The following is a 72,089-nucleotide window of genomic DNA, read 5'->3' as shown; positions in this document are numbered from 1 at the left end:
GTGTATGTTTAACTTTTAAATGACTGTCTAGTATATTCACAGAATAATGATAAATTATTGATATATAAGACATCCTGGTGGCTTGTCCCATGCAATTTGAACTGTCAGACTGTTGGCAAAAATTGGATTTTCAATTGCAAAGAACTTAAAAATATTGCAGAGATGCTAGTTCACTCCGTTCCTGGGTTTGCAATATCAATGATCTGTCCAAACTTAGGTCAGATGGCGATGTAGTCATGTATTGAAGTTGCCTTAACAGCAGCTGATCATTTGTTTCTTGCTACAAGAGGTAGGGGGAAGGGAATCAATTCATTCATTTAGAAAAGGTATCGATCACTACCCTAAGCATAAGTTTACCCTTGTAAAGAACAGTTTAAAAACTATGATGCTTACTCTGCGGGAAAATAGGTCTTTGGGGAAAAATCAAACTTCTGGCCAGATTTTAATTGCTCATCTATCCACTTGTTAAGGATACTTGCATCCCTTATTTCCTTTGAAGTTAGAGTTGAAGGAGCTGAAGAACTTTAAAGTTGCAAGGTAATTATTGATTGTTAAGGAACCCAAAAAAAGCCCATGCTATTTCTTCTCTATTGCCACTTCCTACACAATATCTGATTGATTTTAAATACACCAAACTGTAGATAGAAAATGTTTAAACTTTCCAAAGACTTTTTAAACCTCCTTCACAAGAAGTGATTGGAGAAACTCAGCAACCAGCATGGGCTAAATTCATAATGTGGTGTAAAATGTGGCAGAGAAGTAGATATAAGTAGCTATTTCTCACTGTTGACAGAGGTTAATACTAGAGTGACCTTGGCACCATGATGAGGACTGGACCGAGGACATTCCACCTACGTATTAATGAACTGGAAGAGGTGAGCAGCAAGGTGACTATATCCCCTTGATTACAGTATATTATTGTGGCCAGTGAGAATTAGAAGAAACTTTGGAAAGACGTAGTATGCCTGGGGAATGTGCCAGATGCAATGTATCCACAGATAGCTATATATGATTTTTGTCACTACTATAAATTAAGAAAGAAAATTTGCTTCTGCTCCCTAATGACAGCTGAAATATTGTTTTAGGCTTATCATATTTTTGTTGTTGCTGTTAGGCAATATTTTCTGCTGTTTCAGCTCTCCTCAGGACCAGGTGAACATTAGTGCTAATGCAAGAAGAGTCTGGGCTTTGGCCTAAGGCAGGGGACAAGATTTGCCTGTTCAGCAGCATTTGCTACTTTAACTGCTCCATCAAACTGCATCACAAATTATCTGTCCAAAGAACAAGCAAAATCTGTTATATGAGGAATTCTGCCCTCCTGAATCTGGGACAGCCACTTTGTCACTTGGAACATCCTTCTCAGCAGAGGAAGGCAATGACCAGCAACATCAGGCTGTCCACTTTGTCTTTCTGTACTTTGTTATCTGTAATTCTCCCACCACTGCTGCAATGATGACAACACACCTGAAAAATCTGTGACAATTCACAGCACTCTATCTCTTACCAGTTGCCTAAGAATCCTTTACACGAGTCCCCAGTATATTAGCCTTTGAGTAGTGATTTTCTTCTTCCTCTGCTATAGTTCACGGAAACACATCAGCCAAGGCCTGCAATATTATATTCTAACAAGGCATTTAACACTGCTTACAGCAAGCCTGGAGGTGATGGCTGTGAAAAATGAAGTAATTTGTAGCCAATGTACACCGGTACTCCTGCCACTGTTAGCTAGAAGAGAGGGAGTTGCACCAAGGACAGGACCCTGGCAGGAGAACCAAAGCTTTGTCATGCCAGACTGACAAATAGATTTGTACTTCCCAATGTCTATTGGGACTGCTTATTACAAAAGAGAAAAGTTTTGCGTGGGTTTGTTCTGTTGAACTATACATTTATCTTCATTATTTCTCTATTAAGGATTATTGGATTGGTGACAGGTCCTCAAACTTTAATGTATAAAGAATCTTTGTTAAAACAGAAGAAAGTTTCACAGCTTCCAACCAGCTACAAATAACTGCAGCTTGGTCATTCCCAATGAGAAGAGAGTCACAGTATGCGTGTGTAGAAAGCCTATGGAAAGCAGGGCTTGGAGAGGGTTATTCACTTACATACTGCAAATTTAAACACACTTGCATTTTAGAGAGGTTGCTGGTTTTGTCTGTTTCAGCAATAAACATTACAACTGCTTTCCTGTGCTTCTTGCAACAGTGTATTTCACAATTTCAACCCTGTAGAATACAGTGGCCTTACAGTTCAGGACTAAATAACACCATTTAGAAATTAAACATCGAGCCAAAGAACTTCAAAGCTGCAACTTTCACTTACTCAGCTTTCATGTATTTATTTAAAGTCACAACTAAGAGAAAACAAAATGCAAAATAAATGAAAAGACATAATTATTCCATTTGAAAATAGATTCTAATGACTGCCCTCAAGTTTAGACTTCTTTTTTTCTCTTTCCCCCAAATTATAGCATAAAAATATGCTATAATAAGAGTTTTCAACTCTTGTCTCACCATACTGAGCTAATATCCTCTGGAGCATAACTCTTTGGACTGTGTAAACCTGACGTTTATTATTGAATGCATTGTGATAAACAGGATTGATACTCATTGCTTTCCTCTCATATGCTGGCTATATTTTGCCATTCTCTATTTTTTTCCTACTGCTGTTGCGATACATACTTCACGTTCTTTTTGCTTGTATGTTGCTTGATAATTTTCCGTTTTCACTAAAATCACTAGAAAGTTCCTACTTTGCTTATATATTATCATTAGAGATAGTGTTGAAGCTGTCATATTCCAATGTAATTTTCTCCAAAATTAATCAGTTTAAAGTTAAGGATTCAAATTCACCAATACAAAATATTCCCCATCCTACAAAAATTGAAAAAAAAAAATAAATTCATCAATACAAAATATTCCCCACCCTGCTCCACTCTTTTTTTATTTTATTTTTTTTAATTTTCCCCATCCAAATACCTTTTCTTGTCATGCAAGCAGGGTAAATTCAGAGTTCTCCAACTTGGAAGAGGCATCTTTGTGCAGCTTTACACATGTTAACTGTGCTTAAACTACTTTCAATCAACTATATCCAGAGGAAAACTTATAATTGACAAGGCCAAAACAATGTTTTAAAGGATTGATTTGCTAAATAACTATGATCCAGAAGGCAGCAAGTACTTTCTGGAGACATAGTTTATTTATATCTTGGAAAAACAAAAATCAACAAAATTCAACATTTTCTTCCTATTTTGCCATACTCTTATCTATTTTATTTCAATCCAAGTTCCTTTAATAAATAAATGCAATAGGAACAACATTCAAAACTCAACTTTGGCTTTGCAAAAGCTAAACACAACAGATGAAAACAGATAAAGTATTCAGCTCTATCCCTAATATTTTTTTCCTAATATTTCTCGAGAAAGGGAAGCCCCACATCTCGCAGTAACAAAATAGAAAACATCAAAGTTTTTGAGAAGCCCTGGCCTCCCTGTAGACTCTTGGCCTGACTAACAATGGAAACAATGCTGTATGAAAAATTTCGTCTGAAGACACTCTGGAAATGGCAAGCAGATCGCTAATATACAGACCTTTAAGGACCGATATCCCATGTTTTTCTTGTGTAGTCACACAATGTTATGGCAACTTCTTTAAGAAGCTGCCACTCTTGGCACAGGTAGAAAGACAATGAGATCTGTAACTTTGGTGGACAAAATACTAATCTTCCAGCTCGCCCAGACAGGAGCACAGAACTACGTCTTTCTTTTTAGTTGTTCATTCTGCTTTTTAAGTTTTCTAGCAACACTTCTAGTCAGACATTTGCAAAGGAAGTGGAAGATTCCCACAGGTATTTCCATGCCTGCTTATTAGCTGCCACTCAAAACCAAATACATTAATTTAACTCCTCATTATAAAGAAAGTGCTTGGAACAAATTGCCCTGAATTCTTCAGCTCTCAAGAGGAAATTCTTACATATTAGGTACCAGATGTTATAACAAAACGATCCATGACATGATCCATTTATATCGAATTAAACTGAAAAAATTCATCAGGTCTTGTTGATGCACTAATCCTGCCAAAGACATCTTGATGAAGAAGGTATCAATTTTTGATCAGAAAACTGTACCAAAGTCCATAGATCAGGGAAATTCCTACCCCTTATTACTTTGTGATCAATGGTCCTTGAGTAAGATAAATTACTCTCTCTCTCCCTCTCTGAAAAGAAAGCAAAGTAACTTAAAAACAAACAAACGAAACAAAATAAAAAAACAACAGTTTCTATGATGAATATTACTCTGTACATTTAAAAAAAATACATTTATATATATACATTTCCCCAGGTTACAAGGATTTTTAAATTATTATTATTTTTAATCCAAATAACATATAAAACATATACCCCAGTTTTTAATCAGAGAACTGAAAGACAGAATAACCAATAAACTGCCCTTATAGGTAGATGAAATTGTGAACACAAGGAGAAGGCTGACTGAACTTCTCATTAAGACAAATGTAAGCCTGGAAAAAAGAAAGTGTTAATAACACATTAAAAAGGGACACCCATGGTCCCTACTATTAACTTGTTCTGAAAATATGTTCAGTGAAATTTCAAGTCCTCTATAAGAAAAGCTTTGTATTTTTATTTTGTTAAATACCTTAATAGGTCAACTCCCATACTAGCTATTAGTCTTTCTTACTGTTGTTCTTACATTAAATAAAACTTAAAAAAAACCCTGCTACCCCAGCATCCCCATGCATCCCTCAATGAGTACTATTGCTTTTCTTAATACCACTGCTGTCAAGTGACAAAGGTAGGTTTAGACTTCTGGTTTCACTCATCATTTTTTTTAACAGCAAAATGCAGAACATTTGAACAGACATTCTGAATCCTCAGTAAATAGATGAGATAACATGACCAGTTGGCAGGTGCATCCTAGCACATATACCACCTGCCTGGTAATGGTTTTAACATTTCATTGGGAGAGGATCTAGTAGAATACACAGTTTTCTATAGAAGGTGTATATTGGACAGGTCAAGCTCATATTACCTCTTTCAAATCATCATTACCTCATTCTAGCAAGTGGTCACTACTTTTTTTATTATTATTATCATTATTTTAATTATTTTATTTATTTATTTATTTATTATGTGACACATTTCTGCCTAAACACCTAATGATTGGTTTTCACAGCCACCAGTGGGGAAAAATATGTTTGGAATTCCACAACTCATTGCAGCTGCTCTCTGCAGTGAAAATGCTTGTAAATGCATCAGACAGCGCTGTCCTTACATGGGCCTCTGCTTTGTAGCAAACCTCCATCTCAACAGAGCAACATTTCTCAGTCTAAATGGCTGAGGAACAAAGGACACCTAAGATTTTCTGGAAAAAAAAATGCATACAGCATCTTTCATCTATCATTTCAGAACAGGAATGCAATAAACACTGCCTTCAACATGAACATAAAAATGTGTTACAGAACACTTTAAGTCAAAATACTAATGATAAGAAAAAACAAGATGTTTCATTCATTGGGATAATGGACTATATCTCATAAACGCACAAGCAAAGCTTGCTCATTAAAATTCTAAATGTTCTGGAAAATAAGATGGCTTGTTAAACACAAAAACTTAATGCAATTCTTTACTCTGCCTTATCCCCCTCGACACCTCCTTCACCCCCCCCCCCCGCCCCCTCCCAAAGCTCAGGTGTTTATGAATAATGATAAGTGTGAGGAACTGAACTCTAAATAGAAAATAGACCATGAAAAACTACTTAACTATTGTGTTATTTTCATATCCTTTACTTGCCTCTCTAGTCTGCTGGTACAAAGTGTTAAAATACTGCAAAGCCTACTCACACTCCTGCCTGGCTTCTACGTCCATCATTTTAACCTTCTGCTTCATGGACAATCTTTTAAATACTGTTTTCATTTTACTATGCTATTTTGCCCAGTTAATTAAAAATAAGATGTCCGTTGCTGACTCATCCTGCTCATTAAAATGTTTGGTCCTGGAAGCCTGCATCTGCCCAGGTATATTTTGAATTAAATTATATTTTGAAATCTTTTAATGGTCTCAAGTTGTGTCAGGGGAGGTTTAGACTAGATTTTAGGAAGAATGTCTTTACAGAGAAGGTAGTCGAGCATTGGAATGGACTGCCCAGGGAAGTAGTGGAAACCCCACCCCTGGAGGTATTTAAGAGGTTTGTGGACATGGCAGTAAGGGACAAATTTTAATGATGGGACTCAGTAAGTAAGGTTGATAGTTGGACTTGGTGATCTTGAAGTTCTTTTCCAACTTAGATGATTCTATAAATAAGCATGTTACACCTGTTCAACAAGTTTTACTCAAAGTTCATTGAGCTAAGATTAGCAAAAATTGTTTGTCATTATGAAGTATGCTTACTAAAGCAGCCAAAGCTACAATTTCTGTTTCAGAAAACATGCACAGTAGCACAAAGCTCAACCGAACCACAGAATGCATATGGTGATCATTTGAATATTGGGGTTACAATTGCATATTTTTGTAAAATGTTGTGAACAATGGCAAAATAGGTTGTGCATTAACTGTAGTTATGCAGGGAAGGCTCTTTCACACACAGATGTGGCAGATGCATAGGATCTTGGCAGTTTTTGAGACAATCAAATTTAATGAATGTCAGGAGAATACATCTAGTAGCATGGGACATGTCTTATATCCTTATTTTAAATCTTAGACTTAAAACAGTGATCTGCAGTAGCAGGAATCACATCAGTACTAATAGTATTTATTGAAGCTCAGGAGGAAGGGCTGAGATGACTTTTTAATTTACACCATGTAATGTATCTTTAAGCCATTATGGCTACAAGCGAAGCCAGGTTTGTAAATAAGGGGCAGTATCTTTTATAAAAGCAGCTCATAAAATTGGAAGATAGCACCAAGCTCTGAGTCCCAGTGAATTAGGCTGGTTTCAAAGTGGAATTGAGCAAACATATATGCCTGGAAAAGAGGGTCAGCTCATGATGAAGTTATTTCTGATTTCAATGCTAACCCAAGACTGAACAGTGAAATTCCTCATAATGGTTTGCTTGTGTTTTTCCAAAACATAAAACTCCAGTATACTATGTTCCACCTTTCCCTCCAGTAACATGAGATAGCTTTCCAAGTAGCAGAGCAAAGCAGAAAGAATGGACTTCGGTATTTCCTTGTATCCATCAGCAAGGATGGGTATTTGCCCAGAATGCTTCTTAAACTGAGTGAGAGTTGGGTCCACATGTAGAAGCTAAGCAGCATTTACCAACAAAGATAAATTCAAATGATACCAGTATTTGGGGGTTTAGATGTGACATGGCAATTATTTTTCAGACAAGCACTTCTTGCACACAAGGTTCAGCAGTTATCTCATGGAATCATAGAACGGCTGGAGTTGGAACGACCTTAGAGATCATCTAAATCCAATCCCCCTGACATAAAAACTGACATGCGTTGGCCGGGAATGGAACCCGAGTCAACTGCTTGGAAGGCAGCTATGCTCACCACTATACCACCAACGCATTGGTTCATAATCTTCTAAAAAGTTCATTCTGTTTCTTTTTTTTTTTTTCTTCCCTTCCTTCTCCTCTGTATTTGGTAATACAGATGATTCTAAGTATCTCCAAACCATATACTCCAAACTATAGACTCTTTTTAAACTGGCCAATCACTTTCTCATTTATGACTTCATATTTTTATTTCCTTCAGCCTTTCCCATTAGATAGTGTCTGCTGCATTCCTAGACAAAATAAATCTTTTAGTAGAATGCTTTAAACTTTCTGTAAATTTTTCTATAAACAGGAGAAAAAATGCCTCTACAATCATTGTCAAAAAAACACTGAAAATTCATGTTTTTGATGGGTTTGAAAAAGACAAGAGTTGAACAGTGAACTGTTGATTATAAAATGTTCCCTTTCTCCCCCCCCCCCTTTTTTTCTTTTTTTTTTCCCTCCCTCTCCTCTTTTAGGAAGAGCTGCCTATCAACTTGTAGGATTAGGAGAAAAGTAGTCAAAAGGCCATCCAGGCCTCAAACAATATCCAGGTGAAAACACCTGTATTACATTCAAATTGCTTCAGGATGGCACCAAGGATCTCTGGCACCACCAATACTGCTGAATTTTGAAACCACCTGGTCTTTCAGTAGTGTTTGGGAAAAACAAGTGGAAAGTAAATCAATTTGTTCCAGCGCTATAACACAGCTCTTTGCTGTGCACCTGATGCGAAGAGGAAGAACAGCAAGTAAATGAAGCATCTGATAAAACATAAATGGGATAAATTACAGAAACATTTAATGGGAAGATTTAGCCTGTAGTAGCAAGGAGATAGGATTGAAACAGTCTTTATTGCACTTCATTTCTCCTAAGTCTTTTATCCCGTGATTTTGATACTTCCATTCCTCTTTATATGGCATCTTTTATGGGGTCAAACTACAGCTTTAGAAAGCTGAACATTAAGGAAGGGAAGATGAAGATGAGAGCACGTTACAAGTTGGACATGTGGGGAATGAATGAGCCTGGCCAAATGTGATCTTTAGAAACTACTCAGAGAGACTGACATTAATTTACAGTACGTTTCACTCTGTATACCTCCGTAAATTTCACTTCTGACAGCAATTAAAACAAAACAAAACCAACCAAACAAAAACCCTCAACCTCCAAGTTTTGCAAATTGGGATCAAGGGAATTCCATTCCCCCAAAGCAACCATCTGTTAAGTGCCAGTTTTATTTATTTATTTTTAATCAGATGAGAGAACAGCCAATTTGTACCCAGCTGTTTAAAGTGAGAACACAGCCTTAGAAGCACCTCCTTAAGTGTACAGGTTATACAACCTTATTGTGTAGGTTTTATTTTCTTTCAAGTTACCATTTAATATAGCTTTGTAAATATTTAAATCTATCTTCAGAAATTTTATTAATTTATAAGGTTGAGTTTTGTTCTTACCTTTTAAACCTCTGACATTAGAAGTTGGTGTGCTTCCCATCTGTTTCACTTCTCTCTTTAAATAAGCCCTTCTGTGCTTTTGAGGAGGTTACTGATACTGACTGAAAACACAACAAACTTTAAGGTGTGTCAGGTCCTGAGAGATAATCCTTCAGTCAGTTTACAGGCCAAGTGCACAAATAAAAAATGAAGGAAAGAAAAGAGCTTTTCAACTGACATGTGAAATACAGAGAGGTTTGGGCATGGTCACAAAACAAATTTGTTACTGTTGTATTGATCCTAGTTCTTGTTGTATTGAACCCAGTTCTAATGACATCTCACCAAATGCTTCAAACATCTCCCTCCTGTATTCTATTTACACTAACTGTTCAGGATTTATCTATGTGTAGGTATTGATATCAGGTGTAGGAATAGTTTTTCATAGCAATTTGACATTTATATTTGAAAAGTATTCTTTGGCACAAGTGTCCTTATATAATACTTATATAATAGAGAAGAAAACAACCGTTGGATGTAATTATGATACTTTTTTCAAGAAATAACTTAAAAAGATATGCTTCTACTGTAAAATGTAAAGTTACAGCTTTGCTTTATGAAAAGGAGCAATGAAAACTAAATGGCATTCTTGTTTTAGGAAGCTTTCTTCCTAAAGAATGTGCAAGACAACAAAAAAGGAAATATATACACATGCACAAAAAGAATCAATGTTTGGAAAGACTTTTTAGAAACTAACATTAGAAATAATTTGCTTTTTCTAACAGACTATAGCAGATGAGCTATGGCCATCATAACACGGTAAAGACAAACTACTGTTTAACAGTAACTTTGGTAGCTATCTGTATTCTCTACCTGTTGACAGATGTATACCGGGAAGTCTTCTGCAATACAGAAACTGAGTCAGGTAATAACTCCACTCAGATCTTTGTCCTAAATAAACTTCTACCTCTGCCTTGCACTATAATGGACTGTAGCATGAAGCTCAGTTAGGACACACTATAAAACTCCAGGGCATTGTTCAGGTGATATCCCAGATATCACAATTCTAAGCAGAAAACAAGCTGAGTCCTAATGATCTGGTTTGGTGGCTGCACTGATGAGTTTGGGAGAAAAAAAAAAAAAACAAACTTTAATAGAGTCAACTTCGAATATAGCTGTTGGTTTTCCTACTGAAGATGAAGACAAATGGGTGGTTGGATTTTTGCCACAATATTTTGCCTCTTTTTAAATTAAAGGCTATATTTCTAAATTAAAGGCTATTTCAAAGAAGAAAGAGGAAGTATTTCACTTTATTGCCATGAACAGCTACATAATTTTCAAGACTTCCCACCTCCAAAACACTTTGAAGCAAAATAGTTAAACATTGATACTAATTAGAAAGTGGTTTCTTTTATTCTGAAACAAAAACTTTGGTGATCAAACAAGTTTCTGATAAATACACTGAGAAAATATTTTCAGTTAGAGGAAGTTTATGAGAAACACACATGAAGGAATGTTTTGAAGGCAAGTAATTTTTATACATACAACAAACTTGAATTTATTGTAGGACAAGAAATTTGTGTTTAGCTAGAATTTTTTATTATTTTTACTGTAAATTTGGTAGATGAATTGAGATACGGTACCTACTGGTTTTGGCTCATTGTCCTGACTCTCAACTTTGTAATATCAACCAATATCCCCTTGAATAAAAGCCCCAAACTGCTAATGCATACACCTCCCTCCCATCCTGACTTGTCAAAAGCAGGTCCTATTATCAGTGGCATTATTTCTAATCAAATGACTTCAAGTAGTTCTAGAGAAGCTGCTTTTATACACAGTGCATCACTGGGAACACTGCAACTAATCAAAATTTATGCTTGTATGAGACTGCCCTTTAATATCAAACTGTCTTATCAACTAATCATATAAAGCTTTAGGGTCCTTAAATTAGAAGGACAAGATCAGTAACTTCACTCAGTTCACAGCCACTATAGCAATGATTTAATCTATTATTACTAGAGGAAATCAATTCATATAAATTGTTTACACTAATTCTTTACTTTGTACTTTAATCACACTGGTTATGTGGATTGATCTTCCATTGTCTGTGGACATTTCCTGTTGGTGGTGGATTCCACTGTTGCGGAGCTCCTGGGTTTTGAATTCAGATTAACCTCCTACTTAGACAACGCTGATTTTCATTTCCTTTTCCAAAATTTACCTCCTCAACAGAACAAAGACTTTCCAGCAAAGCACCAAAAATGCTTTGCAAACTTTTTTTTTTTTTAAAGCATTATTCATGACCAGCAAACAAAGGTAGCAAAAAAGTGATGAATATTTCAAGGTAGAAGCAGAGCTTCTTCATCTCTTACTTACATCATAATAATAGATAACACAAAGCACAAAACAGAGATGGGGCCTTACTTTGTTTTAAAAATCTTCCTATGTTCTCAGCTTCAGCGTTTCAGAAGAATCACAGTCTTATATATGCATTACACACAGCATACATACATATGCATCCACTACCATTACTACTCTTCTCATTCAGCTCTTAGATTCATCTCATCAGTAAAGCAGGAAAACCAAACCCCACAAAACCATAAATCCTAAGCTTGTAGTTTTCAATTTAGGTGAAACTGAAGTCCCCTGAAACTTTAAACGACAAATTTAGCAATTAAAAATGATAATTCTCTCTAAATATCTTTACAGAGCTTTAAGGAGAACTACTTACCTAATTAATTATAGTTTAGAAAACTGAAGCTTTTTTCTTACCATTTTAGAGCATTAGCTCTCTTCTCAACTAATAGCTAGCATTGTGATACTGATGCACGTTGTTTCCCTTTACATCCACCTTTATTGGTAAATACTGCATTCCTTTGTCAAACTAGGTCTTCGGTCTTAGAATTAACTTTATTCTTAGAGAAAACCTCTAAGTGGAAACAGCTTACCCCCCTCCAATCCTAATATAAAAGCAGATTAAAACCTAACTTTTTTTCCTCAGGAAAGTTTTCGCCATATTGAAGGAAGCAAGTATTGCCAGAAAAGCAGATTCAGGTTGTTTCTTTAAAAGTTTGGAAACATTGTGTAACTGCTGACAGATACAAAAAGCTGCCATGAAAACTAAATGAAATAATGCAAGCACTCAACAGCCTGATCATCAGAGACACTGTGGAAGCTGTGGTCAGCATCATGCCTACTATCCTGACTGAGTTAAAATATGCCCGTAACTTTCCTTCATCTACACAATATTGACCTGATAATTCCTTCTATTCTGTACATTTAAAAACATGCTAACTTTGTCTGGTGAAGACAAACTGTCTACAGTTAAAACCTCAGTACATTTCTCAGCTATATAGGGATAGTTATCTTTATGAAAGCACATCCCTTTTATATCTATTTACCAAAGATTAGTCTCTACCTTCAGGCTTGGGAAAATGCAAACCCTTCAGTCATCATTGATTCCTCCCCTACTACTTCCTGAAGTTTCTCTAATGCAGTTTTCATACTATTTTCATGTTTTTGATTTTGCAGTACTAGCAAAACACTAGAAGTAGTCAATGTAGCTTATGAAACAGTTTTTTTGTTTTTGTTTTTGTTTTTAATTGCCTGTAGTGACGATATTTGGCTTAATGTCACTCTACAAAAGATTAAAATTCATGGTACTCTGTTACCAAAGTGAAGAAGGGAGCTCCTGCAAAATTTATTTATATCTATATATAAACATGTTCCTAGATAGTGCTGACAACAGGAATGAAATACTGCTGTTTCACACATTTACATTTAGCAAAGCATCCCCTTATTCTGAAGGCTTGGAAAACATCTATTTTTAAGTATTGCTGACCTTTCCTATAGAGCTTTGTCAGTTTTTTTTTTTTTTTTAAATGTACGAAGGACCCACTGCATCCTGTATTTTACATATAGTCATTAGCATTCCTTAGGCTCCTTTAAAGGGTAGCTTGAATGAAGTCTTAGAGAAAAACTAAATAACTGCTCTTACTAGAAAAGAGACTTGCTTTTAAGGACAGATGGATGTTCCCAAAAAGTTGTGATAAAACTGAAACTTTCTTCACCAGAAGTACCTATGATCCGTATCACAGGTGGTTCTTCTCAAAAATCTTAAATACCTATCAAAAGCATCAACATGTGTAAGCGTGTAGTCTAGTCAAGTGAGCAGCATGAATTAATCTGGCATTAAGACTGAAGCTCTCTTCCTCTTACAAGGAGATGTACACCCCAACTGTATACATACATGTGTGTAAAAAACAGTGTTCTCTATTCTTATTTCAAATTGGCGTTACTTTCTACCTTTCATTTAAGAGACTGAACTACTAAAGGCAAAATGGATCATTTAAAAACAATTTGGTTATACTGTTTTTACATTTTTTTTCAAAAAAATATTAAGTTTGCTATGTAGCAACTATAGAGCTAGATGTGAATATTATTTCTAATTACCTTTAATTTCCTTTCATCTGCTGATCTCCCTCACATCACATGATATCACGGATAACAATGATTTAGAAACAGACTAAGTGTGCACAGAGCAGCCATCTCCACCAAATCAGTGTCTAGGTAACAGAAGCACAGACAGCCCAGTAAGACAGGCATAGTTAGAGTGAAGAAGTTTAATCTGCACAGTCATGGTTACTGCTGTGTGGGACATCAGCTAGACAGACATGCTTCCTTTTTCAAAATCATCTATTTATTTCAAGACTAGTAGCTGCGTATTCTCTAGCAGGAGAAGAGGGGTGTGCATACAGGTGCTTTCCAGATACAATTTGAAGAGCGAAGATTCCAGGACTTTTCCTGTTTGAAGAAGGGCTTTCAGACATTAACAGATCACAACAGCAAACTACAGTATTTCATTGGATTTTTTTCTAGTTTTGAGTTATTATATTGTTTTGACTGCTGAGGCAGGGAGAAAAAAGTGCTACTCCTAGGAATTGTCAGTCACTTCCTGAGTGGGATAATACTGTATGCTTTTGAAGCCTTTCAAAGTACTAAAGAAACAAAGTGCTTTCCAATCAATGCAGGTTTTTTATGTCTCAAAGTTTACAGAATAACTTAGTTATAAACTGGCATCTTGGAACAGCTTTTCGAGTAAAACAAAAATATTTTGAGGAGAGCTTTGAGGAGAATATACTGTTCTCAAAACAGAGAAACAATCAAGTCATCCAACTGAAAAAATTTGCTTTTTCAGGCCAACTTCCTTTTGAGCTAAGAAATCTATTTCTTCCAGAAGATTGGACAAACAAATATGAGGGTAAGTGTTTACATGTATAGATGGTTAGCCATAAAAAATGAAAGAAATCTACATTCTAAAGCTTAGCTTGTGCTTTGTCCTGCAGAAAAGCTATCTATCCATTAAAAACAAACAAAAAACCAGGATGGACACAGGAACCAAAGCACACATCCGTTGCCACCAGCTATCACCTTATTTGAACTGCTTTGGAAAACTTTTTGATGAACACAACCCCCTCTTCCATTTTCCAATATTGACTGAAAGGTTGTGCATACAGTATTAAGTCCCGGTTTCCAAAATTTAGCATAGAAACTAATTTTCGTTTAGAATACTCACTTTTTTTCATATTCATACAATTTTCCCACTTCAAATTTTTTTTTATTCAAAAGTCCGTATTTTAAAAATAAACCATATCAAACAATTGGATATAAATCACTACTGCAGGTAGCCCTGACAAAGTCAGGAAGAATAACAAATATACATTTGTATACAATTTTATTTATATATCTGTGTTTTCTGTAAACAACTGGTTTACTTTCTGTGATAAAGACTAAAGTAATTCATAGTCCCCCTAACAGGTAATAAGAGGGACATCCCTCCACAACAGAATGCCTCTTAAATTTTAAGATGAATAACAGATCTTCAATATTATGCATTACCATTTAACTGGGAAATGCAGACTACAAGACCACAGAATTAATCAAAAGCTTTATATACTTAGTTCTCAAGGGAGCTTCCATTCCACATTTAAATCTTAAGTATCTGAGTATTTTAATCACTGTAAAGAGGGAGATGAAGCATAAATGCCTTCTAGGCAAATACAAAGTTGTAGCCAAACAGATTAATAAAACACAGAAGCAAAAGAAGTAAGACTCCAGATTCCCATATCGCACAATTCAAGTTTATTCCATTCATTCTTGCAACACAAACTTAAAAATACAGTATCATTTAGCATTCTGATGTCTATGAACCATGATAATGAACCCAACTGTGTCAAAACAGTTAACAATGGTGAAAAGAGGAAGTCAAATATCAAAATGCACAGAGCACTAATTTTCTTCCATCACTGCGTAGAAAGATGATTGTTTATCCATTTACAAAATATAATTAAGACAAGTTCATTTTGAAATTTTGCATGCAACACTGCAATTGCTTGACCTAGGACACTCCACTCTTACCAGCCTCTTCTACTAATAATTCAATGTCATATTCAAGGATAAGTTCCATTTAACTACTATATTCCTTTTCCAATTTGCTCCCCCTTAACAAAAAGGAGCAGAGGGTACAAAATCCAAAATACATTTTAGGTTATAAGTTATTCAGCACAAGTTTCAAAGGAAAAGGTTTAAGAACAGAGTGGATTTCCAACTGTATGTGATTCCAGTCAGACAAAGTATTTAAATGTTCTTTAAAGAATGTAAAATAATTTACAGTTTGGTATTTTCATCTAGTTAGGACCTACTCAAAGATACAGGCACCCACCCATTACTTTTTCCCCACAATATAATTAACAAGAAGGGAATGAATGAACAAGCCCAGTTTCTAGAGAATTACAAAAGAATTTAGCTTTTTTTTTTTTAATCCTGGACAAAATGATCAATCACCTCTCATGTAGTGCAAAAAGCAAAAGAGTATTTCTTCTTTACAAGTCAAACATTAAATGCCATCTTTTAACGAACTGGAAAGGCAGCTTGGGTGTATATTACAGCCAAATTAATACTTGTCTCACTGAAGTTTGTTTGCATTTTTTCCCTCAAGTGAAGTAAGAAAAAAATAAGGTGTTCACATAACTGTAGAAAAAGGGAGGCAAAATTACCTCAGTGAATCACCGCAAGAGTTAGTACAAAGATGATGTTTCTTTACTATTATAATGCTCACTGAAGCTAGTTTAAGGGAAGTGCAGCAAAGAATACAGGGAGAAAAAACAAACACTATGGCCAGACAACTTGACACTAATCAATACAAACTTGAATAATCAAGTTTTCCACATAAAAACAGATTGCAGTTTTCTAGACTAGTACTTTAATAGCTAAGTATTGACTAGCATAATATGGAGGCAAATTTATGCCAAAGATGGTTACTTTTATAGCTGAATAGAGTTAAACCTATAGCCTGTGTTCAAACACTACTACAATGACATGACAATTCAGCACTGATCAGAGATAAGATTAAAGAGTTCTCTTTAAATAGTCATTAAAAGCACTGTTCACCAAACATGCTTCATCTTTTATCAGCAGCTCACCAATTGATTTATTTTTGATTTCCAATCTTTCTGCTCTTCCTCGACACCCATATCCAAGAAGCAAAAAGTAATTGCACTGCACTGTTGATGGCCAGAGTTGATTGTTTGCTCCATTGTTTTCCTTATGGGATATAAATGTACGTGTATGTGTAAATCAGTTTGTTCTCATTTTACAATCTAAATGCAAGGCTTTTTATAGCTGAAACATTCAATAATAATATGCAACATGATTCAAGTAAAACTAAGTCTCCATTAAATATTTATGAGTTGTAGTCACCAGCCTATTTCTACATATCCTCTCAATTTCAACAGTGATATCAAAGTAGTATCAGCTACTTTAATGAATTCAGCATGAGATACTATATACATTGTTTTCTGTATTCTGTATATGTTATCAGAAAGTTTGAAATCTGTTTTCAAAAAAAGAAAAGATTTATAGTTTGTGGTACTCAATTCTGTTTAAAAAAACTGTTGTTCAGTCTTGGGTGAATCAGCATTCTAATGAAAATTCTCAAGATGAAAGCCAGAAGCTCAGGCATTCCTGAGGACTATAGGATGTGACTGGAATCTCTAACATAATTTCTTAAATACCTTCTCATGAGTTGTCAAGGCTCTCAATAGCACTGCCATATTTACTGGTACAATAAGTCATATCTAGAAGTCAATGGTTAATGTGGTTTGGTTGTAGTGGGAACTTTCAGAACAAGCCCCATGCTTTAGTAATGAAATTTAAGAGGTTTGTTCAGCCAATAATGAAGCACCAAATCAAGGATACCCACAATTACTTTGCCTTCTCCAGCAATAAGAGCAAGTGAAGCTTTCAACTTCTAAGTCTTTCCGTTCTTAAGATCTCAACTTAGAGAACTCCCAAGTATTTAAATTACCAGAGAAGTTTAGCAACTATATTCACCTGACATTTATGTCTAAATAATTACTGTTTATTTTGCACAACTTGATTATCTTTGCATACAAAACAGCCTGGAGCTTTTGCACGTGGATAGATTTTATGCTGATGTGGTGAATAAAGAATAAATTCTATCTTTTCTAATCATTTTTAGAAATAAGTGCAATGATGTTTTTAACTTTCTCAAAAACAGTTGTTTTAAACCTGTCTTGGACTAGAACATGCAAAGGAAAAAACTCAAATTCAAGCATCCAAAACTACGTTGAAAGATATTCTGGAGTGTAACACCATGCCTCAACTCATCTTTTCTGGTTTACTCAAGAGTCAGAAAAAATATTAGTGTGACATCCAATTAGTCAATAAAAAGACCAGCTCCAATAACTAGTATCAAAAGTCCTCAAAACTGCAACGTAAGCTTTAGGCAGAGGAAGAATAAAGCTACCCACAGAGAAATGAGAGAAAAGCAACCCAGCCACCTACATTACTACACTTCAGATTATAGCAGACACTAATAGCATGGGACTATTGTCCCCTTCACAATTAGTTTCAGGTACATAGCACAGTACTTTCCATCTAAAGTAATCTTCCAATGAAAATCTTAGTACTAACCTAGAAGGTTTACAAGCCAAAAAATCAAGATCATGGTCTCTCTTCTTCTGTTTTCACTAGAAATGGGAAGAGATTGTGCACTGAAAAGCAGTCCTAGAGGGACACTGCTCATAATTGTTTTCAATCCTCTCCAAACAGGTTATCTTCGATACAGGCCCCTAACTAGTCTGATTCATAAAGAATTTCCCTCCCCCCAAAGTATTTAGCTGAAGAAGCTGGAAGATGCAAAGAGTGACAGACAGGCAGCAGTGTGAGGCCACAGGAGAGACATTTAAGATATCAGTCCATCCGTCACTGAAGAAGAGTTTTGATTGCCTGGTTGTCAGTGGCTTCAAAGGCAGTTAGTCCATCTGGGCCTTTCACAGTCTTATCAGCACCCTGTAAAGACATTGAGAAGGACTGTCAATTCATAAAGTTAGGCTGTGTAAGTATCAAGCACATCACAACAGTTACTTAACTTGGATAATTACACTGATTAAGTTACAGCTTTTCAGTCCAGTGCATGTTTTCATTTAGAAACCAAACAGGCCACATTTACTTATTGAACTATTCAGTATGCAGCTAAACTTCAAACTTCATAGCTAGAAAAAAAGCCAAGAAACCTTTGTCACAGAGCAAGTTTCAAGATCAACAATTTATCAATTAACGTAGAACAGAACTATAAGAATTTGTATTCAGTAACTATTCATATGAATGTAAAAGTTTTGTCTCATACATTTCTACGAAATCTATGGTGCAGCATCTTTTTCCACTTTCTAAATTAGTCAATAAGATCTTTCAGAGCTTACATAAAGTGTTTTCTTTCTATATCATAACAGATTACATCCATCTAGCATTGTGCTTCCCTTCCATTTTGGAAGGAAAAAAACCTTATTACTACATGGAAAAAAACTTAAGTCATTCTAAATGAAAAATCGAACAACCTTTCTGAATAAGTTTCTGAATAAGCTATGCCTACCTTAAAAACAACAAAACAGAATAGGGAGGAATTTTATTTACAGATCTGGTATTACTTCATGGATAATAACAGATGTACCAAATGGGCAGAAGGGTACCAAATGGGCAGTAGGAGAATGGTAACCACAGAAGCAGCCCCAGTGCCAGAAATGTGGAAGGAAAAAACCACAAAAGCAAGGAGTGATTAATTAGTCATGTTTGTTTTGAACACTGTGTAGTCTTATATGTAAAAGTAAAAACCCAGAGTAAATCATAAATAGGGTAGTTAAATAAATTAAAGGATAAAAGTTAGAGAATATAGAACTACAGAGATCAAGACAAAGATGTTTCCTGAAAATAAGTTAGATGCCAAAATAACTCCTCATGAAAAGATATGCAATTCTCACTTTAAAATGCCTGCATTAGCTCAATCAAATGACAGGAAGAACACTGTGGGTACAGACATGCTTTGGCAAGAACACGTGCTGAAGAGTTCTGCCTTTAGTTTCATCTATAACCTGTCTATAAAATAGAAATTTCTTCTCCAGTACATTAAAGGGGAGAAAGTGCATAGATTAATTGTAAAGGACACCCAATAATTCTCTAAGAACATACTGGATCTAGAATTTCAAGAGCTTCTTTATTGAGAAAAGGTTACACACACAAAAACCAGCTGAACTTCCACATGTAATACCTTGTTTGTTCCCAAGACAACTCTTGCCGCTACACTTCCCACTATAATTGTTCCTAGTACTTTGGATCTCACCTTACTGTAACTTGCTGCCAAGACAGAAATATTCCACCTGCCATTCTAAGGAGATGTCTTTGCAGTACTTTTTAAACACAGTAGTGCTTATCCTGTAGTCCACTGGCCAAACTGACCCTGCTTACAGCCATTTACCTCCTTTTCAGCTCCTACAGACCCTTAGCACAAGACATCAGCTGAACAGACTGGTGGCAGTCAGCTGTTGGGCAGGGAGACAGGTTTCTGCTATCAGAGAAAGCCTGTGAAAATAAAATTGTCTTGAACTCCAGCATAGAATTCCATGGAGGTTACTAATAATTGCAGTAACTCTTTACAGGCTGCTCACATTCTCCACACTTTTCAGACTGCAGAATACAGGCATATGTTTTGTATGTAAGCAATAAATCACTGCAGTGACAGGAGTGGTAACATTTACCTTTCTCCTCTTACTATGCAACATCCTTGGACAGAATGGTACATTCTGTATGCTGCAGTATCACTGTTCTTTTGGGTTTGAACATGAGCTGACTTAGTCATTTCCTGGGGACAGACCATTTGGTCAACACAAACACACCCTTTGGCTGAAATCATTGAAACCCAACGTTTGTGAAAGATTTTCCACTAAAAACACCAACTCTCCACAAATGTACAGCATTTATAGTATAAAAGACAACTTAACTGAAGTAACTTTTAACACAACTTTAGTATAGACTTAGGACTGCTTTTCTCCCTCAGGTACGTTTGTACTTCAGAACAGCTAGACATGATAGACTTGAATTTCTAAAACAGCTTTACTGAACGTAGGATAAAGGTCATGACCACCTAAGAATGACGTGGTTTATTAAAGTTTAGGTTTAATAAAGTTTAATAAACTCAGTGTTCATAAATTAGGAGAACAGCTCTTTAGCTACGCAGAAAGATTCCTGCCTGCATTCAATAATAAGAAGAAAATAATAAAGTTCAGGTCAAGAGCACTTCAATTTTCAGAAGTACGACACTGCCAGGAAGCAAATTTAATGAAAATTTCATAAAAGTAAAGTGATTCCGCAGCATTCTCTACTTCCCCAAAGTAAAAGGTATTAACATCTTCTGTTTTATGTTCTCTTGCTTATGTTTCCTTCCTTAAAATGTGTATATACACACGCAGACACACACACTCTTTGGCAACACGAAACAGAGCAAACATTCTTGTTTGTTGTTAAGACATTGTCCAAAGCAGAAGTATTAAAAATGCTCTGAAGGGAGCACAATAGCTACTGTGGTACAGTTGCAGTTCAGAAAAATCTTGAAAGTGGCAGATAGTCAATGCAGAGCTGTTCAAACCCTGTGAAACTCAAACTGATAATGCTCGATGAACCTAGCTAATAGAAGACTGGTTTACACAGCAAGCAGTGGACTTTCAGGATCAGTTTCCAGTTGAAGTCACAGAGACAGACATCATCTGGTTCAAAAAGGATGCGGGTGAATTCTTGGAGAATGCTTTTGGAAGTGACTTCAGAAGACTTCTGAACCTCTAAATAGACATGCAAGCCTCTAAAATCCCCAATACGAGAGGAATAAATGAACAAATGTGGTCAAGCCCAAAACTTTTCTCAAATGGCATTGATCCTGCCACTGTCAGAGAAAAAAGGTGCTAAATTAAAAGTATGCTATTGAATTAGGTGACACATTTTTAGTAGCAAGCAAAGATCAAGTTGTCAAAGACCAAGTTGTATTAGATATTTTACAAAAACAGTAGAAGTATTCTGAAAGATGAACTGTGCCACAAATAGCAACCTCCATTAGAAGTAGTCAAAACTGATTAAATAACATCTATTGTAACACAAAACTTTTATCTTTTGTAATGTAGGAGAAATATTTTCACATTTAAAACTCAAACATAGAACTCATATTGAAGAAAAACATGAAACAATTTTTATATATTTCTGCTTTTTAAATAAATACCTCTGCTATCTCTGCAAAAACTAAAAGCAAACTGAAGTACAATGACTTATGTTAGCTATTAGTGCACATTTTATCTGTTACTTTGTTTTGTAGAATGCTTGCATCTTTACCTTGTAAACTAAATTCTTGGTACTTAAGACAATTCATTTCCAACTTCGTCAAAAACTACTGATAATTCACTTCTTCGCTAAGAGTAGAATATCCTTAATCTTCTTTAACATTAATAATACTGAAAAGGCAGAAGTGAAAGAACTGAACACAATATATTACAGTTCTGCTCTACTTCAAATTCACTATATGCTGCAAACCACTTCATTGTTTAAAATGACCAGGAATATTTTCAAAAGTCTTAAAATCCTGGAAGAAATATGTTAAAATTAGATAAAAAAAAGCTACTGTTAAGGTAGCATCAGGCCCTATCTTAGAATTTAAAACAAATTGCTCTTTAGACTAAAGCTAATTACTTTCACGTTGTTTTGCTCTTGTTTACTGTAGTATATTTTGGGCAAACTCAGATCAGTTTTTGGTATCACTCTACAAACCTCCATAGGTCTGTTCTTCAGCAGGTCTATGGTATGATATTCCATCTTTTTTCATAAATTTTAAAGATATACCAAGAATTCCCCAAACGGGTTTTGGGCTATATATATATATATTAGTAGTTTAAAAGTGATTGATTATACAAAAGAGCAGTTTTGTGGGAATCTGACAAATGGATTCATCAAAAAGCATGTTTTAATGATATATCAGAGGTCGAAATACTGTAACCAAAATAAGTGTTTATTAGAAGAGCATGCCTCAGTTCTGACCTAGAAGGTTTATGCTACTGCTGACAAATTTAAAAATTAACTTCGAAATTAACTCTTAAAGATTAACTCATTTACTTTAGTAAATTCAACCATCCCTTACTGAGGGTAACAAAACCCTGCTTTATGAATTGTGTATTTCAGTGCTTGGAGTCTTTCAAACTTGAGAATCAATGACACTGTATTATTAGTTACCAGTAACAGTAGGTTAATTAAGCTTTTTGTAGGCTTATCAAGCGTACATGTAGCAGCAATTTAGAGAACAAACATTAAAATCTTGTTCCCAAATGGAAGATTAAATCCTTTCTAACGTACAGAAAAGTTTCAAGTACAAAACACCCCCTCCATTTACACACTTAAGTACATTTTACAGTTCTATGATGAAAAGATGATTTCAGACTAGCACTAAAGCTTTAATCCTTAAATGTCTGGAAGGATGATGCTATTTGAATATTGTATACATGCTAACAAACATTTAAGTTTAAATTACCATATTATCAATGTTTTGGTTTAGCTGATATTGGACAAACTTAAGCCATCAAAGAAGGCTACAACTGTGCTGTGGTAAAAAAACATTTAAATCCAATCCATCTAAATCATCACAGTAATTGATTATGGCTGATCACTACAATTAGCACAACAATTAGCTTGAACACACTCAAACACTATCTTAAGTTTTGAAGCTTTCAGTCTGTATTTAAGTTTCTTATAGTATAATTCAAATTGAGCACTCAAGATTCCAAAATCAAAGCATCTGAACAAGGTATCAGGAAGTCCTCACTGAAACATTAACTTCAGAATTAACTATGTAAACACAGGCACTTTTGAGGAAGTGCCTTTAGATGAGTATAATATGTCTACTCTTAAACCATGTTAGGTATTTACCAGTAATACTATACATGCACTACAATTGTGAGAGCAAAGTCAGGTAACTTTCTTTTTGTTTTAAACAATGCAAGTCACGTTGTTTACACAAAATAACCATATGTTGGTTATATCTAACTTTTCATACAGGAAAAACGTCTGAATTTGAATATCACCATCAATTACGGTTATGTGTGAAGCTACAGTTCAAAGTAGATTCATCATAAAAGAACAATCTAAAAATGTTTTTGCTGTTTCACGAGTAGAAGAAAACACTACAAAAATAAAATGGTGGAGGTTAAGCATATACAACCACCATAGCAGGTCAAAGCTTGAAAAAAAATAAATCCTTGTAATCAACTTCAATACTGAACAAAGGATTTACCAAAGGGTAAAAGCAATTTATAGAGTTGTGGCTTTCTGAAGCTGAAAAAGTTACTGTGTCAACCTGCTAGAGTACTCATTTGTAACCACTAATAAATATTAAATCACATTTCAAATACTTCCTGTAAAATCTACCAGGAAATTCCGTTGCACAGTTTCTCCTTATAGTACTTCACTGCTTTTGATGAATGTTCTTTCCAAGGTCAAAACAAATGTTATGGGGTTACCTGCCTTTCACAGATCACCACTCTTTAAATGCTTGCAGGGATTCTAACAAGAAATTTGGAGCTAAATCCCTTGGTTTAGGCAGCCCTTAATACCCTTCAAAGACAGGAATTTGAATACTTTTATCCTTCAATCATCCTACAATTTCTGAAGTGTCTGCATATACAAGGCTTACATGGCAAGGTTTTGGTAGCTGAGAGGCTGCAGGGGTGGACTATGAGAGTGTGGCCCAGCTGCCCCACGTCAGGTAAGTGCCAGTTCCAGCCAGCTTCAAAAGGGACCTGTTGCTGGCCATAGCTCAGCCATGAGTGGCACTGGTTGTACCTCTGGGAGAGGCAGATTTAAGAAAGGAAAATCTGCTGTGCTACAGCTGCTGGGAGTGAGGAATGAGAAAACGCAGAGAACCAGCCGTGCAGAACCCAAGGTCAGTGCAGAAGGAGGCTGAGGAGGTGCTCCAGGCACAGAGCAGAAGTTCCCCTGCGGCCTGTGGAGAGGCCCCTGGTGGAGCAGGCTGTCCCCCTGCAGCCCACGGGTCCCACATGGAGCAGATCTCCACGCTGCAGCCCGTGGAGGAGCCCCCGGTGGAGCAGGTGGATGTGGTCTGTAGGAGGCTGCGGCCCGTGTAGAGCCCCCACAGGAGCAGGCTCTGGGCCAGAGCTGCAGCCTGTGGACAGGAGCCCACGCAGGAGCAGAGGGTCTGGGGGGAGCTGCCGCCCGTGGGGGACCTGTGCTGGAGCAGTTTGCTCCTGAAGTATTGACCATTTGGTATGGGCCCATACTGAAACAGTTCTTGAAGAGTTTCAGTCTGTGAGAAGTCCATGCAGGACTTCCAATTCAGGAAGGACAGCATCCAATGGGAGGGACCCCACACTGGAGTAGGGGTAGAGATTAAGTTTTATGGACTGACCGTAACCCCCATTCCCCTGCTCAAAGGGAAGAGGTAGAAAAGGGTGGATAGAGAGTGAAGGTGCTTTTAGTTTCTCACTGCTCTAGTCTGTTATCAGTAAGCAATAAGTAAGCAAACAGTACTCTCCCCTATGCTGAGTCTGTTTCACCCATGACAGTAACTGGCAAAGCATTGTAACACACAAGATTAAGGAAGGAGCTCTACGTTGCAGTTTTCATAGTATTCCAGTTCTAGTATATAATGAAGTGCTGCAGGACCTCTAGGTAGTTATGAAAATGTTAGCTATTTCATAACTTGAAGTTGTGGTTGACAAAACAACTTAATGCATTTGTAATAGGAAGGAAGAAGCAGGAAATAAGATCTAGGAATTATAAGTTTATCCAGAAGTAATCAGTTCGAGTTTCCTGAAACTGTACTAGAAGAGGGGTGGCAGCATGGCATACCGTGTTTTCAGTAGGAATATTCTAGACTTTCCTACCAGTGAAATCCCCTCTCATTGAGCATGCAGCTACAGCTTCTTTTTCCAAGTATTTATTTCACTTCACTTTTCACCTCCTTGACGTCTCACCCCACCTACAACTGTTACTTCCTATACAAAGGCCAAAAACTTGTTATTAACCCAAATTATTGTATATTTGGATTATTTCTGGCTACCCTACTTTTTCATAAAGACTTTCAATATTTTTATTTTCATTGCTAAAATGAAGCAACCAAAAGCTTTCTTGCTGTTAGAAGATGCAAATATTTCATTACAAGTTCAATACCCAGGCAATGCAACCATGCATCCAAGCAACCTGATTTCCTGTGATCAGGTGCTTCCAGAGGCTTCCCGCATAAGCTGCTAGCCAGACATAAATCTAATACTGCACAGTCAAGGAATATAGATTCGTATGAAAAAAAATACAGGCTTGGCAAAAAGTATGCCTTGAGTAACCTTTAGCCTTGAGTAACTTTTTTCTTAAAACAGATGTCCTAAGGATGCATCACTCCAGATATGGAAAAACAGCAAGAGCTGTGTTTTATATGTGTTACCAAAACTAATAAAATTTCCATGTAGTTCCTCAAGAATAAATATGAAGTGTGGCAACATACAGAACAAGACCACTTGAGCCACTGTAAGTGATAGGATGAGGCAAGTGTGGGTATAAAATATACTAATGAGCCAGCTAGACAGACTATAGCTTCATTCCTCCCATCTGTTTCATGTCTCCTATTCTCAAGTTTCAGCTGAAGTTCATCCAACCCCTAGAAAAACAGTGCCACAAAGACAACGAAGTAAGCAGTTAGTATAAGGCAACAAGCAAATATCTGCCATTTACAAGGCAACACTGATACAAGGTGAGCAGTAAGACAGCAAAAATGGGCTCTATTGCACATTTGCAAAGACTGCAACAAAAACCCGGAAGACCACCCTCTGGAACAGGTATGTCACCACCGCATGAGCGCTGCAAAATTTCCCAAGGCAGCAACAGAATTGAAACTGAAGGTATTTCCATTCCATCTTGATTTGGCATCAGTGTTTTCCTAATCCCATAAACTAATGCAAGGAACTAAAATTTAAAACAGAACAAATTTGGAAACCTCAATTTGCAGAAAACTAACTACAGGAAATTAACTTGCAACAGGAACAAATGAAGAGGGTCAATGCCAGGGCTATTGTAAAGAAGCAGTTAGAATACACAGGTAATAATATTAGATGACTAAACAGGATCGCCTGTTCTGCTGGCAACTAATATTTACATTGGCTGAGCTGTAACAGAACTGCAGCTTCACCTTCAATGGTGAATGCTGGTAGACAGCATGCTCATTATTCCCTCTCACCCTCTAGAAGAGATAATATGCCATGAAAAAAAAAAAGCATACAAACACTCCTTCAGTCTTATGTGACTGAAACTACTGCAGAACATCACAAATTGAACATCTAAATACGACTTAGTTATCTGGTTACACAAAATGTGACTTCATGTTAGCTATATGCTACAATACATTCAGTAACAATACCTGCTTAGTCGTTTTTCATCTCTCCCCACCTCCACAGACCCATATCGATTCTGACGAGGCTACCAATGAGGCTGCTTTTTGTAAGATCTGGCTAGATTCTTTGTCCATTTCTAAATGCGGCCACATGAAATAATTCTACTGATCTACTGAAATAATTCTACTGCTGGTGATAGCTCAGAGTGCTTATGCAACTCAATGTTTTCTCTTGTCATACTATATTCCAATATGTTTCAAATTCTGAGCTGTGTGGAGCCAGCAGTCTGAGTATGGGCTGCTAATGATTCCTGGATAAACAACCAGATTTCACTTATCAAAGAAATCATTTTCATTTTAGAATGTCTCACACATTCAGCTTACATATGTGCAATAAGTATTAGCTAAGAACACCAAAACAGCCGTTATTAAGAAATAAAAATAGTAACAAACAGTGCTTTATCACAGGAAAGCCTTTTTGAAAGTGACTTGCAATTCCACAAAACTGCTTCTTTAAGGGACAACAGTTGATGCAGTGACTTCAACTATTAGCACTGTCTACAGAAAGTTGTGTTTCTGGTAAGTGACACATACATTAAAAACTTTTGCAGAAACTGAGCTAACAAAATCAGAGTCAGTGTAGGTCTCCTCATTACTTCTTAGATTAAGTTCTTCGTAGTGTAAACAGTTTCTATTATGAGCTTCGCAGCTTGCATACATTCCTTGTAGAACTGCATGATCACAAGATTCAACAACAAACAGTACATGTTTGAAGCAACCTTGAAGCAACCCAGGCTACTTCAGCTTAAAATCAAGAGGCCACTCAAACCACGTCAATTTGAGAGGCGGTGATAAAAGATCAAAAATATAAATATTTCATCAGCCAGCCCATGTCAATGGAAACTAGCAGATGTGGTACAACACCTAGGCCTCCATGAAGAAATCTGAAAACTAATACAAGCTTTCCCAAGCTATCTAGTATCAACAGCATTTTTCTAATCTCTCATCCTAGACTAAGTTCACATTCTACTATGTTCACATTCTGCATATCTTTGTATGATTACCTCATATTTATGACCATTGAACTTCACCAATTCCAATCAATTTATAGCAAGGACAGAGATCAATACATTCTCAAGAACTGTGTGAGGAAAAAAAAGCTAATTCAGGGTGGACTTCAGTGCCATCACTAACTGCAATCCATGCATAATTGTTATTAGATACCAGAAAATTCATGCGTGAACTCAAATTGAGGCATTCACAGGAAACAAGTTCAGAGCAACTTATTTAGAATGCAAAGCACTTCAAAACAGAAATGGCAAGAAATACACTGTGTGATAAAGGAGATCTTTTGTAATGAATATGAGTATATCAATAATATGAGTAGATATATAAATAACATTTTTAAAAATCTCAAAACTTAGGATTAGCCCTACCCTCAAGGCCTGTATTTCCAATTTCATTACAAGATACAATCATACAGAGCCATATGAACACTGCTGCAAATCCCATTTTGTATAAAACCATACAGTAAACAAAAATTATGTAGAAATCATGAGGTAAATTCACTGAAACTAACATATGTTTTAAACTAAAACCTCTTGGTTCTCTAAAAACTTGGCAAGTTTGTCTTAACTCTAGGAATTACTGTCACAGTAGATTAATCAACAAGAAAAAGCAGTCATGGGATTATTACGTATTAACTTAATTAATAGTTAAAAAACAGTGGTCACAGTAATGTACTGAATCTGCCAATTCCGTACAAAAAAATTAAGTTTTATATATTGAAAAGCTCCACCTAAAGAAGCACTCTCATAATACACTCTCCCTGAATCAGAACCTTTTAGTACTGTACCAAGTGTGTCTAACTGAATCACTAGATGTTGCTTTTTTTATGTTAGCAGTTTAATGCTCATAGAGGCATGGTACCAAACATCTGTAAGTCACCCTAGGCTGTAAGATGGAGATAGTATTACAGCAATATGCAGAAAATTAAACATTTGTCTTGGCCACTGGCATCTAAGGCAGAGAAAAAGTTACTGTCTTTGAATTGGACTCTTTCTGGCTTGAAGAATGAAGGATTTACATAGTATGTGCACTTCTAAGACATTAAAATCTTTCTAGTTATGGACCACGTGGGGCAATCTGTTGCAAGGGACTATTCTCAAAGGAAGTCCTCGCTACAAAATATAAAAATAAGCCTTCTAAGCTAGCAATATGTTCAACATCATGGAACAAATTATCAAAATTGTATGAAAATTTACAAGTCTACTTCTGAACAAACTAAATTCCCAGAACTGAGCTTGTATCAGAAATTATGTTGAATCAGACAACAGGACATAAGGACAATAGTCTGTATTTAAGCAAGCATTATACACCACAGCTCTGAACTGTGTTAGAACAGCAGCTCAGAAAACAAGAGCCTAAGTCTGTTCATTTAAATTATTATATACTTTACCAGTAAAATAAACTAAAAGTTCCATTCACACCACGAAGACAAATGTTGAGAAATGTAAGAATTCTACACTAGTTATACAAAAATTCTTTTCTGTACAGATATTAAGTTTCTTTGGTCCTAAATGAGGGACCAGTCCTTTCAACAAATGTAAAAGACCAATATAACGTTTGAATCCTAAATTAAAAGTCACAGCATTTCTTCACTTTTCTGACCTAGGCTAATGTTAGTTAACTTTCTGTGAAGTAGAGATAAAATCCATACAGTGCTAAGGCAGTTAAGGAAAGCCATTTTACCTTGGAAACTAATGTCATGCGTAGCACGAAATATATATTCCTTTGTCTGAATAATTTAAGTGGGTTGACATACTGCAAATTCACTGTTAATCTTCTCTCTTCAAAGGAAATGAGGTATAACAAGAAGGAGCACTTATGGAGACAAAACACTGCTTGAATTAACTACTGCTTTGTAAAATTGATCACCTTTGCAATATAAATCAAAAAGAGACCAAAATCAGATAAGTTTATTCTGCTCTGGACAAAATTTACAAGCTCTATAGGAGAGAAAGTTTGCCACCTTCCTGCTTTTATTGCCCTCAACCTAAACTTCTCAACCCTGATAGGTTTTCATTCATCTCAGAGAAACAGAGGGAAACTGCACCTCTGACCAGCTTCGCAGTGGACATGAGACACCTAAATGGCTACTCCAGCAAAATCCCACTTTTCTGTCCGCTGAACAAACACACTTGTAATCTAGCCTGATCTGCTGTTAACTCTTCACTCAGAGCTCACAATAAATACTCTTTTAGTGGTTGCTATTACTTTTGCTACGCCGCAGAAGTCCTAGAACATTTTCTTTCAACTATCTTTTCATTACAAGAATATCCTTTCTCTTTTAGTAAAATAAACAACATTTGTTTGATGTTTTGATCTTAGCTGGAGCAGCAAAATCTTATTAAAAAATCATAATAACATACTTCACTAATGGGTAACTTGTTCTAAACATTTGTATCTCACCTTTGACAGAAGCAATTTCACACAGGAAACATGGCCCTCATAGACTGCTGATAAGAGTGGTGTAATATTATGTTTGTCTGGAGCCTGTAAATTGAGACACAGTTATTTGAAACACAATTTCAGACAGTATTAAAAGGTTTCGCTTAACTTCATTTTGTTTTTGTCAACCACAGAGTGAAGTCAAGGATTTAAGAATATTTTCCAGAAATGCATTCCTTCAGATTTTTTTACTCTGCCTTTTAAAAATAAGTGTGTTTAAAAATCAGTCAGGGAACAGCACGATAGCTCTTCCAAAGTTTGTCTACATTTTTTAAGGCCAATGATAAAATTCGCAAGGTTTCAGCTGAAAAGTTTTGCCCAGTCTAAGAAGAGCACTCCCCATTCTCCCACTTTTCAGACAGTCTGGCTTCAGAAATCCATTATGGCCGGAAACATTCTCTGTGCTTTCTTCTTCTCTCTAACCTATGATCCTGGAAAGAGTAAAAAGTGTAGCAACAGAAATTTTCTTATTTTTTCCTCCATTTTGTGCTGAATTAGTAAAACACCTGAGGAACTACTAATCTTTCTAGGCACCGATGAGAAAATTCAAGCTGTTTTGTTAAGGTCTGAAGCTAAAATGTCTTATATATATTAATTTTAGGCAGGTATTCTGAAGCATGGCATTTGGGGTATATGGTTAAAGTATATAGGAACTTCATGGAGGACTGTTTTGAAGTGCCAATACTGCTCAGCCAAATCTTTTCATGACACGAAGCCATGCATGTCAAGCTACAGCAAAATGACAGTTTGTGCAATAAAAATGTCTCAAATCAATAAAATAAAAAGACAAGCATTCCCATTTAAACACAGCTGATCCTGCCCCAGCCAAGGACGCATTGCAATGTCTTCTGAAGTCCCTTTCAACAAATCTAACATGCATTTCATGTCACCCTTTAGATATGATTGCTGGTTCTATTTTTCTAATCATCGTCAAATGAAATTTAATTCTTGTAGATACAGCTTTTCCTAATGTGTTTCAAAGTGTTAGAACATTTAACAAATGTAATTTTAAGCTTCTAACCTTTAGGAGAACACCTGTCAGGCATTCTTAAATGAATCAAATTGCTGTTTCATCCAACTCTTCCAGTAACCATTTAAGCACTTATACCTATCTCGTATGTGGGAGAAAAAGGGACCCTAAACTGTTTGTAAAATGATGTACGTACATTAATATCAGCTCCTTTCAATAGCAGAAATTCCAGAATCTCAAGCTGTCCACAGTCTGCTGCATAGTGAAGAGGCTTCCTCCCACCTTCAAGTGTCCGGTTGACATCTTCACCCTTCAGTGTAAACAAACACACAAGCAAAATTTAAAGTTATCACTCCAAAAAATCTTGAAAAAAATCTAACAACTTCAAATACACCAAAGAATGTTCCATCCAAATATTTAAGTCATTGCCTAATAAAAATCAAACTTAAGTTGCTTGATTTCCTTTTTCTCTTCACCTACACATTTAAAACTACATCAGAGCCTCAGGCTCTCCTTCCACACTGAATTTCAGGTTTAGTGAGTGCCCAAGTGCAGTATGTAACTTGACAACAAAAAGTCATTATAGTATGTGGAAAATGCCCATGTTTGCTTGTTTTGCTTCTCCTACCCCTAACTGGGATCTTATTTATCTGGCTACTCTAAGTTACTTTCCCTGCTTTTACACATGCTGAGGTGTTGCATTCTGAGAAGCTACATGTACAGAAATAAGTCAGCATCATAACTACTAGCAAGTGAGTATAGACCATCCATAATCCAAAAAACAATTACAAAACTTCACTCTTTTAAAAATAGCATCCACTAAATCTGTAATATGACACAAAAAGGTCTGAAGGCAGTTAATCAAATCAGGACACAGGAAGTTATATTCTAATGCCCCTTATAATAGTAGATTGAGGCATCCCTTAAGGTGCAAATTAAATTTAATTCAGTGAATGCCTAATTAGCTTTGTTTCTTCATTCTGGGTTGTGCAACTAAGGATAAACTGATTTAATGCACATCAGCAATGATAAGAAGTTACTAAACACCAAATACTGACAGGCCATATGGTAAACTCTTGTTCATTTGTGCAAGTGAGCTAAGTATTTCAGGTCACAGCTAAATTTAGCATCTTACCTCAAGTTTTGTGTCTCCACAGAAAAACAATCAGAATAATTTCAGCTGCAGCACCAATTCATACTTCTCTATAAAACCTCTGCAGTCCCCTTACTCCTGTCTCAGCTCTCTTCTGAGAGTGGAAGAATAGACTATTAGAAGGAAATCTTTTTCTGCGCTTGATGTTCTACATTGTCACAGCCTTATACTGCAGGCCAGTCAACGAGAACACCTTTCCTGGTGTTCAGAGTTCTCCTCTCCTTGCCAATAGGCTATTTGACTCTTTCTATAATAAATCCCAATCAAAGTCAAAGCAGCACAACAGTGTTTAACTTCATGTGTTTAAATAGTATACTCTGCATTTTCTGGTCTCAGAAATCAGGACTTTGCAAGAACATTCAGTAGCATGAGAGCTTCAAAGCAGGACTTCAAAGTAGTAGACTAGGGCTTATGAAGCACGTTGAACATAAGAGAGTTAGTTTTAACTAACTTTAAATAGCTTTATTTACAATTTTTAGAACAGCAATAAGTTGTACCTCTCAACAGCGTCCACCACAGCTTTAGCTATGGATACTCACCACAGTACAATAACACGTAAGATACTAGTAAGGCTACTGAAAGTCTAACTACCTTTGACAACTTCATTGCTGTGCAAGTCCTGTGATGCAACTTCTCCCTTACTTTGCTGAATTTCAGTACAGACCATTGGCTGGGATATGTTAACAATTGTGATCCAATAAAAAAAACAAAACAAAAGAACCCCACACTCATCCAGATCACAGTACGCTAACAGCATACAAATAGCCTCATCAGTCTGAAAAACACATAAGGATTCTGCATACTTTGCTTGAATAGGGAGTTAAGCTCTACTGATTTGTATTTGCACATCACCACTTTTCATCGGTTTGAAAACAACTGGCATTTGAATAGCACGTGTATGCAGATAATACCTTAAAACAGGCTCTGAAGCATCTAATGTCTGCCACATGTGAGGACACGGTAAATAAGGGGATAAGGGAGAGGTTCATGAAAGTTAGCTCTTGGGACATCACATAGTACAGCTTCATATTCAAAAAGTTAATGGTCAAAAATGATATTTTGTACTTTAAAATCATCATGTGTTAAGATTAAGACAGTCCAAAGCTCCCCTTTAAGTGTCTAAATACTCAGCTGCTTGGCTTACACTATAGGATATCTTTCTTTTGAAAGAATATACGACAGATTCTTCTGCTTTCTTCTAAGCTAGTTGCAGGAAAAAATCCTGCTGGACAATGAACTTAATCACTCAAACACCAAGTTTTCTAGGATTCCTTTAGAGATTGTTAAAGCTTGCTTATAGGTAAGTACTTTGCAAGAAGTCTCCAAACAAAGACATCCCAAAAAGACATGATATGGATTTGAATACGAGCACTAAGGAAGTGTATTAGCAGCATCCAAACACAAACTATAGCATCAAAATGTTTCAGCCTGAACTAACGTAACCAAGATACACTATCATTTACAATAATAAATTGAAGAACAAAAATGTACTCCTAGATTCTGTAATAAACAAAGCCAAATATCCATATATTTTGTGTTTGTGAAAAGCCACTGTACAACAGCCCACTGGATGTTATAAAGCTTCATTTGGCCTTCCCCATTCTCAGTCTAAGACATATAGAAGTAGGAAGGGAAAACAAGTCAATTCACTTCATACACAAGGATCAAATCCTATAACAAGCAACTGCTTTCAATGTAGTTTATAACATTTCAGAAAAATTGCAGGACTCTTCATAGATGATTTCTTTCTGGCTTTTAGATCACCTGCTTATACTGCATTCCCAGCTAATAGAATGTGAACATCAGAAAGGATACAGAGCAGCAGTCTCTGGAGTGGGGCGCACATGCCTGAAGGGGTGTGCAAGATAATCTACTGGGGGGTGAGGACATTTTTTGCACCATAACTGAGCTGTAAAAACTGTTTATTTCATCCTTATCACATCCTTTAATTTCTATTTTGGGTCTTACATGCATAATATATTAGCACAGTAGTACATGTATATAACAAATAAAAAAGCAGTACATTTATATAACTTAATGCATTAGTGGTGCTTGTTCAATTTTATTATTTATTTTTCACTGATGGGGTGCATAATCAAAACACTGTGGATACCACTGGTCTACAGTTCTATCCATACACATGGAAACAATAAGTGAACTCTTTCACTGGAACAGTTTCATCGCCCTCTGAAAGTTTTACAGGCTAAATAAAAAACCCTTAACCTTACCCCCCCCCCCCCCCCAATTATTAAAGAGCAACTGTTATAAAACTCAAAAATATTATTGTTCCACTTTTGCAGAGAGAAAGTGCCTTTAGGCATGGAAATGTTGACTTTTAATTGAATTTCAATTAAAGATATAGAGCTTCAATCTTAATGTACACCAGCTGTCGTTTATGTGCTTAAATAAGTCTGTACATGTAAGTTTCATATAAGATCACCAATAAAATGGGAACATCAAAAGACTGCTTGAACCCTCATGATTCAAACTGGCAGTAGGCTGCTGCCAAAGACAGCAGTCACCACAGCTGCAACAATAAGCTTTTTACTTGGCTAGACAGTGATGTGGAACATATCTAACATCCCAGATAATGTTGTCAAAGATCAACTAAACAAAATGCTGTGCTCCTTTAAACTTTGAATGCACAGCCCTGTGAATATTGATTTTTGTCTTCAGTGGATGAGCACTCCACACTGAATTTTCTTGTTCTTCCATTTGAAGTATCCTGGTTAGTAAGCCAGGTAGAGATGTTGACTTGTAGGCAGCTGGGTTCTCAGTTTCAGAGAGGTCAGCCATGACAGGCCATATTTTGCGCAAACATATTTTATCTATACAGTAGTGTCTAAAAAATGAATGAACAGGTACTAGAAAATTCAAATATTCACAACTGCAAAGAAATTATATATTGTAGCTACAGCAACAAGCTCCAAATCCCAATTCACATCTTCACAGGATATGAAGAAAGTTAGAGTGTAAGGTCAAGACTTGGGTCTCATCTCTAAGGCAGCTCTGGTGAAGACATGGCTAATTATGTTAACAGAATGAGATGAAGAGCTCAGCCAAGCCCTGCTAACAGGCCAGGGCTGGAAATAGCACAGAAAGTAATCTCTTATGTATGTTAGCCAAAAAGCATCCCAACAGCTCTCGCAGGAAGTTTTATAAGATTATTTTTGTCATCTTCTGGAGCCTAACAGAGCAGAAACAAGATTAATAGTTATAAGGGTACTTTGAAGGAAACAAATCAGATTGAAAAAGAGCCATACCGACTTCAAAATAAAATATACCTTCACTCAAAGGCCACACTGCTCCTGAAGAAAGGTTATTTCCACTTTCTGTAGTGGGCCTACAAATTCACTAACAATTGTGCAAATGCTTGTGCAAAGCTGGGGAAAGGAATGTGCCCTTGCAAAGGGAAACGATCACTTCTTTTAATAACTTCCCAGAATACACTGAGTTCACTTAGTCAGATGCTTGAGATTAAGTCTGGCGTAAACCAGATCAGTAATGTTTTTCTTTGCTGATCAAAGACCTAAGGCACCAACTACTTACTAACATTAAAAACTGGTTCAACACATGAAACATGAGAACCAGCAGTTAGCAGGTATCTACTTTAATCCCCTCTACTAAAATCTGATTACAGGTTAAGAAAAGCCTCTCTGTGAATCTCCAGTTACTACACAAGACGGAATAAAAGATGTTTACAACACAGTCATCTTATGTCCTACTTAGAAAACTCACATACACAGATAACTACAGAGTATTCATTTAGAAAGATTAAGTAACAGCTTTAATTGAAAACTACTTACCAACATTCAATAAAAGACAGGAAAATAAAAACTCAAAGCTCAGTTCTAAACACTTAAAAAGTCTTCTCTGCTTTTGAAATAGCTTACAGTTGGGTTCATCATGAAAGCAAGTATCACGTTAACTTCCTGTAATGGTGGAATTAAATCCTTAAAAAGATCTGTTCAAGTTAATTTCTTGAGTACTGTCTAAATTACATACTCTAGAACTTAGTTCTCCCACTAACCTCTATCAAAGGACTCAGGAAACATGCTTAATGCAAAATCTCAGTTTAGTGCAAGATTTTGAATGACAATCTTAGATTGTCAGAAGTAACAGAATAGAATCACAGGAAAAGTAAGGTCAGCAGCAATCTCAGGAGATTGTCTAGTACAACCTCCCTGCTCCAAGCAGAGCCATCCTTTAAGTTTAATCAGATTACTTGGAGCCTGGTTCACTTCAATGCTGAAAAACAGAAACACTCGAGACTTTTACGCCACCTTTTCCAGTGCTTAACCACTGCTGCTGTGAAGGATCTTCTCCCTTGTGTCCAATCAATTTCCTTTGTGACCACTGCATCCTGTCCTGTAGCTGAGCACCTCTGAGCAAAGTCCAGTCCCATCTTCTTTATACCCCTGCATTTAATACTGAAAGGCTAATATTAATCCCCTAACATCTCTTAAAGCTGAAGAAATGCTGTCCTTATATATCATAAAATCCAAACCCCCTTCAACACCAACACACGGCTCTTCTCTGTCCTCACTCCAGTTTATGTCTCTTGCAGCAAAGAACATCATGCTGAACACACTAATCCAGATGTGGGCTCAGAGGTGCTGACAAGAAGGAAACAACTGCTTCTGTCAAATTTGCTGGACTCTTCTCTCAAACACACTGGACTTGTTAGTGTGCAGGCGGCCTTCAACAATGAAAGGGCACACTGCAAACGGTGCAACCTGTGTTCTCTCTGGGAAGCTGTTTCTGAGTGAATTAATCCCCAGCTTGTACTAGCACATGAAAGTTACACCATCCCCAGAAAATGACTCTGTGTTTGTCTTGTTAAAATCTGAGGTTCTGTCAATACATTCCTCTAACTTCTTAAGGTCCCCTCTGAACAGCATTCCTACTTTCCACGTTATCAGCCAATTCCCCTCAGCCTGGTGTCATCTGCTGACCTGAGCGGTGTTTCATTCCACCATTTCAGTCATTGATGAAAATACCACATAGTATCAAGCCTCAGGGCCAACCCTGAGGTTTTTACCTCAGGTATTTTACACCAGGTAAATAACCACTGAGTCAGAGTGATAGAACCATTTAGGTTGAAACGGACTCAGGTCTCAGTCTGATCTCCTGTGTAAAGTAGGGTCCACACTGAATTAAGAGCAGGCTGCCAAAACTCTGTCTAGTTAGGCCTTAAAATCCATAAGGACAATGGCTGGAACCCCTGCTCCAGTGCTTAATTACCAATAGTGGAAGTTTTGTATTTTATACAAATGAAACCTCCCCTATTCCCATCAAGAACAACAACAAAGAAAATCAGAAAAATTACAGACAGCAATCAGGTTGGTCAGGCATGTTTTGGCCTTGTTAGGCTGTGATGGCTACTCCTAACCACCGTAACAAGTCTGAAAAAGCCTTCCAGGAGGATATGCTACACAGACTTCCCAAGGATTGAAGTGAGGTTGAACAGCCTTCCTTTCTTGCCCTTTTGGGAGATGAATGTGACATGCTTTTTTGCATGGGAACTATCTATCATTCCTTGCCATGACTGACAGGTCATGGTGGAAAGATGACAAAAAGGCCTCGATGTCAGTGCTTCTGGTTGCACACCACCAGTCATATGGATTTGTAGGCACCCATTTCAAGTGATCCCTGACTCTAACCACAATAGAGAGGATTGCTTCTAACACAGACTCCAAGCGAGGCACAGGAGCCCGCAAGGCCTGACAGCAGAGCTTACTTATAAAGAAAGAGGCAAGAACTGCATGGAATATCCAAGCTTTTTTCTTTTTTTTTTTTTCCATAATATAATATCATCACTAGGTCATCTGCAGACCAGCGTATTCCTTGTTTCATCTTTTCTTGCCACTATACCTACATGAAAGCCCTGGCAGCCTCATGCCCTTTTCCACTTTAACTACAGTGAAGCTTTGTCTTTTCTAGTTCCATCCCCGCATACCCTGGGAAAGCTTCTGCATTATTCTTGGGTTTCAACATCCATACTTTTACTTTTCATACTCTTCCTCTTTGTATTTAAGACTTAAGAGATGAGTTCACTGTACAGCCACACTGCTCTCCTGTCATACCTGCTGGATGTTTCTGAATAATCTGGAAGGGTCTGCACCTTAGTAGCTGCCTTGAGTAAGTTCTGCTAAATTTCTTTATTCTTTTGCAGTCTAAGTGATAACAATGACTTAAATTTCACTGTCTGCCTCTAATGAATATTATGGCATTAGCTCATTGAAACACCAAATGATTAAGTTTAGTCATAAATTAAATTCTAATGCTCTTTATTTTCCAGGCAAATTATTTAACCACAAACTGACGCTACCCTCTAAAACAGCCCTTACATTTTCTGTAGGCTCTGATACACAGACTGCATTCCACACCTCCCTTGATCTAGCTCTGCCCACTAACTCCCTCCTGTCCCAGTTCCTGTCAGCTTCAAAAGCATCAATACCTAAGGCCAACTCAGCTAGAACAAATTTATCTAGTGCCACTCAAGCATCCCTACAGCATACTCCAAATGCTTCAACCACAGGCTTACTTTGCAGTGGCACTCCAGCTGAGGTTGAGCCAGCTATTCATGTGGGCATTGTGGTTTGCCAGTAGTTTTGCTCTAGAACATTACTGCCATGCTCTTAATGTCTCAGCTCACCAATTACTTTAACACTCATTTCTTCTTGTGTAACAGTTACAGTACCACTACTCATTGCCACAGTTTGATGCTTTCCACTCCTGCATCAAAATTAGTGGCTGAAGAATGAATCCAGTGTAGCAACTAATCAATCTTAGAATTAGCTTGATCATTTCATCTTTCCAAATGAACCTGTTCATCTGATTCACCACTTGGCACTTGAACACAACAAATAAGTAGCTGGGATTTACACTGCCGTTCTTCCACAGGAATAGAAACTGAAACTGGTGACCTCATTAAATCCTGTTGCATAGGTTAACTGGATTAGTAGAGCAGTATCTGCAATTCTGATGGCATTAAAATGCTCTTTCAGATTTAGAAAGAACTCCATATCCCCATCTGTACTTATCCTATCGTGCAGAAATAACTCTGTCTCCCCACTTCATGCATTCCCTTCCTTGAAATTTTAATGAAGAACACCAGATTCCATGCACTCAGATGTCCTTTAAATGCAGGAAAGCACCCTATAGGAGTTGCACTACTGAGTAATGCCGAACTCGATTACCCTGGTAAAAGATGGACTCTACAAGCCATTTCATTACCCCAATCTCTTTGTACACAAAGTATGGCGATACTAAGAGTGTTAGATAACTCTGATGTTTTATATAAAGCAATAACTTCACTGATGAAGTTTGAGTGGTAAAGACAACTAAGAAGTCCTCTTTCTATAAAGAGAAGTTTAAATCCTATGGATGATATATTTAGAAAAATCTTATTGCATATTGCAAACACTACTTCCAAGCATGTGATATTTTGCTATCTCTCCCACAGGCCTTTGTTCACATTGACTAGTTTTGTTTTTAAAAATTCAACCAAAACATTTAATGAGTTTTAGTTTATCAGGAACATTTCAAATCAATCTCACTGCACGTATCTATAGCAAAACATATTAAGATTTCAATTCATGGAAAGCATGAAAAAAGTAGCATCTCAAGCTTTGAATATTTATGTTCTCCAGGTGTAGGAACAACAGGCAAATACTTTAGAATAAAAGAGAACAGAAAAATGTGGATATTTTACATTTTTGTTCCCTTGCCACATCATGGTGTATGACCTTCATATTGGAAAGATCACGTGCAACATTCCTGTGTGCAATGTTAGTGACATTTTGCACTTTCAAGTGCATAGTGTCAACAAACAAAATCCTCCAGAAATTTTATGCCAGAAAAAAAATTGAAAAAACAGGAGAATTTCCATGCAGCATCTGCTTTTTATGTTCTTCATGAGATGTCTTTAAAGAAAACTCCTATTAGGTAATTAAGTAAGCTCTGACACTCCAAATAAAAGTGATGGAGGTGACCTCTAACTGAAAGATAAAATCTTTCTTATTTTGTGATATTCTGAATCCAGAGATCCTCTTCCGAATAAAAATACCATGGTCAGGTGTCCCAATTTCACTTAAACTTTGTAAAATGAAACTAATAGAACTAAATTGTAATTTATGCTCTTGAATACAATCTGAAGACACATTTCACATTAAAAGTAGTTATGCTGGTATCCACTGAATGAAGTGTCTTTCCTTACAACCAGAAGTCACACCTAACCCATTGCCTGAAAGAATAGGTTTTATGCTTTTAGGTAGAATACAGATAACATAAGCTTTAGAACCGCATAATAGTGACACAGTCCTCAATCTTTTGAAGGGAAAGTAAGTTTGTACAAACCACACCTTGGGAAAAAAACAGCCGTATTTTCAGAGTTTAGCTGACAGTCTTGCTTTCTCACAATGAGGAGCACAGGAGGGAATTCCTTTGTATTCATCTTCCTCCACCACTCCTTCCTTTTCTCAAAGTTTGAATAACGGGGTGTAAACTGACTCATTCTCCAGTATAACTTTTTTTTTCCAAATTCATCCATATAGAGAAAGGCTTTTTGCAAAAATATCCCCACATAAGCACTCTGAAGACAAAAATACATTTAGCTATCTTTGTAATTCTACTTAGAAGATAGCTATATTTTAAGAATTTAAGCCAAGGTTCACTGCCTAACCTGTATTTCAGTTGTATGTTCATAGTATTTTCAAATGTTTACTGCTGTTACTTTTCAGCTGTGACTGATTTAATCCAAAAGTTACCTCTCCAGCACCACAGATCTCAACCCCTTGATTAAAAGTCTTCAAGGACAAGGCAAAGTATAAGGCAAATACAACTCAAATTATTTTCTTTTTTTTTCTTCAATCATCCTACAAGTTCTGAAATGACTATGAGTTCAAAAACATCATAAGTGAAGCAAAAGCTTTTGTCCTTATTCTACATGCTTTACCATTAAAAACGTAAGATGCTATACTAACCCACAGGTCATAAATACTTGAGGTAGTGAGAGGAAACTCAAACACCACGCTTCCTGAGACATGACTAATAATCTAAAAATATAAGGACAGTTCAATATTACAAGCTTGTGAGTTTACTAACTCATTGAATCACAGACTATTTAAGGCCGAAATAGAACTCAGGGGCTTATCTAGTCCAACATCTTCTCAAAATCGATCCAATCAGATCAGGTTGCTCAGGACATTGCCCAGCTGAGACCCATGCTGAGACTCTGAGGATAGAGCTCACAAGTTCTCTACACAGCCCTTCCCAGGGCTTGATCATCTTCGTATTGAACTATTTGTCCCCTTACACCTAACTGGAATTTTTCACATCCCAGCCGGAACTGTTACTTCTTATACTTTCAGCGTGTACCTCTACGCAACCTTCTCTGTATCCCTCCCTTGGTACAGAACGACAGTAACTTCCCCCAAACTCATGCCTCTGAACACATTCTAGTATTTTATCGCTAGGCTTTCGGCCCCACTAAGCTGTAGGTCCACATCTTCCTTTTGTTATTGATATACTAGCCCCTTCTAGTGCCCTTCAAACTCCTTGATAGTTTCAACTTCAACTGAACTTCGGTTTTCATACCTCCACTCCCTGCACATTTGTGCAATGTTTCTGCATTCCTTCCAGAAGACCATTTCACTTTCACCTTCTATGTAACTCTGTTATTTGTTACAGATTCCTCAAACTATCTGACCTGTTTGCTGTCTCTAAGTAACAGCCCTGGAAAGTGCTCTCTCAAATCAATGTTTCTCATGCTGTCACGAGTTGGTCTCAGAACGCAAAGAAAGGCCCCTGAAGCATGTTAACCTTCCGTACTTGGGCAGGCTGCACTATTGCCTCATCTATACTCAAATACCACCAAAAACTGAAGTCTCATCTTGTTTGATTGGAATAAAGTTTTATAGCTCGTCTCTCCTGATTTCCTCCAGCTTTCAGTTGCTTAAGCACAGAACTCAAGTCTCAAATACCCTGGTTTTCAATTAACTTCCTCTAAAGATTCAAAATTAAAACTGAACACTAAATTCAAACAAAGAGGCTTCACTTTTAGCATTTACCAGCATAAAATCTAAACTGAGGCTCATCACTGAAAACTCAAGAGCTACTACCTCAGTTTTCTCACTACTGAAACATTCCTGGGGCTTACATACAGAAAGCCCTGATTCCTCATGTGACCATATGGAGAAAGCTCTTTTTTCAAGCTCCCTCATGAGGGAGGCCTTCCATTTTGTAACCCTTGTTCTCACCTAATGACTGCCAATGACCTGATTCACATGCTGCTAACCTCAACTCGAAGCTGGATTTGCAGACATCTATTGTTCCAAAATACATATTTCTATAATGCTGTCAGGCTTCTTTGCCATTTTTTTTTTTTACAGAATACCAGATCTTAAGTACAGAACTCACTATATAAAATATTCACCTGGTCTGTATTTTAGGCCTTCAGTTCAGCGACCTTACAACATTCAAGTCTTTGCAAGTAATATTGCAGTTCAACTAAACGTTTTCCCCTTACAGAATAGTCTAAAAAAGCAGCACTGACTTTGAAGCAGTAGTTTTCATTCCTGCCATGATATAAACTGATTTGGCCAAAATCCACAAGCACTTTCAGAGGTCCTTGGAGATCACCAATAGAAATACCCTTAAAATGAATTCAATAACTCAGGACTAATGATTTTTCCCCAAAACCTTATTTCTAGTTTTCAAGTGTTATAATTAAAATGACTTCCTGCCTCAAAACCCTTTCAAGCAGCAGGGACAACAAATTAGTCTCTTCTCCTGAGCTGTTTATACCATTTTCTCTAGAGATTGTCATAGTAACTGGAATGGAGTACAAGGCTGAAGCAGTTTCTGCTGGGTAGAGCAGAGAGGTTACATATCTGCATCTATTACTGAAACTGTGTTCTGAATTGCTACAGCAGACATATCCTCACATCATCTGTCCTAATAGAAGCCTGAGGCTAACTGAATTACTAGTCTAGCACTTCAGACAAGAACTATTTCGTAAACTGCTCTATATTTCATCACAGTCATACCCTAACACACTGTTTCCACAGGCTTGTCAATTGTTATTTATTAGAAAGAAAAATAAAACAACCAGCTCATAACATAAGCCAGTGCAGAATATTGTTTAAACTTTTATACATTTATTCCTTAAGAGAAAATCTTGACATACAATGACTTTGGGATTGCAGAACTAAGAACTGGGCAGAGCAGATAAAAAGATACAAAGTCCCCATATCCACTCAGACTTAGGTGTTCAAAAACTACATAGCAAACGGCTTCTCAAAAGAGGAGGCCTAAAGAGGAACTGGTTTCCTATATTCTACTCAGCAAAATTACCAAGTCTCAAGTTTTCTTGTCTCTATCTTCTGGTTCACAAGAAAAAAATGACCTTGTTGCTCCAGCCAATGTTCAGCCTAAGAGTAGAAATAGTGAATATTTAAGTAACTGATAATTCAAAGTTTGAGAAAAAGGGAAGGGGTAAAAAACAGTAAGTGTTGTGATTCGTTTATGATTTTGAAGCAGATTTCTTCAGTTAAAAACCAACATTAAGTTCCTGCCAAGGCTAAGGAATCAACTCATTGTAACTGCAAGTAGGCAGTTTCCCATGGCAACTGCAACAATTTTGTGCAGGATGCAAGTTTTCATTAACATGTTCATATTTTCAGAAATTACCTGTTTTCAGTCCACTAAATAAATTCATGTAATCCTGTCTCATTCAGCCTGCAGCAGGAAGACTTCTGCTTCTGCTCAGTGGTTAAGCAAATGCTGACCATTCCAGTAGTTTTCCAGTTGTGGTCGGAGTGGTCCACACACAACAGTGGTCAGAACAGAAGCAAGTGACCTAGATTTATTGTGTGGGATACTGGCTTCTACTCAGAGAATTTAAGAAGATCTAGAAGCTTGTTGTTGTTTTGCTTAAAGACTGAAAGCAGCTGCATTAGCTAAGCCTTTCTACTGGTAATCTTTGTGTTCATGATATGAGATATTTAAAAATGCCTTTTTGCTACTGCTGTATTGTTCATTTCTCTGCCTCAAAATGTCATCACCTGGAACAAGAAGTAATTTTCTCCCAGCTGCCCTTTTTCTTCCCTGTTCACTTTGGGGAATATCTAGGACAAACTGTCTTTACCTCTATCTTTTGCATCTTACCAACATAAACAGCAAAAGCATCTCCACGAAAACCCGTAGAAAATTATCAAAAAGCAAAATTCAGTTAATAGGTATTCAGAAGCAGACTTTTTAAATACAGAAAGTTAAATCTGTGGAAGAAGCTGCAGACATCAGTAGCAAGTGAAGTTTTCATTGCTGCTCTGGATCCAACCCAGTCTTTTCCTATTAGTTTTCCTTACGACATTCATCTGTGCTTCAGTATTTAACAAGCTGAAAAACGCAACTCAAAGAATTTCAGCATAACATTCCCTCTAAAAGTCACTGGTTTATCAAGAGAGGTAGCTGCTCTCCTGTAGACATTTTGCAGCAAGTGCTATGACCAGAGCAGACAGATGTAGATGTCCAAGTGTTTAGAACAGGTATCTACTTTATCACTGACGTATGCAGTTCTGATTTAATAGATGCCTCAACTGCTGATGACACCACCAATACTTGGTCCACACAAGTTAAGAAAATGAATTCTGAACATGATGCTGGATTTGGCCTATCTTTATATGGTATTTAAAATACTCTGAAAAGTTTTATAAGCACCCTTCCACTTATTTTTGATTAAGACAACACAAAGGTGCTTAACTAATCTACTTTTCAGGTTTTGTTAGTGGTAAACAAGTACCTAGCTTATCCACTTTAGTCAAATGCAATCTGAAGTTCTTTCTCTCAGTCAAAATAAAGAATCCAGAAACAAACTGCACTACTGAGCCATCTGTATTTATTGCTTTACCAGCATTTTTAAAGACAAACCTTATGAAAGAGTTGTTCTGTAAAACAAAAATGAACCTATTGTTTTCTAGTAAGAGCTTCTAGAAATGTGCTATAATCCCAGCCTTGTAGATGTATCAGCTATTTGCATTGTTGAAAGTAGTTGCTCTCCCCTCAATCTTTAACTGTTTAGGACTTGAGTTAAAAGCAGTGGAAACTACACAATATTTGCATTAGTAAGTGAGATGAAACAAGAATATAAGGGAAAGTTTTGCACCCTCCCTTAGCTTTTACGAATTCCTATTAAAACATTTTGTTCAAAAGTACTTGCCTTTTAGTTAGGTAACAGCTCCGGGTAATGGCAGCAACTAATTCTGACAGAACAAGCTGCTGCAGACAGAGGTATTATTGCTCCTAACAAAAGATCTGGTGCAAAAGTCTACAGGATGCCAACCACAGAAAAGAACAATGAACGAGTAAGTTTTTTTCTTTGCCTAGAAAAGTTGTTAGAATTCGGAATTAAAGCTAAAGCAATTTAGTTACAGAACCAGGGCTTCTCTATCAGACCTGATTTGGAATACAGGGAACACAACTCAAAATAGAAACATTTAACAATTTTTAAGGTATTACAACCAAAACTTATCACCATATGCCTTAACTCGGCATAGAACTAGGTGTCTGCTCTGAAAAGATGTGTTAAGTATGCATCCATTGAATACAGTGCAGTGTCCATTTTCACAGGCAATGCTGAGCTGGCCTTAAATTTTTTTTTCCCCCTCCAGAAGTGATTGGCCAGAGTTCACATTTGAACACTACTGCACTTTGATCTGATTTGGAAGATTTACCACTTCAATGGTGTATCAAGCAGCAAAGTATTCCAGCTCACATGGGTGCCAGGGTGTTTGCTAAACAGCAGACAGGAACCACACTTGAACCAGAAAGCAGGTAATTCATTACTATGCTATCAGCAGATTGACAAAGGATGACATTATCAAATCAGAACAATCTCCTACAAAATACCCATTTATGCAATTTCACATGACTTTAACTCAATACATCAGATCATCTAGTCATGGTATTCTGAAAGCAAGCTTGGACAGATAAAAATACAGCGTAACATGCTTCACCTCCTTTCCTAGTACCACAAAGTTAAAATATAAAACCGTTTAGAGGTTCCATAAGAGAATTCAGGAAGTTTCCATCATTAGACCATTGCTCCAGAAGTTAACCAGGTCAGGAAAAGTCTAAAAGCAATTATTATCCAATTTCCACTTAGTTTCTACCTCTGAATGAAAGCATTTTCAGCTGTTGTATGATCACTAACATCAGCATCTGTATTTGAATTTTTGATGATGTCCAAAGATTTCAAAGGAAATGAGTGTTTTCCTTCTAGGAGAACAGTAGGGGCAGCCCGCTACTGAGTTTCAGGTTCCATTGATGCCAGCTTGGTATTTTGACTTCTGTGTGATCTAAAATCTACTATCAATAATTTAAGAAAAAAAAGAACACAACAGTCATGAGTTCTCAAAGTTAAGGTCATACTCCACCATGAAGATATGACAGGCTAAGTGGGAAAACAAGTGCATCTTCCAAAATTTATTGCTGTAGTTTAAAAGGTACTGAATTTAAGTTTTATAACTGTGGCTAGACATCAAAAGCATGACTTCCTTCTCCAGAATATAAACAAAGGATATATCCAAGGCAAGATCAAATGTTCTGTCAAAACCAAAGCAACAAAGTTTAGCTTAGCTTATTTACAAGTATTCATATCACATTAGCAGGCATTATTTTTCTCTACGTGTTGAGTTTACATTGCCTTCATACAGAAATGTATAAAAATACATAAAATATAAAAAGCAGTGTTAATAATAGAGTTCCAAAAGCTCTGACACTTAACACTGATTTTTGGTTAAATAATTCATGAAATGAAATCATGAAAAAACACAATGTGATGGAAGTAAAAAACTTGATCAGAAAAGCTCTTTTAAGTGCATGAACTAAATGCTGAACCATAAATCCATGCTATGCAGCATATACTTAGAGAACATGTATAACATTCACAGAATGGCTTTGTAAACCACTTATACTTGGGGTATTCAACTTTATGGTAATGTTTTTATTAAAATATTGCAATAGAGATTTTACACTAACTTAAAAAATTAGCTTACCTTTTGTAGATGGCTTATTTAAGTCTCATCTATTAATGAAAATGATTTAGCAACCATAGGGTCTACTAGCTTGTCACAAGAACTGTACCAAAGACTTTAATTTTATTCTTGTTAAAGAAACATTCGATCTTTTTCATGAATTAGGTCTCTTAAAATAAAAACCTTGAATTTAAGTGTATATACTGTTTGTTGAGCTACTATGTCCAAGGTAAATTTAGCTAACATAAATAATGCTTTATTACAGGTCAAATCTAAATTTTGTTTGTTTGTTTTTTTAAGCCATGATAACAACTCTTCCTTAGCTAAAGAGATAGATAATATTATTGAAGGTATTGAGAAGTTAGGTATCCAATGAAGTGATAATCCCAAGCCTTACTTGAATACAAAGGATCCTGCAAAATTCTTTATACAGGGCGTGCTCCAACAAATGCAGATCTCACTTCACAGGAAGGAACTCTCCTGGCCCACGCCCCCTCCCCTTCCTTTTTTTTTTTTGGTAAATAGAACTTGAAGCTTCCTCCTCCTAATTACATTACCTGAATCAAGTATTGGAAGTGTTTTTGAACAAATATCTTTTTTAAACACTTGTTGCCTACAGTATTTATAGTCATAGCATCGTTAAGAAGTCCGTTTAGAAGAGAGATGCTGATGATAACTGTTCTATAGACAGCTCTCTCTCTTTTGTCTCAAATAGCCTTCTAGCTCAACTTTCCTCCCTGAAGCTAATCACTAATTTATAGGCCACAAGTGTGTTAAAAAGAATCTTCATAAATTACTGGAGTTTGAGCAAACAAAGTATCAGTCTTTCAACAATAATTATCAAGACTTTATCTCAGTTCATAAGAAACTTTGAGCACACAATTCTGTTTTATAAACTGACTCCATAATTAGATACACATCTGAATATTCTTTGAACTTCGGCTGGAAGTATGACAGGCAAATCTCCAGAAAACCTTTCTACTGATGTTTTGGGCTGCTCAGCTTATTAGCCACTGCGTGCAATTACTCTATTTGATTTTCAAAGTGTAGCTGCAGGCTAAGTAAAATGATTTCACCATTTCCCTTTTGGCCTGTAACCACTAAAAGCGGCAGCAAATGTATATAAGCAAAGACAAAAAGCTAGACTGTACTATAATTCTTGTTGCAGCTACAAAAATACTCAGAGAAATGCAATGACCCGTGTTGTACTATACATCTGCATTAAACTATAAAATACTAATAAAAGAACACAAAGACCATAAAAGCAGCCAAAGTGTCAAAAAGTACTAAAACCCAAGTCCCCGGAGCTAATTTAAAGTCAGATTCAAGTGCATATACGTTATAATAGTGAATTTACAAGATCGTGTTTCTCTTTCCCTTCCTGCTCTACCTCATCAGGAGGTCAGCTGCTTTCAGGACAACACCAAGTCATTTTTTTTTTTTTTAAGGTAAAAAATCCAACAAGAAAACACAAGTACCTTCCAATCAAACCAACAACTGAACAAGAACAGTCCCTTGTTCAATAGTACTCATTAATACTGAGTACTTTCCAAGTCAGCGGGCTACAGACCTTCACTGCATGGAACAGCACCCCAGAATAATCCCCTAAACACTGAAAGGAAACCATTGTTTCCCCTCTCCTCTCTGCCATATGATTGCAGAATTTACCATTGGTGGCTGCAATCAACACAGGCCTTAGCATCAGCTTCAGCCACTACTAGCATCTCAAGCATGCAATAATTGCAAACTCTTCAATACGAGCTGTGCTAATTTGTACCTGCTCATCATCACAAACTAAGGCAGAAAAAAAATTAGTTAAAACTGCTGAAACAGCAATTTTAAGAAAAACAATCATATAACTAGCTGATCACTTAGTGGCACTTAATTCCAGTTAACACTTTTGTCTTAGTAAGAGATCTTCATATCCAAACAACTACCTCTTTCCACAGAAAGGCATTGGCAGGTAAAAATAATGTCCCAGATGAAGTTCTTGCTAGGGGAATAAGAAAAGTTAAGCACAACTTAATATAAACCTTCAACGTTGGAAGTGTGCAAATTAGGCAAAAGTAACTTCATTCACACTTTTGTCTGGGAACACATCCAGAGCTGAAACGAGCATAATCTTAAAAAATAAATGTTAAGAACACAGGGACACATACAGAAATAAATGCGACTTAAGCAATATAATTTGATACATCCCCTCACTTTCTTTATCTTTCCTCCACTTTCTCTTCTGACTTTTATATGCATCTTTACAGAGCCTTTTCGTCTCATAAAAATTCTTGGACTTGCAAAGCCTATATTTATGAGTCCACTACGTTCTCCTTAAACTTGGGTAGTTTATTTGACCTTCATGTCCCAATTCCTTACTTGCGCTTTTTGACACAAGATCTACTCATTCAGTATTTTTACTGATGAGCCTTGCATGACTCACCAATTCCACAGCATCCAAGTCAACATTCAAGTGCCTAACCTTCACAGCTAACACAACTTTCCACCCATTCTTCCAAATGGAGACATAATACAGACCACTGCAGAACTCTTCTCTTTGGTTTTAAGAAAGCTTAGCTCATCTTCCATATGCCCTCCTGTTGAAATCAACAGCAACTGAATCAGAGTACAAGACCTAGGCTTGAAAAACATGGATTTAAACAACAACAAAAAAAGATACAGGAGGGAAAAATGGGCTTAGAATGAAGAAGAATAAGAAGAAATACAGTGGTACCAGAAGTAAATATTTTCTCCACACCACCGAATTCTCTGATTGTTATTCATAACATATTCCTAATTTATAACATTGTAGTTAGTGATATATGAGCTAAAGACTAGCTCAGACAAAAGAGAATTTATCCACAGCAGAGGCAATTTTCTTTCATTTGTAGTATTGAATATATTAACAAAGTTTTCCAGCAACAAACATTTAAATTCAATGCTTTATTAAAAACTGGTCTTGATCACTTTATTTTTTGCGAATTGCAATTAGATACAGGATGATCACATCAACATAATAATAGCCCACACAAACAAATGAGAAAGTCCTTAATTTTTTAATTTGTGCAAGGAAAAAGATTCCTACATAGGTCACATACTTTGGCAATCTCTTAACGTCACCAAGAGCTTCAGGGTGCAGAATCCAACTGATTGAACAGAACGATCACAGGCCCTGACATCAACATCTCAAAGATACCACTAAATCTAGCTGTTCCAGAGATGTGAAGATTCTTAAAAACCTCCATTTAAATTTCAGGTGAAAATGGCTTCAAAATCAGTTATCCCGTATCTTCATGAAATGGACAGATCAGAGAATTCTGGGACATCCATCCTGTCAGTGAGTCATACATTCCACTACAATGCCGAGTTTACATTTTAATAGACCCTATTTTCCCCTGGAAAATATTATTCTTGGCTGATTCACTCTATGTTAAGTCAGTATGACTTTCCTGACACTTGTCCTATTTTTCCTTTTAATGTTATCTTAATTGATAAGATTCAGTGGGGACAGCACATTCAACTTCAAAAAAGTCCCTTTTGTTAAGCTTCACATATCCCAGTGCAAGTTCTCCAGAACTGTTTCCTGAAGAGCCGAGCTGTAGCACAAAAGAATTAAGAACTAGACATTCAAAAATTGACCAGTTTCAAAGTCAGTTTGCAACCAAAGGCCACTGCACATGTTCCTAAACAGGCCCTCTTCATACCAGGTGAGTTTGTTACTCCTTGACATTCCTATACAAGTACTTAAAGAACTTATGCATGAACCAATAATACTTGTGACATGTCACATGTCTTAAGACTCTCTTGAATCCCATTGGGGAAGCTAATCAGCCACCCTGAAATGGTGTTTTCGTTGACTTCACACATCTCACTGTACCCACTACCTGAAAGTAGCAGCCATGCTGTGTATTTCAGAAAATTGTTCTAGTCTATTCATGGCAATTTAGTTAAGAACAACTATCATAAATACACAACCTTCTAACAGCCTCTCTTCTATCCCATCATAGGCATTCAGTAGTACACAACTGTCTTGTTTTACAAACGATTTAGATTATCATATTCAAATTGACAAAACAAACTGAACACCAAGTTTCAGTTTTGTTTTACTGCTTAGTTATACTATCTTAAGCGATCACACTCCAGCACACTCAAAAGTAATCATGAGAAAATGAACAGAAGGCCTAGAATACTCCACATAGAGACAAACCCACACAGCGCAAGTATTAGCACAATACTGGGGAGTTACAACACAGAAGTATCTGAACAACTCTACAGGGGATAACCTCAGACCAGCAGCTTCAGGTCAGCACTAGCCCTGATGTGTTCCTGCACAACTATTGCACAGCATTTACACTTCACTCTAAAACAGCAAGGCTTTCAAGCCAAGGAACTGTTTCCATACTAGATGCAAACTGGGTGTCAATATAGCCATAATAATGAAGAGCACTCTAGCATTCAACATGTTCAGCTAAGGTAGATTTCAGTATATTAACAATAGGGTTAAACAAATTCAAGTAATCCACCCATATGTAATGGCTATTTGTTTGTTTTCATTTAGTTTGTTCCTGAAGGAGTAGAAATATCAATTGACACTCAAAAGAATAGAAGCTACTCTTCAAAAGTTAAAAAAAGCTATTTATTTCTCCTTGCTAAGCATTTTTCTCTCAGACATATTTAAGTCTCTTCTCTCACCCCTCCACAACACAGACTTCAAATTTACCTGATTGCTGTCCTTTTTACAAAAGAGCATTTCTGATTTCTAAACTATGTTTTTTGCTTTAGTGTCTCCAGTTAATTTTGCAGCAGTCAACTTCTCTTCTTTTCTCACAGAATATTCATTTAGAATATTAAACATCATTATATCCCAAAGTGCACGACTTTCTAAAGTATAACAACTTTGTGAAGGATGTATAGGTGGTTGCTGTGTTTTCCAGCCATATGAATTATTGAGGGTCTCCTAGTTTGTTTTTTTTTTTCTCCCCCTTTTCTCTTTTCTTTAAGAAGTTAAAGCGAGGACTCCCCACCAGAAATGCCCACTAGGCAAGCATAGCATGGCATGTGTTTTCCAAACACATTCTACTCTCAGCCTACCATCATTTCAACCTCCCTGTCCTCTTAGCAGCAAAAATCTGGTACTTCCAGTCTGGCACTGTCATATCTTCTTACAGTACTAGGTTAGTTGATTGGTCAATTTCATCTGTAAGCAGTGCTATGTTTAAGAAGCAACAATGTAGGTAGGGGGATTACAGCAGCTCGTGAATTGAGGAATTCTCAGTTAAGCCATGGAAAGTGAAATTACTCCAGGAAAACAACATTTATTGTAGCCTCTTTCTTAGAAATACAAGTTTATCTTGCAAAAATCTTTGTGCCCAGTGACTGAACTTAAATTCTACTTAGTCTGAGAAGTCTTATTGCTAACTGGAAAACTTACAGGTACATGTTAATAGAGGAGTCTTTTTAAGCAATTATATAACTTATTTCATTTTAATGGGGAAGGAGAATAAAGAAAGGGAAAAGCGCAAATACCACTCACGATAAAGAGTTCTGCAGGCTTAATATAGACTGCTCTTCTTCTAACTGGTACTTTTTTACCCTCTGTTCCCTCCCCTGAGGGAATCAAATTTCTAATCTGCGTGGGTCCTCCTCACCCATTTGAGTGCACATTTGATTCATCTGTTCTTATGAAAGTTTCTGCTTTCTTGTGGAATTTTAAAAATTTGAGTGGATGTATGTGGGAAGAGTGCAGAATTCCTTCAATCCTAGCCCTGCAAAGATACCTCTGAAGGCAACATATGCTGGCTATATTCAAAAGACATCAAAGAAAGCAAACAGTAAAAAATACTTTTTAATCTAGTCATCATAAAAATAGATGACACCATACGTAACAGCTAACATAACACACTAACTGCCCTACTTCAGTAGAAATTAACATTTACCATAAAAAGTTAACATGATTACGAGTTTAGAAATGTTGAGACTAATATTTCCTACAGAAAAGAATGAAGTCTCACAGGACTCTTCAAACCATATAAATCATCTTTCATATTTTTATCAAGTAGAAGCCAGCTGTGACTTCCAAACACACAGATAGGAAGCAGTAAAAACTTCTTTGCAAAGTAACAAAGAAATATTATGTGCCTGTTTCATTGTCATCCCTTAGAACTACTGTTTCTGAGAACAGGTTCTTTCTGAAGAAAGCATCCTTAAGAGAACACAAAATCTCTTCACACTGAAAAAAAAACATAAAATGCAAATGGAGACTCTTCCTTTTGCCTCTGTACCCTCTGCTCGTCTAAGAATCACTGAAGTCGCAGAAACTTTCTCCAAAGAGAACAAACTATGCCACTGAAAAGAAAGGTTTTCACGTTATACCTTGAGTTTCACTTGATGTTGAATCTGAATGATTACTGTTTTCTCCATACCTACTAATCATACCTGAGGTGAAATAAAAGAAATGCTAATAATTTCAAATGCAAAACCTTCGTAGCTTAAAACACACAAATGAAGAAAAGACGTGAGTGATTATTAAGAGTTCAACTCTCAAAACCTCACTGATAGCATCCATTTATACTATTATTTTGAAATCACGAGTGGTCATCTGGTTAACATTTCAAGACCTGCCACTCAGATACTAAACAAAATCAAAGGTCAAAAAACTTTATGATGTAATTGACAGCAAAACCACACAATTATAAGCTGTTCTGTGTCCATTCAAGTAATGGGGAAATAACACTAGCATGAGAACTAAAAAAAAAGTTAGAAGTCAAAAGTTCCACGAAAACAGATAGGAAAGTTAGAAATTTAGGAAGATGAAGACTGCAAGATATAAGACTGCCTCCCACACTGCTGGGAGAGGAAATTCTATCACTACAAAGTTTATAATTCTAGCAAAATTCCAAAACATTAAATCATGCTTAAAACAGGAAAGCAGCAGGAAGAAGCTATATAACTGATAAACAAGACAGTCAAAAAGAGAACATGCAGAATGAAGAAGATATTTTTCTGAGAACTGTTGCTATCAAAGCATGATTTGACCTCACATAGTTCATTAATTTAGGAACTAAGGTGAAATAACTGAGGCTTTTCCTACAGTCACAAGGCTTATAGAGTTTTCCTGTTCTCCCTTAACGCACGTCTCCTTTTGTCACCCTTGCACTCTTTCCCTCCTTACAGGATCTCCCTTTACTTCATTCAGTTTCATAAATAAACAGTACCTTTGGAAACAACTGCCCTGTAAAACTTATGAAAAATTGACCAAAAAAATTAACAAACCATTAGCAAGGAACATTGTCAGCCAAAATTTGCTCTTTAAGTTTTGTTTCCACAGGAAATCACACTAAAAGTTTACCAGCCCACCATCTATCAGGAAAACATAACGACTGAAAAACAAAATATTATATTTCTTGCTTTACTGGAAAGCAAGATGCTTAACAGCTAAGAGACTTATTTGCAAGTGAGGGAAAAGAATGAATGAGATTTGACCAAAGAGAAATTCCCATGGTTTATTCATCTTCTACGTTAGAAACCATTCTAAAATATAAGGTTCAAGGATTGTAGGCTTTTTTATTGTAATCATCTAACATTAAACAGAATTTCCCTTTTAAAGGTTTCTAACTCATTAGCACAGGTAGAAGATGCCCTTTATCTTCATTACAGGATCCACCAGGCTGGCTCAAACAACTTTCCATATTTGACTTTGTACTGAAGTGGATGAAGAGTGATCACACAAATCCATTTGCTGTATCAGCTGCAGAGCCATTTGGGAAGGGTAACAACGTTAAAAAAAATAGTCTTAACTAGTATTGCAGCAACCTTGTGATTCAAGATGACTACTGCCAGACTTTTTGTATGAGCAACAAATACAAAAGAATCCATTACCAATGAGCATGCAGCAATTTCTCTAGGTATACATATATGTAATTCCTGTAAGAGCTGTAATAGGAATCCAATTCTCCTGCTGAAACATTTTGGAGGCCTTCAAAGCTGAGAGGAAATAAGAACATGTCAATGTAGCATTCAACTTTATTACACAGAAAGAGCTATGTGATCATTAACAAGTGGCTGAAGTAGGAAAATAATATTACTCCTCATTATTACCTCTAGCGCTTTGCAGATAGAGCAGAGCATGTGAGCACACAGCCACTTTGATGCAAAGTCCAGGAGCTTAGCTGAAATTGTCAGAAAAGACTATTCAAGCTAAGCTGGTGGACTTTGCACTAAAGCAGCTGAGCGTACTTGCACATGTTTCTTTCTGCCAAGAGTGCTACAAGTTTGGGTAACTTTCAACCAAAGCTGACAAGTGGAGTAGGAAGAACTTAAGTCATCAGAAGGTATGTCAGCATGCGTCAAATTCCCAAAGACAACCATTTGTGTGTTCAGAGATCTAAATAATTATAGCTAAATTATATGTAAACCAAAGAGCCTGTGAACATCTGCTCTGATGTAAGTTTGTAGACAAAATATTCCTGAACACTAAGGACTGACTGAAGCAGAATTTCGTCTTTATATACAAGCTCTTTTCCCCCGGAACTCACTGACAACTACAAGCAAACGAGTATGGAATCCAGTCTCCAAGTACGAGGATGTGTGTGAAGATTATTTCAGCCATTACACAGGTGTCTGCTGTTCCTGTAGCACTTGCCCTAGCTAGATATCAAAATACTTGACAGAAGGTTAATGAATTAAGCCCCAACACACCTGGAAGCTTAGCATCACCCTATTAAGAACGAGCCCTGAGGCACACAGAGATGATAACCAAACCGAGGCCACACATATGCATAGCCACATGAGCTCAGCGAGGCAGGACCGGGGCACTGCCTGTCAAGTCACGACGCTGCCCATACTCGCAGCAAGCCCCCTGGGAGCAGTCCCGGGGGTCGGCGGGGGGCGCAGGGCTACGGGTGCGGAAAGGAGGAAGCAGAGACTCGGAGCGGGCCGCCGGCAGGGGGAGGGGAAGCCCGGCCTGGATGCCCGGCCCCGCAGGAAATCCGCGCAGAGACCGGGCTCCGCACGGGCTGCGGCCGCCGCCCGCCCCAGCGAGACCCCCAGCAGCGGCGGGGAGGCCCTGAAGGCTGCCAGCACACCCCTTCCTCCTCCGTCCCTCAGCAGCCCGCCGCCGGCCCGGGCCTCCCTACCTTGGCCACGTAGTCCTTCACCTCATCCAGGTCCCCGTTTTTGAGGGCCCACATGAACTCTTTGTCGGACATCGCGGCCGCCGGGCAGGGAAGACGCGGGCGAGGCGGCGATGGGCCGGCAGCACCTCCAGGCAGCAACGAGGGCGGCGGCGAGCGGGAGCCCCTCCCCCGGGCGGGCGGGGCGGGGCAGGGCCGGGGCCCGGTGGCAGTTGGGGCCGTTGGCGGTTGGGGCCCGGTGGCGGTTGGGTCAGCAGCAGCCGCCCGGCCAGAGGGAGGGAGAGAGGGAGCGAGCAGCGGTTTACTGGCGCGTGGCGCTTCCGCTTCCGGTTTGTATCCGAGCCCCCCGTCCCCTGCCCACCCCGCCGCGACACCCACGCGGGAGCAGGGGGGGCGCGGGGCGCATGCGCCGCACGCCGCCTCCGTCGTAGCCCGTTCTGCGCAAGTGTCTAAATTTAGCACCCCGCCCCCTCCTTGGGCCCGGAGATACCGGGCAGGAGGACGGGATGAGGGCGGAAGCGGCATCGCGCATGCGCACTACATCTCCGAAGCCTCGCCCCGCCCTCGGCGGCCCGGTGGTTGCCATGGTGACGGGGCCTGCGCCGCGCCCCAGCAGCCGTCCGCCCTCGCGGGCCTTGGGGTGAGAAATGGAGGCGCGGGCAATGCTACGCTTACCTCACCCAACGCCCGCGGCCCTGCTGAGGCCTGGGGCTTGTGTCCTGGGCTCCTCCATCCCTGCTGCCCGAGGAGCAGCGTGTCTGAGTGTCTGTGCTTACTGAGGAACCCAGTGTCTAAATATCTGTTCTGCAACACCCCGGGCACTGAAACATGCTGTGAATAATTACCATAATACTTCCAAAACATGAGCGGCGAGACATAAAAGGAAGTGTGTGATAATTAATTAATAGGCTGGCACTCGGTGGTTGCATCTGTTTTTTTTTGAAACCACATGTTTTGCGTATGGAGCATGCGGCCTGTTATGTGAGTCATGCTTGACTGTTAACAGGCAGCCGCTCTTTCTAACACCCGCTGGCAAGCATCAGCCCAAACACCCTTGCAGCTAGAGCTGGTATGAGTGTACCCAGTCTGGCAACAGTATGCAAAAGCACAACAGTGTTTGAAGGTAGTAATGGTGTCATTAATGGCAAAGAGGAGGCACTCCATGGCCAAAGAAAATTTGTGTTTGTGAGCTCACTATAAAGCTCATGATGTTTCTGTGTTTTCTTTATATTTCTGAACACTGACATGTTAAATATGTGGGGATCTGCCAGAGGGTAGGAAGACCCTGCAGAGGGATTGATGGGCAAAGGCCAATGGGATGAGATTCAACATGGCTAAGCGCCGGGTCCTGCACTTTTGCCACAACAACCCATGCAGCGCTACAGGCTTGGGGCAGAGTGGCTGGAAAGCTGTGCAGAGGAACAGGATCTGGGGGAAGGTGATCCTCCCTCACTGCTCAGCCCTGGTGAGGCCACACCTGGAGTACTGTGTCCAGTTCTGGGCTCCCCAGTACAAGAGGGACATAGAGCTACTGGAGCAAGTCCAGAGGAGAGCTGATAAGATGATTAGAGGACTGGAGCACCTGTCGTACAAGGACAGGCTGAGAGAGCTGGGCCTGTTTAGCCTGGAAAAGAGGAAACTAAGGGGAGATCTCATGAATGTGTATAAATATCTGAGGGGAGCGTGTCAAGAGGATGGAGCCGGTCTCTTTTCAGTTGTGCCCAGAGAGAGGACGAGATGCAACAGGCACAAACTGAAGCACAGGAAGTTCCGTCTGAATATGAGAGGGAATTTCTTTACTGTGAGGGTGACAAAGCACTGGAATAGGTTGCCCAGAGAGGTTGTGGAAATATTCAAAACCCGCCTGGATGCCATCCTACGCAATGTGCTGTAGGTGATCCTGCTCAGCAGGGGGGTTGGTCCAAATGACCTTCAGAGATCCCTTCCAACCTCAACTGTTCTGTGATTCTGTGTTGGTCAATACTCACCTGAACATGAGCCAGCATTGTGCCCAGTTGGCCAAGAAGGCCAGATGATCTTGAAGGTCTTTTCTAACCTTAATGATTCTATGATTCTATGACCTGCAGAGTTTGGACAGGGATTAAATGGTATTTAAATGAAATATCTAGAATATTATTTGCAAGGAAATAAAAATCTATACTCTTTCAAGACAGAATCCTTATTGATTTCACATATAAATTGAGATGTTTTGAAATATATATGGTTTTGTCGATGTTCCTTCTCCTAATGCAATAAAAGAAAAATTCTCTGAGAGACACAAATTGTCAAGTGCTATTGCATTGTTTTGTAAGTGCTCCCAGGATATGTGTAAAATTTTTCAGTGCTTAATTTTCAGTCAGAAAAAATGGTAAGGAGGTTTGGATTTTTTAAATAAGAAGTTAAATCCAGTATCTTCCTCATTTAGGCAGACTAAATAGTCCTGGGTTAATACGTCTGGTGAAACATTAATAATATTCTGGTTGCTTACTTAAGTATTTGAATATGCATCAAGGAGCCAAGCTGTGACCACATTTTTTCTTTTAAATTTTGCCAGACACTTCAGTTGCCATATTTGTACTACTTGAATCCAGTCTTTCAATTTTTAGTCATCAATTTGCCTATGTTTTCCGTACTCCTACCTTATCACTGAAGCAGAAAAGCTTTCACACTTCCCTCTTTCTCTACAGGCCCTGTTACATGAAGTGCATGGTTTACTCAGACTTTTCTCCCCTTCTACCTGATACATGTCTTTACTAGAGGCCTACTCACTGGTTACCTTCAGGCCCAAATTCTGAATGTTTTTTATATGATTAGTGACTAATACCAGATCTCTCAGGCATGCATCCAGGAATAAAAACCTATACCTCATACCATTTTCTAGCTGTGCTATCATATGTACCTTAAAAGCTGAATGTACTGTGTTAGCCTTCGTTATTTTTCTTTTACTTTTTTCAGGTTTAATTCCAACTCCTAGAAGCCTGTATGCCTGTAAGAACTTTGTTTTTTAGACATATTAATCATAAAAAAAAGTGAGAGAAATACATTCAATACACATTTAGAACAGGAATTTCTTAAAAATATAATTTTTTCTCCTGAAATCACTGCAAAATTGCATTTGAAAGTAAATGCAGCTAAACATATAAAGACTCTGAGACTTGGGTTTGATTGGAAGTCTTAAAATTGGAATTGCTTAAACTAGGGATTTTACACTTCTCCCTGTTTACTTTGCCCTTCTTGTAATCAGTAGTGGAATCACTTTGCATTTGTAGAACAGATCTCCTCTTCATACTGTCTTGAACCATACTAGGCAAAACTCTAGGTGGGCTGTAAATTCACCGTCTGGAGAACTAGTTCATTGCCAAGAGAGTCATAATTGTTAGCCATAGAATTTATGCTGGCTTCTTGGATATAAGCCTTCACCTGGTGACATTCCTTCTTCAAAACAGTATTTTTAGTCCTACCAAAATAAGTGTCAATGCAATGTGCAAGTCATGTTCCTGAGGTTATATTGTAAAGAGGACCATTAAACAAAATAGCATTTGTAATTAGAGATATAATCCAAATGTATTACAAGCAAGAACAAACTTTTTCCAGTCAGCAGCTTTGTATGTTTGCTATGAATGTGTGCTTCAACAGACTTAAAGCTGGTTATTTATTTTATATTCTGCATCCTACAGAAAGCTCAAGAAGAAGCACGAGATGCTTTGTCCCATCATTTGAATGGCTGGAGTAGACAGGAAGTTATAATGAGTTAAGGTATAGAAAAACTGCTAGATCAGTGAACTAGAAACTACGCATTCTCTAGCTCAGTTATTCCTGTTGAGATGAAATTCATCTCTCTGCTCTCACAAGTTAAGGCTTGTTTTGGAGGCCTACATAATTGCTCAGTTTTCTCATAGACTCATCCTGCTCTGCTGACCAGAGTGAATCTCACTTACTGGATACAAATACTATTAATTTTTGTATGTATCTTATATTTTCACATATGATTTTGCATGTAAGTATTGTTTTACATTTTCCCTATTTCAGCAAATAAATGTAATTCACTTCAAACGTATTTTTATGCAATGGTACTACTATGTAATGCGTACACTTGTATAAATCATAAATGCAGTACAGAAATAGACTGGAACAGAAGACAAGACAATGAATTTAGTTATTAAAATGAAAACCAGAACAATATAAAAACCCAAACAGGAGACTTGCATATATGATGGTCCCCTTGCAGGCTTTATATAAAACCCATGTTTGATGGCGCAGTTGCTGTATTCCCTTTGAATAATGCCAAACAGTTCATACACAGCAGTTGCTAGTTTAGCAACAATAGCCAAACAGCAGTATTAAATATCATCATAAACAAAATATTCTGTTGAGGAGAAGATTTAACACAAAATAGAATAACACAGAAGAATTTAACACAAAATAGTAGACTGAATAAAGTTACAGAATTAACATGAGATCTAGGAATGACAGGTGAAAATTGGGCAATTGATTGTTTTTCTGCATATTAGTTTGCAATATTTATACTATTTGATGCAGTTGATTTGCCATGGAGACCACCAGAGAAGAAAATTTCATATCTTCCTCTTGGGCGTTGAATCCAGCAATAATTTTACTTCATCTTAGCCAAAAAAGTTTTGGGTTTTGGTCTACACACCTTAAACTTTTGCATACAGGATATGAAAGGCAATATCTTCTCTCTCCTGAAGTTCTTTCTTTAGCTGCATAAATCTCTGGTGAAATAGTTGAGTATTTGCTGACACCACTGCAAATAAATTTATTCCTAACCTTTTCAAAATCTGTGTAAATATTTGAAATGTAAACATAAGGCCAGGTTTTGCTTTGCCTATATGTGAGGTGAGGTGTCTGAAGGAAAAGGAGAGGAAAAGGAAGTAAGTTATTTTTTCCTTCTTGATGTCAAACAAGATTGCAGCCAGGGAAACCCAACAACTGTTGACTATATTTGTTGTGGTCCTTGAAATAGCACTAGAAGCAGACAAAGACATATAGCTCTAGCTCCTTGGCACTTGTTCTTCAATCCTAATGAGACTGGATCGTGGAAACTAATATAGTAACTTGGGTGCCAGCCTTTGGTAGTAACGAAGGGCAGCATTTGTGGAAATGAATCTTCCCGTGGAGTAGAACTGCCATTTTCTTGGACACTATTTAGTAAACATCTAGCGCTCAATTTAGCAATTGCTAAGCAAGTGGCTGTATCTGAAAACTGAAGGGAGTGTATCGGTGTTGACAAATACTCTCAAGAAGATCAGCAGCTGAATAATGGTGTAGAGGTTTGCCCCATAAAGAGTCGGGCTGGGTTTATTTATTAACACAGCGTATAAATATCCTTCTGTCTGTAGGCTTTCTCTTTGCCAGATTCATTTGTAGATGACAGTAGTTGTGTTTTTTTGTTGTTGTTTTGTTTTGTTTTTTATTTATTTTTTTATTTCATATTTAAGTACTCAACCTTCTCTTTTATATAAAAAGACCGTTAGTGAAAGTCATTATTTCTGTCTCCATGGCTAAAAAGAGTTAAAATCTTTGTGACTTCACCCAAGAGAAGACACCTTTTTCTTTTTTTTTTTTGTAATTTTATTTCTCACTTTGGGAATTGTTCATAGAAAATGGAAATACAAGAAGTTATCTCTTCATAATCTCAGCTATATCTCTAAATTAAAATCAGAAAATTATAGAAACAGAATAATTCTTGTTGGAAGGGACCTTTGGAGGTTATCTGACACCATCCCTGGTCAAAGAAGGGCTAAGCAACATGAGGTTGCTTGAGGTATTCTCCAATCGAGTTGTGAATGTATCAAAGTGTGGCAAAACCACAAATTTTCTTGGCAACTTATTCCATTGTTTGGTTCCTTTCACCAACCAACTCCCCCCCCCAAACCCCTGGAAAAAAAAAAAAAAGTCAAACAAAAATGCAACAACAACAACAACCAACAACAAACAAACAAGAAAAAACTTGTATCTAATCAGAATTTCCCTGTTTCAGCTTTATCTTTGTTATGTCTTATCTTATACCCCTTCAAGAAGGGTTTGGCTCTGGTTTCCCTTTACATTCTCATGAGGTAGTTGAAGACAATGTTGAGATCCCCTGCTGCAGCTTCACACCTCACCTTCTCAGCCCCCCCAAATCTTGCCATCTCAGGGCTGAACAAGCCAATTTCTTCCAGCGTTTTGTTATTGTCGTATGCTTTGGTCGACTTATTGTCTTGGTTGTCCTCTGATGGACTCATTCCAGTATCAACACCTTTTTTGTGATGGGGAGCCCAAAACTGGGAGCAGTACAGCTGCAGCCTCGCAAGTGATGACTAGAAGGGATCACTCACTATTGATTATTCCTTTGAGGGCTGAAATTGCCTTCCAGCAAATGGTTGCAATGAAGGGTTAAACACTGGAGAGCTCATACTATCATGGGTGAAAACACAGTCTCTATTCTAAAGCAAGGGACTGTACAGGATAGCTGAGAATCACAGTCAGGAGAACCTAGCCCAATGCTTTGCTGATTGTGCAAGAGTCTGAATAGGTTGCAGTTTGCTTTTTGACAACAGCATGGGCTGTGCAGTGCTGACAAAGGTGAAATCTTTTGCTAGTAAGCACATGAGAGTTGGATGCATTAGGGACTGATGCTAACAAAGAGGAAACTTTAGGAACATCATTTTTTCTCACAGTACTCAAAGCAATAAACAACTGACTAATAAAACTGATACCAGTGTTATCTTCTACACTGAAAACAAGTGATTTTTGAACTTGCTCAGCTGCATAGAGATAATTCTACATTGTAATACTGTAAGTAAAATGCTAGGTTTTTAGAAAAAAAAAATTGCTCCACTCCATATGGAAGAATTCCAGATAACAAAATTCTGCCTTTTGTAGAAAAAATTCCAACAACTCATGCATTTTTGCCTTAATTCAGAGAAGGTGTCTGTGTGCAAGTTATAGTTTGAAAAGAGTGTAAGTTCGTGTAATATATATTGGCTGAATGAACAACTGGAGCAGTTGGCTAATACCAGGAGTAGAACAAAGTGTTAAAAAGTTTTAAGGTAAACCAGAAAAAAAAGCATTTTAACATTAAACGTTTTTTTTTTTTTTTTCCTGCCACTTATATTTCCATCCAGATCAGTGCTTCAAGGTAGCATGTGGTTGTGTGCAGTCTTCCAGGTTTTATTTGGAGAATAATCATACGTCTACTTGCAGATTGAAAGTTGTGCTTTTAGTAGAAAACAGTTCTATTTGAAAAAACTACAGAGATGCTACTGAATACTTCAATTTCTACAAACACATCAGAGAAAGCTGCCTTTGGAGCAGCTGCTTCTTACATCTGAAATTTTCCACCCATTGACTACGGACTTGGCGTGTGGTGGGGCCTCCTTGCCCTTTCTAAGCCGAGAAATTCCTGAGATGCTTTTTTTTTTTTTTTTTTTTTTCCATGGTGGCAAGATCATACAACTGGGAGGGGCATTGAGTGCTGGCTTACGAATCTTGTTCATTTTGGAACAGTCTCATCATTTTTTAGTGCTTTGAGCACTGTCTGAATCTCTCCATTTTTAACCCAAATGGAATTCATTGTCTGAACATTCAAAAAGACTGATGAAACACATATGCTAATGTTCTGTCCACTACCATAATAAAATTTGGGCCACTGGTTCCACACTGAGACATACCATCGGTATGGTCCTAGTTTTATGCAGATTCTTCGCTGCTATACTGGTTGTCCTGTGAGCATCAGAGGATAAACCAAAGATCTTCAATATAATAAGATCTTCAAAGCAAATACCTTCAATATAGCAAAACTCATTAAGCTGTGCTGATTTAAAAAGTGTAGCGCTTTGTGGAATATTTTGTATATTCTGATGTGTTTGATAAACCGAGTCACTGTCTATAAATCAAAAGGCAAGGAAGATAGCTTCTTTTCTTTCTTGGCTATTGAATTTTTCACTGGTGACATTTATCTAACAAATGTTAACAATAACAGCCATCATGCCACAGGGAGACACTGTTGTCCCAACCATCATTTCCTATGCCTTCGTTTTCCTATCCGTAGTCTAATGTATTTCTACAATTTTAAAAACCCCTGAAAATCTTGGATGAAGGAGGCTTTATCGGTGAAAAGTATTATAAATATATGGCAGATTTTTATTTTCTGGCAATCATATGACAAGATGATAGACAGGTGTGAGGAATCAATTATGATTGTTACTACTCAGCTTTGTAGAAGAATTAAAAAAAAAAAAAAAAAAAAGAGTACTTTGCTGAAAGGTGAATTTCTCCCCCAAAATGAAACATATCCTACTTTTGCAGACAGTTCATGCCAAATATGTGCTTTTCAGACATACATGTGACTTGGGTAGGTATTCAGTTTTTATCGACAACCTTCCCCTGAGTTTGAAGCAACAGTTTTGTGTTTTTTTTCTTTCATTTTTTATATATGCTTTTTCTTTCCACATTTTTCCACTTTCTTTTTTCCATCTGCTATTTAATACATGAACTATCTGTTCATAATAACAGAGGCAGAACTATGAGAATGTTCTTACCATAATCTATTTATACAACAGTTCAGTACAACAGTTCAGTTATGTTCTCCATGCTTTGCAAAAGGCAATAGCTTCCTTGAGTTTGGTGTACATCTCTTGTTACATGGATTGTGAAACATTCTGGTCCCAGTTTGATGAGGATCTCCAGTACAGTACAGTCTGATTCAGTGTTATGTTGCAATGCAGCCCCTTCTATGCTTCCTGGGTACAGTTTTGTTGTATTCTTAATGATCTTAGCAGGGGGTGGGAGGAATTTTAAACAGTTTGAAATGATACCTCTCCCTTTAATTGTGCAGAAGGTCCTTGCAAAACTGTAACATGCATTATTCCAACATTGTGTATGGGAATACTGCAGGAGCCTCACAATAGTCTCAAGAGGACAGCTAAGCTCAGTGCACTTGGTCAGGTTGCTTATATCCTGTATAGGTCACTCTAGAAAGAGGGCTGCTCACGTTTATGATGATAGGCACAGTATACAGCCATCCCTAGAGTTAACAGACTGTAACTCTGTCATTACCCACACACTCTTTAGTCAGATTTGTAACAGCACAAAAACATCTGCATCGATTTCTCATTTGAAAAATGTGAACAATTCAGTCTTGCTGCATCCATGCACTGCTGTGGCTAAGCTTTGTTGCACCCCTATTGGCTTTAAAAGCAAAGTCATTACTTCTGCATGGCACTGATCCGTGTTTTAATGGAGCACAGGAACCAGCTCAGATGCCCCTGCACCATGCTATACAGTGCCTCCTAGAGTGTCTGCATTGTTCTAGGTAATGTGTTGTAGCCCCTCCTGATTCTGCCACTTACAGTTTATTTGTGCTTTTTATTAACCCTGCATGTGCTAATGAATATCTGTGTTTAATTTCTTGGCAGATTCAGGAGATCCTAAAGTCTCAGATCACACAAGAAGGAGGAGGGAGATACCTATGCCCAGAATATTTCTGCAGCTCTGGTTATTTATAAAGGTTTATGCTCATGCACCATGAGTCTGTAAAGCCACTTGTTGTCCATGCTTCGCTTCATTCAATCAATATGCCAAGGTGCTATGTCACTATTCTTGTGAAGATGCATAGCCTATTTCTGCTCAGGAAAATGGAATAAAGAAACAGCATGCCAATACAGCCTAACTGGTTAAATTGACACATGCTGACCACATACTGACTGTGTCTCATTCCATATCTACCCTTTCATTTTGTTATGGTCTTTATTAACTTACAGAATCAATAATAGCAGCTTATTGAGTATTAACAGTATTTTCTCACAATTCACATTTTAAATGTAATTGCAGATTGTATTGTGTGCATACTAATAATAAAGCTTGTGTTGCCCTATGCACAGACCTGTAATATTTACTTCAGTCTCCATTCACCGGATGTTACTCTCCAATTTCTAACTGCTGTGCAATGTGAAATTCAGGGCTTTGCAGTGCAAGTGGCCATAAAAACAAGTGGCAAACTGCATTTTCCTGTGCCTTTGTGTTTCCTTGTTTCTCTGCATGGAAGCTGATGAGTGATTGGCCCTCTCTGTTTCTTTGGAAGAACAAAAGAAACTGCAGGATACATGGGTCTTTGCCTATGCATCTAGTAAAAGACATAATATGCTATAGGCATCTAGTCTAAAACAGCAATGCAATGTATATAAAATATATATAGACAAAGGAACCAGAACAGATCTGTACTATCTTTCAACCATCTTTTATAGTCCCTATTCACGGTGGTAACAGGCAGATCATTCCTACTATAAATAGGAATAAAATAAATATAACAGCTGCAGAAATACCATTTTTTTTTGGTACACCTTTACAGGTTGCACTTGTACATAGACTTTTGTTTGTCAGCTCAGATACAAGTCCAGAAAAGAAGGGTTCCCAGTTTTCCCTGCTTTGTCCGAGGCCAGTTCTGACATTGAAGCAACTGCACAAAAGATGCAGGTCTTATTCCTTTACAGCTGTTACAGATGATGTCCGCTGTTGAGGGAAGAAAAGGTTTATCAAAAGCTACATATTAATTTTTAGCAGTCTCTATTAACTAGCAACATGTATTATGCATATCTTCCTTTACTACTACTACTACTACTACTACTACTACTACTACTACTACACTACTACTGCTGCTACTACTACTACTACTACTACTATTATTATGTTTTATTTTCTATTGCTATGTTGCAAGTGAGTCTAAATTTACTGTATATCTTTTTGCCTAACACCACTAAGGACTTAAGTACATAACACAATGATCTCACAATCCAGTAGATGGCAAGTGCCTATAAAGATTTTGGCTAACCTGAATAAAATAATGTTTCTGGCCAAAGTGATGGTTTTGATAGACCTATCAGGGACAAACATCTGTAAGTACAGATTTACAGATCTAGAAGGAATTAACAATAGGAGGTACAGTCAGATGCGAAGCTTAGTAAATGTTACCAAATTTTCAGTAATTTCTCTGTTCAGTCTGAGTATGGTATCCAAAAAACATAGGTATCTGCAAGTAAGTAAGCTAACTAAAATCACTGTTTTTTGTTTGTTTTGGATAACTGACCCCACTTTAACGTAAGCATTCGTGGAATTATTTTAAATGTGACCAAGAAAATGAACTGTCAGGAAACAAAAAAGTTCCATCAAAGTTCTGTATTCACACCCAGCTACACATCAAACAGGTTGGTGAGCTTGATGGTTTGGTGGCAAAATGTGGTCCTCTATGCACCCACTGAGCTTAACTCACCTATTCCTGCTGAAGGAACAGACGTCCCTGAGGAGCTCACCAAAACAGTGAGAACTAAGTGGGTAATTTAGGGAAGTAGCTGCTGAACACTTTTGAATATTTCAGTGGCATATCTTCAAAGACTGGGATGGTATTTCTCATTCAGACAAGAAAAAGAGAAGATGTGTTTTTCTACTTTCAAGTGTTTTTCTACTTTGTCCGTCTCCTCTTTCCTTCTGTAATCAAAGCAATATGGATAAACTGCTTCATATGGCAACTGAAGATCCACTAAACAAGTACATTTTTGGTGATTTGATCACTTTCTGAATTAGGTGTTTGCTGTGACCAACTTCTATTTATATCATTGTCCATATTTAACTGTACGCTTGTTTTCTAATATAATTGGACTTCCTCACCGTTTACCTACTACCAGCACAAGTCATCTGCCTGGATTATACCAGTTCTCAAAGCATGGTTTTGCTTTCTGACATGAAAAGTAGCGAATATTTCAATCTTCTTATGTAAGCGTCACTCCGGTAACTCATTTATCTTGCTAACAGCCTTTATTGAAATCTCCCATCTCTATGTGGCGATGAATTATATCATGCCTGACCTCTAGTGGTTACGTTCGTGAATTGAGTCTCCTCCTTCCTACAGAAAGACTACGTTCTTATCTTTGACAATCAGGAAAAGAGGTGACCACAGATTTAAGACTACATCACGTTGAAGGTAAAGAGGGTTCAACACAAAGAAAAGTCAAATAGGATTCCAGGACCAGATCCAAATTAATACTGTAGCATGAAGGATGTATGTGGTTAAAGTCTTCAAGATCACTGCATGAGTTTAGGTATTTCTTCTACACCTCTGTGAGTTGAAGTAATATTTATCCATCTTTACAAAGTCCTTTGAGATCTCAGGATCAGTTTTTCATGAATTTAGATTGACTTGATCTACCAGTGATAAAGAGGTAGGGAACAAAAGAGATGCTATCACACAGAGTCACAGAATAGTTTGGGTTGGAAAGACCCTTAGAGATTGTATAATTCCAACCCCCCTACCATGGGCAGGGACACCTTCCACTACTCCAGGTTGCTCCAAGCCCTATCCCGACCTGGTGTAAAGCAGCAGTTACATCTTTTGGATCTATGTAGAAGCGTGTATGTGTGTGCGCACATGTGCTTTTGGTGCATTGCTCTGCACATATACATCACGTAGCAGTGTATATATACAAAGAGGATGTCTCTATTATAATATCAAATGAAGACATAATTTTTGTTATTTATCCTACCCCTTTGCTGGTAATTATGAAGCATGCCTGTATGCATACAAGTACTCATAGGTTATGTAAATATGTACATGCGTGCACTGACTCTGCATGCAGATTTCTGTATGCTGTAATACTATTCCTGTGAGTACAAAAAAAGTATGGTGTCCCAAAACCTGTTTTTCCTTTGATCATTAATCATGTTCCTACTCTGTGCATTTAGACCTTCCATATCTATCTGCTTACATAAGAATTGCTGTAACAAGCAGGTATTCATACTGCGTTTCCAGTGACTTATGTCTCAGCAGATCAGCCCCATCAAATTCCCAGATGCTGCAACAGTTTTCCATTCACAATCCTTTTGGCTACATTTACTTTACTAATAGAAAAAATAATCTTACTACTAAATGTGCATCTACTTCTAAAAAGTTAACTTTTTTTTTTTCTAGCTTTTACTTTATAAGAATGAATGTGGCTTTAGAATGTTTAATGTCAGTACATACAGATATTTCTCTTGATAGTGACTTTAACACAGGCAGTTCTGCTTCAAAAATTCAAAAGTTCCAGATTTCCTTAGCCTGATATAGAATCATAGAATATCCTGAGTTGGAAGGGACCCACGAGGATATTAATGTTTCCTGTCTGTATTACAGATACTGAAATTGGTAGGAGATGTCTTCCTGTATTTGAGAAAATGTTTCTGATTAGAAGACCCATTGGAGTGGATAATGATGTAAAATCTCATTGCGCCAATGTCTGAACACCTGAGAGGGAAATAAGGTTTTCTATGCAAGTTACAAGAGCAAATAAGAAGAAGTGTGGAAATGTACTTTCAGTAACAGTAAATAGCCTGTCACTGTGGTACCTAACTACTGCTTTAATAGATTCAGGTTTAAATGGAATTTGCTGCTGTTCCACCTTGTTATGAACCAGCTATGGTATCAGAAGTATTAACTTAGTAAACTGCAGCTTTGGAGCAGAACTGAACTTCCTGTATAATATTCCACAGTACCGTCAGCAAGTAACTGCTCCATTTGTTTATGATAAGGGGAATTTTGCTCTGCGATCATCTGACATAAAAATAAGAGTACTAACTCGTATTTCAAAACAGTATTATATGATATCAAGAGAAGAGTATCTGAATTAAAACTCTGTTTAATACACAGTACTAATGGATCTATCATTGGATTGGAGATAAGAAACATCAGTAATCCATTGGCAGTTTTGACATTATCTACTTGTATAACCTTGGGCTAGTAATTTTAAACATATTCTATCAAGATTTTCTGAGTCAGGAGATTCTGTAACTCAAGTATATAGTAGTATCTGTGGACTGGTTTTGACCATGATAAGTAGGCTTTACCTGCTCAGGATGAGTAGGATGAAGGTAGATTACTACTGCAAGGTCAGGCACTTCTAAATTAGGATGCACCAGACTGATTATTGTCAACTTTACCATTATTAACCACTGGCTAAAATTCAGTAAACTTAAGAAGAATTGGGATGATGGACAGGTAGCCGTAACTAAAATGACTGTTCACAGCTGCTCTGAGGGAAGAAAAAAAAAAAAAAGTCAGATACAGGAAAAGGATAAGTCCAGATTTAGGCTTGCTAGCAGATAGATATCCAATGAGTTGTGTTTGATGGTAGCGTAAATCCATTTTCTAAGAATCTTAGAAATGGATTTAATCTGTACTGATGTTTTGAAATGTTTGTTTATTTTACTAGTGAACCTGAAATAAAACATATAATTCCCTAACTTTGATTCATTGTGTATACAAAAAGATACAGGACACTTTATTTGGAAGTCATATGCTTTTCTCTGCAGTCCTTAATGGAGCAATTCAAATTCAAGGAAACATAAAGAGTTAATTTATTGATGTCAGCACAGCACCTGTAATGAGCTGCAGTGGTATCCTGACAGTAAACTGCTAGTACGTATTTCAAATGGATAGATTCAACATTGTCTTCCTGTCAGAGTGAAAGGAGGCGATGGTCAGCTCTTACTACCCCATTCAATGCAATTTAAAGCATTAATTTTAGAGAACCCATCACTATGGGAGAAAGTGTGGAGATATATTTGGGGAATGACATAGCGATTTTGTACTTTTTAAAATGAGATGCTGTTAGACTGAATTTCAGCTGCTGTTTATTGCCCTTGGAAGGCGTTCTGCACCAGAGTGGGTGGGGGGGTGAGAAGAGAGAAGGGCAGTGTGAATGGCTCTGTCTGGAGCTCTATAGGAAAGGCCAGACAACAAGTGGCTTAATAAAGTAATTGCTTTAATAAGACAGAATAAGAAGAGCAATGTAGATAGTGAATAAATCTTATCTTCTTTCAGATGCTGGACGCTCCATGTTTGTGCAGCATCAGACAGAGCCCTGATGGATTTTTCTGCAGTGTGCTGCACATAGCAGAGCAGATCTTGTCCGTGGAGAGAAGCTCTCCCTTTGGGCCGTTCAAGGTAATATATAATTTCATTATAAGAAAACAACAACAAAAAGGAAGTTCTCATGGGGACTTCTTCCTGCACTTTTTGATAGCTGCAAGGCCACACAGGTGATGAAATCACTGAGTGGGAGCTGCCTGCAGGATCCTCCTGTACAGAAGGCTGACTGAGTTTATCCTGCAGCCAAGGACTCTGTGCAGCACAACCCATGTCTGAAAGTCGTGCTGTACAGAAGGGGGAAAAAAATTGGCCATACTTTTTCTAATTTGCACCCCTGTGAATGACACCACAGACAAATTAGCATGATATTTTTAAAAGAGTTTTGCTTGGAATGTGAAACTAAACCCAAAGGATTCTCATGTCTTTCAGTTTTTCTCCTGGCCTTCCAGTAAGCAAATTTGTAGTTAATTCACATATAAATGCACGTTTTCTCCCATTGCCTGTTTTTGATTTATTAGTATTTACTGTGTAAACTGTGTCTAAAACATTTTCCTGACTGAAAATTACCCAAACCTTTCAGATGCTGGAGAATGTGCATGGATCTATAAAAATAATGCATTTGCATTAAGCCATTTAGATCTGACAAGCTGTAGGATTTTCATGCAGTGTTTTGTATAGAGCTTTAATATTTG

At 37.4% G+C, this 72,089-nt stretch overlaps 1 protein-coding gene across 1 annotated transcript; it reads right to left on the bottom strand.

The window, feature by feature from the left end:
* Positions 1-15,044: 15,044 nt before the first annotated feature.
* MTPN (myotrophin) lies at positions 15,045-56,920 on the bottom strand. Its single transcript, XM_080553084.1, has 4 exons — positions 56,502-56,920; positions 31,382-31,495; positions 30,177-30,260; positions 15,045-18,298 (listed from the first exon to the last, which is right to left on the bottom strand). Exons 1-4 carry the CDS (start codon positions 56,571-56,573, stop codon positions 18,212-18,214), a joined length of 357 nt encoding a protein of 118 aa, XP_080409210.1. The 5' UTR covers positions 56,574-56,920; the 3' UTR covers positions 15,045-18,211.
* Between the last annotated feature and the right edge of the window lie 15,169 nt (positions 56,921-72,089).

This window comes from Anser brachyrhynchus (genome assembly GCF_964034855.1).
Source record: "Anser brachyrhynchus genome assembly, chromosome: 1".
Taxonomy (NCBI): Eukaryota; Metazoa; Chordata; class Aves; order Anseriformes; family Anatidae; genus Anser; species Anser brachyrhynchus.
This window is presented reverse-complemented; position numbering and strand designations above follow the sequence as displayed.

Bases quoted from the DNA above. Each gene is read 5' to 3' on its own strand.
- MTPN (XM_080553084.1), bottom strand. From the start codon at position 56,573: ATGTCCGACAAAGAGTTCATGTGGGCCCTCAAAAACGGGGACCTGGAT. The intron at 31,496-56,501 runs GTAGGGAGGCCC...TTTACACTGAAG, and splicing joins TGAAGGACTACGTGGCCAAG to GGTGAAGATGTCAACCGGAC. The intron at 18,299-30,176 runs GTGAGATACAAA...ATGTCTTTACAG, and splicing joins TGAAATTGCTTCTGTCAAAG to GGTGCTGATAAGACTGTGAA.